We start from the raw sequence: 60948 nt of genomic DNA, 5'->3' as shown, positions 1-60948 counted from the left end.
GTCGCGATGCAGGAATCTCCCAGCTATGGATGCATGATGATGTAGACCTACCATGTCGACAGGACTCCATGGCGACCTACCATGTCGCCGGGACTCCTCGAGACCTACCATGTCGTCGGGACTCCATGGCGACCTACCATGTCGCCGGCCATGGAAACCTACGATAGAACCGATCCTTGGTCGCCCTGAGTGCCCCATGCATGAATCGATCCTTGGTCATCCTTGGTGTATGGCCCATGCAGAGGTTTGCCGAGATCAGACCACGTGAACAAAGCGCAGCGCGACCTATCCCATGCCTCGTGCATGGCCCATGCATAGCACCAAAGAAGCATCAGCGAGCAACAGCGGGCAAAGAACCAAAGCAGAGGGCAAAGAATGATGGACGTCGGGCGTGCAAAGAACCAAAGCAGAGGGCAAAGAATGATGGACGCCGGGCGTGCTTATAGGACGATGGGCGTGCATGGCGACCTTATAGGACGTCGGGCGTGCATGGCGACCTATAAGGACGCCGGGCGTGCATGGCGACCTATAAGGACGCCGGGAATGCATGGCGACCTATGCTGTCACTATAGAATTTACCCCATTCGAGCAATTAATCTAGCCAGTGCATCATCTCGTAAAATATTTTTTTTGAATGCATTATGGTCAAAATTGGAGGTATAATAAAGAGAATATTGACTTTGACTTGGACATGTTGCAAAACCGACATCGTATTCTTAATATATTTTACTAGTTCCGTGATAACCCAAAGGGATGTTCCTTCTACAGAAATAACATCTTTATTTTAATTGATTTTCTTGATATCAAGTAAGTTAAAACTTAAAACTAATACCCAATATATATTTCACCAAATTAAAAATTAAAATAAACAAAAGAGAGACTTTGGACTCATTAAATTGTTTCTCCCAAATAAATATGTTACGCTCATATTCTTTCGTATTAGAAGGTTAATATTTTAGCCCTCTTCCTTATATTGTACGATCTTAGGTGACTAATCCTAATCATATGTTTTGTTTATCTTATAATCATGAACTTTCATTATAATTTTAAACTTTTTTTAATAAAATTAGCGGGCTCTATTTGCATAAAAATGATAATACGTTTGGTTTTCATCTTTCTATTATATTAAAATTTTAATTTGATATAATTTTATTTTAATTTTTATAATATTATTAATTAATCCAATTAAATAGTTAAAATATTAAGTTGATATAATTTTATTTTAATTTTTATAATATTATTAATCAATCCAATTAATTAGTTAGTTAAAATATTAAGTTGCGTTATTATAGAGAAAAAAAACATCATTTTCACCCTATTCTGCTTTGTCGGATTTTATTGTATGGAAGGACCAAAATAAAAAATTAACGTAATCAAAATTTGAAATAATATTTGTTGAAAAAAACACAAAACAAGAAGAGAATAACAAGTGGAAACAAACACAAGTCTTGTATATGTTGCTAAAAAAAACTTCTCCAACAACCCACGCTTCTGTTTGGCAACATATACAAGACTTGTGTTTGCTTCCACTTGTTATTCTCTTCTTGTTTTGTGTTTTTTTTTCAAACAAATATTATTTCAAATATGAGAGAAATTGCCCACTATTTATAGACTAAATAGTGAAGGTAAAATCGTCATTTCCAAAACATATTTTAATTCTATTAAACATAGTGGGATAACCAACATCTAATACTATTGGGATATTGAGTCATTACCAACATTCAATAGGAATATTGAGTCATTACCAACATTCAATACTAGTGGAATAATGAGCATTATCAACACCAACAATGACAAGCTGATCAGGCTGGACACGACATCAAATCAAACGGATAAAGAGAAAACAAAAGAGGGAAAAAAGACAACCACGATTGGTTCTAACAACAATGGCAAATAAGGTTTTCTTACGACGAAAAAATGGTATTTATATGTAGGGTTTTATTTCATAGCAAAAAAGACTCGAGGGTCACATGAGGGATGTTTCATCACAAGGCAGCCACCAAGGTAAGGGCAAAGAAGATGCTTAACAAGTCAAAGGGTACGAGTCTGAGACTAACGAGGGCTAGATATCTATGTTTCATCACAAGATGGTGAGCGCTTATGTTCTGTAACTCTAAGAACTAGTGATCTGCAATTCCAAATTAAGAATTTTGTAAGTTGAAAAGTGAAATTCAATATTCGGTTGAAGAAATATATAGGATGCACCTTGGTTCCTTTTACAAAACAAATGAGTTAATTTTTTTTCCATGAAAAAAAGGCAACTCATGGAATTTCTTGTTACTTATGATAGCAGCAGGAATTTCTTGAAGAGATTGTTGGTTCTAACACTAGAAAAGCAATTTTGTATCACGTAAGCAATATTGAGGGTATGAGGCTGAGAGTTGTTAGTGACTATCGTTTTGATTTATATTAGATATTAAGCTAGTCAACATCCAATATAAATAAATAAATCTCATAGTAAAATCTCATCACACCAGAAAAATAAAAAACACATCTCATTGTAATAACTCTAGACAAAGAATACATTCTGTATTGATTTCTGAAAATCATGCATTAAGCTTCTCAACCATCTTCCTATACTCTGCAAAGTCCTGAAACAATAAAATAATCACATTCAGATTCAATGGAACATCTACTGCTGATAAAACATTAAAATGCCAAGCTCTTTGTATTCAATCTATATTACCTTCTTGATTGCTCCAAAGCTGAGCTGCTTGGGTGTTCAATGGTGAGCTAATGTTTGGTTCAGCATTTTAAAGAAATCTTCTAAATTTCATTGTAATACACTAACAATAGAAGAGAAGAAGAAACCACAATAAATACCTCCAAGCAGACTCTGGATAGACAGCAGTATGGTTCTTACATCATAAGCAGATGACCATTTATCCTACAAACACAAACAATAATTCTTCTTTTGTTCTACAAAATTTGGCCCTGTAAAAAAAAGAGAAATCTTATTTTACCTGAAGGATGTCCAAGCAAATGTTACCGTAGACATCAACATTGGGATGGAAACAGGCAGTCTCAAACTTGACCTTTGGGGGTTTAAAAGGGTAATCATTGGGGAATGAAAGAGATAGCTTGTATTCTTTTCCTTCAAATACTGTGTCTTTGCTTCCTTTAATAGTCCCTTTCCAGCAAAATATGTTGTCCTCTTCTGGGAATGCTGAGATTCCAGGATCCCCACCCATCATACAATATATAAATTTAGAAAACTTTCTTTGACATTAATCAAACAGATTCAAGGCATTATAGTTCAATTCTTACCATCAAAGCCTTCAATTCAGTTTGCAACCTGTTGACACCGTAAACCAAGAGAAGATACAAATAAAAAAACATTGTAAAAAAAATCAATCACTTTCACCTAGTTAAGAAACAAAATCCAATGCAAACTAATAAAAAGAAGAGGGGGGGCCTCTTGAGAACAGATTGAGAATCAAGGGTGTTAGCAGTGGGGGTAATCTGTCTTGATGCAGTGGTAGTGGCCACTGGTGTGTTTCCTTGATAGCCATTCACGGTTGCCATTCCCTTGTTCTGCTAAAGAGGAAAATCCAAAAAGGGGGTTTGAGAAGAAAGGGAAGAACAGATCCACACAGGGTTTTCTGAAAGGATCCAAATGAAGAGAAATAGGCAGATAGAGAGAGAGACATATGGTGGGCCGTGAGGGGGAGTACTGCTTTGGTTTTTAAAAGGTTGGGAAGAAACAGGAAACAACGTTCCTTTAAGAAGGTTGGGTTGGTATTTCTAACGGCTAGCCCCCCCCCCCCCTATTTTTTGCCCCCTTTTATGTTAAAGACTATATTTGCCTTTTTTTATTCTTCTTAATATTAGATTTTTACTCTTCAAAAGAAATAACATTAGATTTTTAAAAGTATTAATACCCAAATAAGTGTCTACACTATACCATTTCCTCCGAATAAGTGAGTATAATAATTTTTTGCCCATCTAGGTGTCTAACGTTATAAACGTTATCACTTTAAGTGCCCAGACCATCAACAACGTTAATTTCCTCCGTTAAGTGACATGTGTCACAATCTGATAATTTTAAAAAGAAAACACAAAAATTTTGAGATAACCTCAAAACTTTAAAAACCTTCATTTCAACCTTTAAACTCACGTTGACCGTCGTCCTATACCGTCGATGAAGTTCTACCCGACCTCATCTCTTTCGACAACCAAAACCCCTATAAAATTATGATCGATAGATGGCGAATTGACGTTTTATACAAGGAATTAGCATTTTATACACGCGAATCCTAAGATGAAAATTGCTATTATGACGATCAATCAACGACAACTACGACGGCGTATAACTCGGATAATGGCAAGGATTACGTCGACGGCGGGTTAGTGTTAGGATTTTGAGATTTTAGGAATTTTGAGGTTTTATTGTAATTTAAAAGAAATTAAAGTTTTTTTTAAAATAAATATAATAATATTTTTAATATTTTAAAAAATAATTTTCAAAATTATTAGATTATGATGTGACACGTATTACTTAACGAAAAAAAACTAATGACTATTACATTCCGGACACTTAAAATAGTTACATTTGTAGCGTTAAACACTTAAACACCAATGGCACCAACACATTCTCAAAAGAGAAAATAACCTCAGTGACCAAAAATGCCTTATAATATACAATTTTAACCAACTTTTTTTGGATTTGCCAAAATGACCAACTAAATCGCAATGCGATCGATAATTCGCAATGCGATCTCCGGTATCGCAAATCAGTTTCCAGATTCGCAACGCGATTTAGTAAATCGCAACGAGATTCTGACTATCGCAATACTGAATTTCAAATTCGCAACTCGATTTCTGAATTCGCAACAGGTTTTAATTTCGCAACACAAATGTTTTGGGTATATAACTACGCAGCAGCAGCAACTCATAACCTAAATCCCTAAATCGCAACTCATTCATCTCCATCTATCACTCTCTCCGGCGACATCCGTTCCTATATCCAACGACATCCTTCCCCATCCAGCAACATGTTTTAGTTTCGCAGCTCGTTTGTTTAGTAAATTAATTTACAATAATGAAATCATCTAATGTTGATCATGTTTGGATAGATTTGTGTTTTGGAGGGTCATGGGAGAATGTTCATGGTGTTTTACAATATATGCCTTTACCCATGAATCTTCAACTAAAACTATCATTAAAAAAGTTAACTTATGAAACTCTAATGTTACGTGTTGCAAATAAATTGAATTTAGAGCCCCTAAGTGGATTTAGGCTATCTTATCAGAGAAATGGTAAAGTTTATTTGTTAACCGACAATGAAGATGTTGAACGATTCATTTCTTACATTAGTGTTTCAAGTGATGATGTTACATTGTATGTTGTTGAACCTAGAAGTAGTGAAGTTGGGTCTGTAGCGGGTAGTAATCAACTAAGTTTTTCAACCACAGTTTATGGTGCTCAAAATTTAATGGTTCCACCACAATTTCATCACCAAGCAAATATTGTTTCACCACATTTCCAATACCAAACACAATCTCAAAACCCACAACCTTTCCCTAATCCAAATCCCAATCAACTTTCAACACCAAATTCCGGTTTTCGTATTGACCAGTTAGACGATGATGAGCCAACAGAAAAAATTGTGAGTACTAGTCAGTATTCGAAATTTGATCTTGGTCAATACCCGGACTTTGATCTTGGTCAATACTCGGATTTTGATGATTTTTCAGAAGAAGAAACAGACCCTGCGTGTAATGATTTTGATATTGGTCAATACCCGAATTTTGATGATGAAACAGTCGTTGCCGAGGAAGATGTTGTTGATGATAATGAGGAGGAAGTTACGACTGTAAATGAACATGTTGAACATCCATTCTGTAATTCATATAACACTGAAGAAGAAAAAGAAGAAGAAGAAATCCCCAAAGAAAAGTCCTCGAAGAAAATACCACGGGAGTATAACTGAAATATGCCAGAATTACTTCAGATACCGGAAGAAGAGTTGGTAAATATAGAAGTTGATTGTTACACAAAATTTATTCGTATCAAGAAAGATGATTGTTTTGATACAAAGGAAGACTTGAAGATAGCTTTGTATACGAAATGTGTGGAAGATGGCTATAACCTAAAAGTTAACAAATCAAGCAAAGATCGTTTCGAAACAAGGTGTATGATTGACAAAAACTGTATGTGGCGTATGATTGCAAAGAGGATAAAAGATTGCGAAATGTTTCAAGTTAGGACTTTTATTGATAAACATACATGTTCAAGAACCCAAGTTTTTCCTCACCATAGAGAGGCAAACAAAAAGGTGTTGGGTGGTTTTCTGGCTGAGTTAATGTTTTTGAATGGTAGGGTATATCGGGGACATGAAATTATGACTGACATGAATGCTCGGTTCAAGATTAGTATCTCATATTCTCAAGCTTGGAGAGCCAAATGTTATGCCTTGGAATTGTTGAGGGGGTCGCCAGAAGCATCGTTTGCCCAACTGTCGGCTTATTGTCACAATTTAAAGCTGAAAAATCCTGGGTCGGTAACTCATATCAAAACAGATAGAGATAGACGCTTTGAGTTGTTGTTTATCGCCATTGGTGCTGCGGTTAGTAAATCAATATAATTTTGTTGACTCATTTTTGTTAGTTACATGCATTTCACATTTAAATGATTATATTTCTTGTGTATATGATTTTGTAGATTCGTTCATTTATTAATTGTATGCGCCCAGTTATTATAGTTGACGGAGCACATTTAAAAGGTCGATACCTTGGAGTAAACTTATTATCAGTAGCCATGGATGCTAACAATGGGATACTGCCAATAGCTTACGGGGTTGGAAAATCTGAAACCTCTTATTCATGGACATGGTTTATGGGGCATCTTAGGGATTGCATAGGTCCTATTAGCAATCTGGCAATCATATCCGATAGGGCAAACTCAATTGACAACGCTGTTAGAAGGTGTTTCCCATATGCTTTTCATGGACTTTGTGGTGTTCATTTGTATAGAAATCTAAAATCAAGGTTTGCTGGTATAAAAAATCACAAATGGACATACTGGAAGGCTGTAAAAGCTTATCGGGAAGTGGATTTTAATAAGCATATAAACTGTTTAAGACGTGTTTTGCCTCAGTGTGCTCAAACATTAGAAGATGTCGGGTTTGAAAGATGGTCAAGTGTACATCAACTTGGAGCAAGTTATGGTTTCATGACGTCTAATAGTGCAAAATCAATCAACGCTCTAAGTTGTCATTCCCAGAAATTACCCATTACTATGTTAATGGAGTTTTTTCGAGCCTCTATTCAACAGTGTTACTACAAGAAAAGAAACCATGCAGGTATTATTTCTTTAAACTCGTAACTTATCATATATTTTACTAAGTATTATTTATTTAAATTTACAGGAACATTGGAACATCGTGTTACACCATGGACAGAAAAAAAGATAACGAAACGTGTTGTAAAGTCAACGTCATGGAGAGTTGAACCATGTTCAAACACTTTGTTTGAAGTACTGGATAATAACTTAAATGGGCTTGTCGATCTAAATGCAAAGACGTGTAGTTGTATGAAATAGCAAACATCTGGTTATCTGTGTGGCCATGTTATAAAAGTTTCTCTTCATCTAAACCAAGATGATTCAAGCGCATACGCTATGGATTGCTACACTATAGAAGTATATCGATTGACTTATGGCGAGATTGTCTACCCTATTCCACATCCTTCTGAGTGGGACATACCAGATGACTTACAAACAGTTTTGCCACCAGCCATGGACAGAAGGCTACCTGGCCGACCAAAAAGTCACGATCGCATACCGTCTAAGGGTGAAGAGAAGAAGAGATCGACATGTAGTCGGTGCAAGGAAAGTGGTCATACAAGGTTGACATGTGGATCACCAGTGCCATCACAATCATCTTTTCCTCTACCAAAATATGGATCCTCATCAAAATCCAAAGCTCATATGGTGTCAAGCAAAAGGGATGGGAGCTGAAGCTCGACGAGAAGCCAATGTTTACGTTCCAAAACAGGGATAAACACCTGCAATCATAAGTAATAATTCATTCATTTGCGCACTTATTTATGAATACCTTTAAACTCAATCTAAAATAAATACTAACCTTATCGACCTCCCACCATGTAGGATAAAGTTTAGCTTGTCCATTGCCCAACGCAAATGATTCATCTCGTTGATTCTTCAAGTGAACGGTGTTAAAAGACGTCGGCATAATTGTATATCGTGTATTTCTTTTATTTTCCTTAAGTTTCCTAATTATTAGAAGACGTGACACCCACGCATCGATATGCTGTTTTACAAAAAAAGACATATATTAGTAACTTACATAAATTTAAAAAAAATCAAATTGAAATATAAGAAAAATATAAGACTTACCCCTCAATCAAAATAGCCATTGTCTTCGACCCCTAATAATACGCCCCACCAAGACCGATCAAGCAACAAATAGATATCATCGTTGAGCTTGCATATGTCAGTGAAACACCCCTGGCTCCGCTCATGTAGATAAAAATCAACTGCGGTCTTAGCCCAAAGGGTGTTATCCAGAATTGTGTCCGGTAGTTGTCTCCTCTCCACTTCAGATACCGGAATGGTACTGGCCAATAACTCATACGAGAGCCAACTCTCATCCATCATGTCCGGCACGTCAGAGGGTTTCTCAAGAATATTACATATGACGCCATGTGAATCGGGCTCTTGAATGGTGGGAGGGACCTCTTCAACGATGACAGTGGCCTCTTGAACGGTGGGAGGGGACTCTCGAGGAATGATAGGGGCCTCTTCAATGATAGGAGTGGACTCTTGAGGGATGACAGGCGAGTCGGGCTTCTTCTTGCGGTGTCTTCGCACTATTGGGGTGTACAGAGACTTAATAGCACGTGCACGACGTCTGATGCGTGAACTCTGTCGTGCAAGAAAAACCCGACGTAAAGCATCCACCTTATCGGGCTGCTAAATAATTAAATACAAAAATCAGTAAATAAACAGACATGATATTTAAACATTGAAAACAAAGACAAATATGTTTCAAACTTGCATTGAATTCACCCAAGTCATTATTCTATCATAGTTCACAAAATGCATCAGATAACAAAGACAAATATGTTTCAAACTTGCAACACTGTCAACTTAGTATTTGTCTTTGTCTATTGGTTGAAGTAATGCAATTCATTCAAGTTTCAATTTGCAGAAGAAGAATAGTTTCTGGAACTTAAAATCGCAGCGTGAAAAATGACTATCGCAACGCGAAATGAAAATCGCAACGAGAGAATGAAAATCGCAACGCGAAACGAAAATCGCAACGAGAGAATCGCAATGCGAAATGAAAATCGCAACGCGATTATAGTTTCGCGTTGCGATTTTTGGTTTCGCGTTGTGATTTTCATTCTCTCGTTGCGATTTTCATTTCAACCAAAAGACAAAACAGTGTTGCTAAAATATAGTTTCAAGAATAAACTATTTCTTCTTCTTCTGCAAATTGAAACTTGAATGGATTGTATTACTTCAACCAAAAGACAAAACAAAGACAAATACTAACTTCAGAGTATTAAAGAATACACAGTTTAGCAGAATTGGCAGCAAACGAACAAATTTACTTTCAACCAAAAGACAAAACAAAGACAAATACTAACTTCACAGTGTTAAAGAATACACAGTTTAGCAGAATTGGCAGCAACCGAACAAATTTACTTTCAACCAAAAGACAAAACAAAGACAAATACTAATTTCACAGTGTTAAAGAATACACAGTTTAGCAGAATTGGCAGCAATCGAATAAATTTACTTCAACCAAAAGACAACAAAAGACAAATACTAACTTCACATTGTTAATAAGCAGTTTAACAGTATTGGCAGCAACCGAATAAATTTACTAAGCAATCTAAGTGAAATGGTTAATCTAAGTGAAATTACGAGTAAATTTATCATCAAGTTAAATATGGAAAATCTTAAACTTACCTCGTTGCGTAGAGTATGAACCTCATTCTGAAACGATATTACCATATCACGTAGAGCGGCAACCTCACCACGTAAAGTAGACACCTCCACACGCCATGCACCATCATTATCGCGTAGAGTATTGATCTCCTCACGCAAGGCATTGACATCATCACGTAACTCCCTTGACTCATCCTGTGGAGGTGGAGGTGGAGAACAGGGAGATAGAAGTCGTGGCATCTTTGCCGGTCGCCTATCATGAGGTGATGGTGGAAAAGAGGCTCGATGATGTGACGGGATAGGTGATGGCTCTCATTGTAGAGGTGTATAGTCGGGTCGATCAGGTGATGGCTCTGGGTGAGGTGATGGCTCTCGAAGTGGAGGAAGTAGAGGCTGCTCATCATTCGTGCCATCAAGAAAACGCTGACTAGTTTGCCACCAATCAGTGGCAAGCTCAGCCTCCGTGGGTGTCAGTCTCATTAATGGAGTGTTGGCCTCATAAAAATATAAAAACTCAAACAAAGTTAAACGTCTACTATTAATAACTTGTTTATATATGATAGTATTTGTGTTAACTTACATTATTTATTGTCGCATATGGTATTAAGTTTCCCAATCCAACAGACGTTTCCTCTTCCAGGAAATAGCCCTAGGAATATCATTTGAAGTTTTTAATACACATGTCCGCATGCTGGGGAAAGCCTCGAATATCCAAATCTACAAACAATATAATAACAAACATTAGTAATTGTTAAATAATTAATTATAATTTTGAAAACATTATATAGAAATTCTTACCTTAAAGGCCCAAACAAAGCCTGACAAAGTGTATTTCGACCCATCGCGACGCAAACTTTTGCGGTCATCAAAGGCAGACGACAACTTAGTCCAGGTAGCTTTCCATATATACGAACCCCACGGAAACAGATTCCATGCATTTAGGTCCTCTATCAATAATATTAGCTCCTAAGGAATAGGTTGTCTGGCCTCTCTGCCTAAAAACCCGGCATACAAAAGTACTAGAAGGCATACTCGGACAACATCGACGTCATTCATCCGAGTAAAACCATCTTTCTTATTAAACAATTTCTTCAGGTCATCGACGTGTAAGTTCGGCTTCTCTATTGACTCATCAGGAAAAACTCTGGATAACCATGATGGGCGGGTGATATGACGAGTGTACCGGCCTACATCATCGTGTCTGAATTGTAGACCAGTGATTAAGTAGAACTCCTTCCGCCCAAAACAAGTATACGCCGGTGGAAAATGAAACCATATCTCTTCCTCACCACGTTGTATACTGTCGGGTAGATTGCTAGTCATGGTCTGAAGCCACAAATGGGTCAAATTAGCATCTCCACCGGATGCTGTACTCTCAGCCATGGCCCGAAGCAGGTTTCCTCAAACAATTTTCTTTGTGCAGGTGAAAGCTTCGAAGCAATTGTAGTGGTTAGGCTAACTTTATTCCTTAATGTCAATGAAGCCGAAAAAAATTTCTACAAAAATAATAAACATACCAAGTTAGATATACCAAAAACTACACTGTGAAGATATACCAAAAACAATAAACATAAATAGTAGTTTATTCTTGAAACTAAAATTTGCAACACCGTTTTGTCTTTTGGTTGAAATGAAAATCGCAACGAGAGAATGAAAATCGCAACGCGGAAATGACTATCGCAACGCGAAATTAAAATCACAACGAGAGAATCGCAACGCAAAATGAAAATCGCAATGCGATTTTGGTTTCGATTTTGGTTTTGCGTTGCGATTTTCATTTTCATGTTGCGATTTTAAGTTTAGAAACTATTATTCTTCTGCATTATTTCAACCAAAAGACAAAACAAAGACAAATACTAACTTCACAGGGTTAAAGACTAAACAATTTAACAGTATTGGCAGCAATCAATGAATTTAATAAGAAATCTAAGTGAAATGGTTAATCTATTATTGAAATTACCAGTAAACTTATCATCAATTTTAATATGAAAAACCTAAAATAATACAAAATTTTCAAAATAAAAATAATTAAAAAAACTAATACTCGGAGGTTGATTTTCCATTTCTGAATTATTGTGAGGGATTTCTGACCGTGAATGGTTGTGAGGGATTTTGCCGGCGATGGGGACGGAAATCTTCGGAGATGGGGATGGATTTCGCCGTAGAGAGTGAGAGATGGAGATGAGACTGAGTTGTGATTTTAGGTTTTAGGTTATAAGTTGCGATTACGGGATATACTGTGGACGGTTCAGTTTTCGAATGACGCGTTAATACGAATGACGCTATGAAAATCGCAACGCGAATTTGGAAAATCGTAATGCGAATTTGGGAAATCGTTGCAAATTATCGATCGCATTGCGATTTAGTTGGTCATTTTGGTAAATCCAAAAAAAAATTGGTTAAAATCATATATTATAAGACATTTTTGGTCCTGAGATTATTTTCACTTTTCAAAATTCGTTAAACCAAAAACAACAAAGAGACCAAACACTTCTCTTTTAACAGTATACCAATGGCACCATCACTGTCTTTTAGCCCTGAATCAGGAGTTATCTTTCCCAGGTTCCTGTTCTTTTTACCCCTTTTGATGATCCATTTCAAAATCATCTGTCAAAATTTCTCACACAACAATGCCACCACTGCTTCATATTATATTGTTTCCCATTGACGGCGACCAAAAATCGGCACCGTTGCTATTCGCCACATGCAAAGTGCAGGCAACAGGGACCAGACATAGCCCTCTGCTCTTCAGCTCCTTCCCTGCTTCTTCGCCACCGTTCTAACAACACAATGAAAATAACAGACCATTTCAAGTCCTTTCTTTCCACCATTTATTAATCAAAAAAATCTTTTTAAAAAAGAAGAAAGGGTTTTTATTTTTGGTTACTTACAGGTGGGTGTTGCAGGTAAGGAGAACAAAGGACTTGAACCTGGTCATGCACGAACCTGATATAACCCATCGCTTCATGGAGTACTGATGCCGTATCTGTCTGCAACATTTCAAATACCCAGAGTTGTCTCATAGGATTCCTATTCAGTGAATAATGAATTTGTTAAGTTGAACCATGAATAAAATTTCGAACCTTGCCAAAAGGTGAAACCAGCTGCTGCAATGCTGTGATTCTATCCCCTATCTTCTCTTTCCTCACCTGTAATTATTAGTAAAGGAGATCATCTGTTAGAATTGATCATCTATAAAGTGGAAGTTTAAAAAATAGATCAACATGTATAAAGCAACCTTTGCATGGCCGGTGGCGGGGTTCTCAACCTTTGACTTTTTACTGGTTATTCGGCTTGCCGGTTGAGCGTCAACAATGGCGTCATCATTCCTCTTTGGGTCTTTAAAAAGTAAGCCTTCTTTCCATAAATTCAAATGAAAAAGGCAAAAATTAACACCTAACACACTCACATTAGATTTCGAGGGAGCCTTGAAGGATTTGGTGTTGTTACCAGAAGAAGCGGACGAAGAATCACTGCATGCGACCCCAGCAGCAGGTTTTTTAGTAGCAATAATAGCAGATTCTTGACCAAATACTATCTCACATCATTTTGATGGCCCCCAAAGCAAAGCATTTTGAGGGTCTTGTCATGATCACCAACATCAAAAGGACTGTTGTTAAAACCCTGGCCAAGATCATCATCACCACCACCACCAAACAATAACTGAGAAAAACGAGTACTTGTAGTTGCAGTCGCAGTCGCCTGGTCCCCCTCAAAACTCTGAACACTCTCAGCCATCATTAAAAGAAAAGAAACTCCAACCCCACAAGCTTGAATAAACTTTGAACTTTGTGTTATGTAGTTGGAAAGCAGCCAGGCGTTACAATTGTGAGAGAATTACAGTGTGAAATTGGAAAAGGGTAAATTACGCGTTCAATACCTAAAATATCAATTTGAATACCTAAACTTTTAATTTTTTAAAAATCATACCTAAAAACTTAACAGACGGCTGACTAGGCATAACTTTGGTGGATGGAAGACCAATTCAAACGGTAGATCATAAGAGAATGACGAGTTGACCAACATAGTACCGTTTAAGGCTCATCGGACGGTTGGCGACAGAGACCAGAGGATGAAGAAATCGAAAAATCCATCGTCGATTTGAGAAGATTGAGGCATTTTTCGATAAAAAGGAAGCCGAAATCACGTTCAAGAGATTGAAAATGTGCTGACTGAAAAGTTTGGCCTTCACCAATCGATGGATGTGACTGTCGACGACTGTAAATGCAACAGTCGTTGAGTCCTAATTATGTGTTTAGCTTTTACTTATCATTGCAAGTCTTTATTGTAATTTTAAATATTATCTTTTTTTTAATAAACCAACTGCTTCTATTTATGTCAATAAATAAATAAATACATCATAGTCGATGATCGACCGGTGGTTAATTGATTATGTAAAATTGTAAAGGTTATAAGTTATATATAGTTATGAAGGCAAAGTACTAAATTGAGAGCTCTAGGATGGAAGGAGAAAATAGTCGAAGTTCATTCTGGTGTATTGGGATTTATATAATGACTTTATAATAACTCTCTTTGCATGCTTACGTTAAATTTAGATTATGATAGTTGTGTATAACCTAACAAAATGTATAAATGTAACCTTTAACAGAATTAATCAAAATAAATCTTTCGGGTTTATTGAGGAATTCGTCGAATACTCTTGCCCTTCGATGAATCTCTTTGAAGATAATTTTAACAGAACAGGTTGATGGGAAATTATATTGGCAAAGTATAACAAAGTACTATCACATCTAAATCTATCGTTGAAAGCATGGTGAGGAAACAGTGCCAAGGAATCAAACATAAATCCATCCGCTTCTTTCATAATAACTGATCCCCTCCCATACAAACCCATTTTACTACAACAATAACCCTATCCGGAATCTATAAGCCAAAATAAATACATATAAATTACTGCGATGACAACAGTAACAATGGGTGTACGTTTTGAGCCTATTTGATTGTAGGTCACCAAAAAGTAAGTTCCTAATTGTCAGCAGCAACTGGTTATTTCACCAGTCAGTTTCCCGTATCTTAATGGCCATTTTCTTCTTATGCCACACTTCTGGCAGCACTTGATTTGGGATCTTTGCCGGAGTTCCAGGTCTATCATGTTCCAAGATGAGTTTGCTGAAGTTTACATGGACAGATTAAACGTTTGCTAGTAGTTTAATATATATATCAATGAACTGTCTCTTAATGTATCATAGGCGATAGTCATCCAACATTCTTATGCATCGAGAGGAGGATGGATTTGTCTTAAAGATACTGTTTATACAAACCTCAATAAAATGATTATTTTATCCCTCAGGAGTCACCACCTCATTGTCATATCCTTCGCACAAGTGATCCAACCTCTGTTCCCAAAGATTCTCACTCAAAGTGAACATCTGCTGGTGTGAACCTTGAAGCTCAGGAACTTGTATCTTATTGATTTCTCTTAAAGTCTTCGAGAAACTTCACATCTTTCAAACGACTTTCAGTATGAAATTAATATTTTTATACAATAATATTGTTATTATCCGATTAAAATTTTCCAAACAACTCGAAAAAATAATATATTAAATTTTATATTTTTAATTAAATCATTAATATTATTAAATTTTTATGTTATTTTTTAATATAATATAAGTTTTTTGTACTTTCAAGTTCAAGTTCGAGTTCGGACTTCAATTAAACTAAGGCTGAAAATGTTTAGAGTTAAAAAAATTCTAACTCGAGTCTAGATTCAATTTTTTATTTCAAGTTGAACTTGAAAATTTAATCTTTTGATTCGAGTCAAACTTTAACTTTTTATTTAAGTTTGATTCGAAGTTGATAATTTCTGACTCGTGATATTTTAGTCGAATCGAACTCAATTTTAAATTTTAACACTACTTAAATAGACTTTACAGCCTATGATCATTTGACGGCTCTTGAAATTGATTCAACGCTAACAAAAAGTCTTATTTGTGTTGAAGGACATTGACAAGAGAAAGATGTATTGAAGACAGATTCATTACATTCTATTACATTATGAACATTCATCAGTCTTTCCTGGGATGATAATGTTGTGGTTTTAAGATTAGAAAAAAAATGTTGGAAGAAAATGACAAAGTGGGGCTGTAAAATCCTCTTTCCAAAACTGCAGAGCTTTGCAATCATCTCCCGTTTCTTGTTGTTCACCGGTCTCCATTCAATCCACTCTCCCCATTTTCCCTTTCATTTCATTCTCAGTTTTTCCTCGAATGTTATCTCCAAACCCTAGCCTTTTCCACGCCAAGCCATCCCCACTACTTCCCATCCTTCCACGAACCTCAATCCGCTGCTTCGCCTCCGCCGGCGATATTCCCGCCGGTCCCACCTCCCGTAAGTGGTTCCATTTCCCGACAGCCTCCGATATTTACGGAGGTGGTGTGAGAATCGGACAAGATAACTACGAAGCCCCACCTGGGAGTAGCATCAAGGTCAAAAAATGGTCGAGGAATCGGGAGAGCTATTTGACTGATGACGATGAACCTCTTCCTCTTCCTATGACCTACCCTGATTCTTCCCCTGTTACCCCTGAAGAAATCGATAAGCGACTCCAATGTGACCCCGAAATCGAGGTTTGTTTCTTTGTTTATAGTTCGATTCAAGAGTAACGTGATAGTTTTTGGAGATTAGAATTTCTTGATCTTAGATGGGTTTTGTTTGTAGGATTGTAAGGAAGTGGTTTACGAATGGACTGGAAAGTGCAGGAGTTGCCAGGGCACTGGACTTGTTAGCTACTATAATAAAAGAGGAAAAGAGATTATTTGCAAATGTATACCTTGCCTTGGAATTGGTATTCCCCTCTTCTTATTTGTCATCATGTTGATATCAAATTTCAATTTGGAAGACTATCTGGCTATCTCCCTCTTCTTATGACTGCAATGCTTGTTGCTGGGACTCTAGTCGAGTATTGGAAATGGATGTGTGCAGCATGTGTATATTCAATTCTTTCCCCAAAACTTTTCATGTGTTCGGAGGTTCTTTTAGGATCATATTCCATTACCCCTATCTAATATGGATGCTTCAAGAAAAATGTAGAGTCAAACAACATATATTGCAATTATATTGTAACTCGATTAACTTTACTTGGAAGCATAGCTCAACATGTAAAGAGTATCGGAAACTATTCGAAGTCTATATTGGTGAGAAGAATATATGTAGATTCCCTCAAGTAAACCTATCGCTCATCATGATTTAGACTTCAACAGTGAGTTGCCACTTGCCACTTAAGCCTAGTCACTTATTTAGTAGAAATCTGAATGCTACTAGGAACCCTTTTATGTTAATTTAGTACATTTAATATGTATTGATATATCAACTTAGTCTTAGTTTGGTTGACACGTTACTGTTGCAAGTTGCAACTACCAAGAGGAAGTGGCTTTGAGCTAGCTTAAGCGTGCAATTTTTTCCAATTAGGCGTTTAAGAGGATTATGAGTAGTTTAGACATTGTATAAAGAAAATGTATTGAGATGCTTTTTGAGAAGTTTAATCTTATGCTTCTGTTATCAGAGATTTTGCTGCTGTTTTGATAATGTCTTTAATAATCGAGTAAAGCTAACCTCTTTTACATATGTTTTTTCTATGAGAGATTAGAATACTTGATAATATAGCAGCCATTGAGAATTTACTTTAGCTTATCAAGATGCTTTATCTGTAGGGTGCTTTGAGGGCTTTTGATTGAATCAATTATCAGATTAATTTTCAGATTCCAGAATTATGTTCTCGGCTCTTATTTAAGACAGATTTTTATAGGCCTTAGCTTCCCAAATTTCCAACTGTTTATTGCTTTTAGAAAAATCGTGACTAACTCCTCCTGTTAAAGGTTATTTGTTTCTTGAACTTTGGTTTTCAATGCAGACACTGAACAAAGATGATGAATAGGTCAATATGATGAGTGATGAGTCACTCTTTGATTATTTGATGACTAAAGGAACTACTTTTTGGTGTTTGTTCCATATAGCGACCGCAATGTAACATTCATCATTCGTTGCAGGTTACGTGCAGAATATAACAGCTAGGAAGGATATTGAAGTGATGAAGGATGTGGATAACGGAAAGCCACCTTGAACTTTTTCCAACTTGTGTTTGGAATGATTTGTTAACAACTTTCCGGATTCGTATTTTTCTAACACCTTTTGTCGAACATTTTACGTAGACTATTCCTTACATGTGTAGAGGGTGAAAGAGAGCCAAAAAGAAAAAAGAAGAATTAAGAGATTTTTCTGATTGAGATTTGAAAGAGGGAAAAGGAATCGCATGTAAGTTTATTAAATAATGTATTCTTATGATTATCGTCCTCGCACACAGTCACATCTCTCTTCTAATCCTACTTTGGAACTTTGGGACATTTTTCTTCATTGCTGGCTTGCAGGCTGATAAAGCATGAAACAGTAGCCTTAAATGCAACTTATCTCTTGCTTTAGAATTAGAACAACACTTTCTCATCTGCCATGAACGACATATAAATTTGTAAGGCACCCAAGCTGCGAAAATCGAACATGGAGTCTTGAAACCTGCATATACTTGAACAGATTTTGTTTCTTGCTATCGTCGGATAAACAATATCAGCAGATATGTTGAATGTTAGTTTTCTCAAATTCCAATAAAAGCTTTTCAAGAACAAGTTCTTGTGCAAACCATTGCGCCTGTTTTCCAGAATGGGCAAAACTATGGGTTGTTGACTTCTTTCCAACCTGATTTAAAGAACTGAGAAGTTTTTGTTAAGTATGATTCCGACAGAAATGGGAAGATTTCTCAGATGGAGTACAAGGCCATGTTGAGGACTCAAGGGCAAGGAAACATGGCTCAAACTGTACCCAAGATCACTCAAGTGGCTGGTTTTAATGGAGATGAGTTTATCAGTTTCAAGGACTTCGTGGGAGTGCACAAAAAGAGTGATGAGGATGGACATTTAGAACAGTTTAAGCACATTCGACCTCAACTGTGATGGAAAATAAGTGCAGAAGTGATGGAGATTTGGGGAGAATTGCAGCTTGGAGTGCAAGAAAATGGAAGGAGAAGTGAACACCGACAATATGGTTGACATGGATGAATTCATGAACATGATGAACTATTAAGCTTGATTAGAAGGGCATTTTATTTTATTTGTTTGGATCTGGGAGCTTCTTCCCTTAATGCATGTCAATGTAACTTTGATTTCTCTGGTTAAAAGAAGCGGTTTGTATGCCTCAAAGAATAAAACAGTTTGTGCTACTGTCAAATTAGTAGTTATCACTGCTTTTGTATCCAAAACATGGGCATCTTTTGTAACTTTAACATCATTTTCATGAATCTTCCAAGTCATTAAACCATCTAATGAACACAGTAGTCATTTGGTCATTTTCATTAATAGCTGCCATGCAACAAATTTTGTATGTTACATTTCTTTCCCCCCTTTTTTTGTTGGATTTGAGATACTAAAAAAATCACTTGCTTGAAAATATAAAGGACGTGCATGTCGACTGTGATAATAGCGTTTGAATTCCAACATTCAGTTCATTGAAACGGTCCACATGAAAACAGATCAAGATCCCAAGCTGACCAACAGATTGCCATCAAATTTATGTAAAACTTGAATACTATTGGGATCAATATATTCACTTTAGCAACATATTTTCATGGTGGGTTTTGTACTTCTGAATCCTGGAAATGTACTATGGAGCCGAAGTAAAATGACATATCTCTAATGAACTAATCACCATTTCTTCAAAGTTTCCACACTTAGCTCCTAAATCTATTGGAAAACAAGAAAATGGATCAGGCGGGTTTATTTCAGGGAAAAAAAGGCTATGTAGAAGAGCAGACACTAAAAACTTAGTAAAATACTACTAATTAAGCATCAGAACAAGCAGAAACGTATACATATTGCCCAATAATGAGCCATTCACTTGAAAACACATGCAGCGAGTCAACAACAGTCCCATTCACAGCAATGCATATTCCCTAAAACTCTAAAACATTATATATCAAAATCTAAATAGAAAGAATTCACAAAACTGATGTGAGGCCTTTTACTGGTAATCACTGCAAGAATATAAGCCATCCTTGAAATGATGGAAGAGCATGTGATCTCTCTAATAAGCCATCCTTGCAATGATGTGAGGTCTTTCACCAGTAATCACCACAAGAACATAAGCCATCTTTGAAATGATGGAAACGCTTGTTGTCTCTAATAATCAATTCCCTCCCAACAATCCTTGATATGATCTTGATGGCATTGTGACAATCACCACATACACGGAGGTTCTTGATGATCCTAAGAGTTTGCCTAGCTGGGGTACTGATTAGACCAAACGCAATTGCCAATCGCTCACTATGGTACAGAAGTGCTTGCTCTTTTGCCTCTTGGTCAATGTCATGAAGAACATATCTTGTGTCAGGCACATAACTTCCTTCTTTCATCGCTTTCAAGGCTTTCAGTTTCTCATCATCCTTGTAAAGGGTCGGATTACGAAATTCACCAATTCTGTTCTTTCCATCAAGCATGCTGATTGCAGTACGTTTCTTTGGTGGTGGCGTGGGGATTTTATTAGCATCAACCTTTGATGGGTCAAGATCAACAATCAACTCCTCAACATAATCTTCAAGATCAACATCTCCATGAATTCGAGCATAATTCCTCAATGCCTCCCAAACTTCAACAGTTGGCTCGAAAGGCAGCTTTTTCTCAATATAATCTTTAGCTTCATAAAGATGACCAGATTTTCCAAGAACACCCATAAGGCCCATATAATGCTCGACCCCCGGAGAAATCCCATACTCACTCTCCATTGATTGAAAATGTAAAAACCCTTCTTCTATAGCTTCTGCAGTACCACAAGCTGAAAGAACTGCAAGGAAAGTCTGTTCAGTCGGTTTCAATCCAAAATTTCTCATCTGCTCAAACAACTGCAACCCATCATCTCCCAAGCCATTGTCTGCATACCCATTAATCATCAAATGCCAAGTATCCATATTCCTATCAGGCATGTGATCAAAAACTCTTCGTGCATCAGTCATGCTAGCACATTTTGCATACATTTCAATCACTTTATTGTTCAATCTAGGGTCACCTCGACAGGTCGATTGCAAGAAGTAATCATGAACTTTCTTTGCATCCTCAAGTGATTTGGGATTTCCAATTAACTCAAACAAAGACGAAAAACAATTAGCATCAGCTTTAACTCCTTTACCCATCAATTCAATAGCTTCTTTAACTTTCCCCTCATGACACAACCGCGTTAAATCTATCAATGAAGGAGCTGGCTCAGTCTGTACATGCTCCATCATTTGGCCTTGATTCCCTCTGACACTGCCCGACTGATTAGGGTTTTGACTTTGTGGAGCTCTTTCATTATAATTTCTACCTTGAGGGTACCCTTGGCTTTGATCCTGATTATTCCACTGATTTGGACTTCTGGGCATTTGTGTATTCATCGGATTAGCATTTGGGTACTGAGGATAGCTTCGATTATGCTGGGGGTTCCACTGATTAGGCCTTTCTCGTTGAGAATAACCCTGATTCTGATTCTGCTGGTGATTCCACTGATTAGGAATTTCTCGTTGAGAATAACCGTGGCCCTGATTCAGCCGGGGATTCCATTGATTGTTACCAGGAACTCCGCCCTGTTGTTGCGGATGATGGTAACCCTGGTTTTGAGGGGACCCTTGGTTATTGAAATTAGGGTTTGGTCGGCCATGAAAATCCCTGGGATCAGATGACAGTGGCGGTTGCTGGTGTTGGTTGTGAGGAGGAGGCGGGGATCTCTGGTAGTTGTTTGGGATGGTGGAAGTGCTAAGAGACTTTGCGCCCAGGGATAAAAAATGGGTTCTATCAAAGTGGCGATCGAAAGTGAAGGGAGAGGAGTTAAGGCGTACCTTGGAGAAGAGATAAGTGAGAGTTGGTGTTGGGCTCCGTCCACGACGTACAGCCATTATAGACCCCATTTGCTTTGCTTTCGCTGCTTTTCGAATAAGAACCTCTGATAAACCCTGTAAGAAAGGATGGCGATAAATTATAAAAGGCTGGGGTGAGATATGAAGCAAGTAGAGCAATTGGGTATCATTTTGAGTTTACAATTGGGCACCAGCTCTATTTTATTTTTGTGTTTTAGGGCTCCATTTTTTTAAGGTTAAATTACAGTAATAATACGCTCTTGTAAAAAATACAAAAATAATAATAATAATAGTAAGTTTGACCATTAATAGTAATACTATCGTCTCCTCTTGACGATTTTGTATTATATTTTTAATTTTAAAGGAAAGTCGTCTACAATGGATAACAAATTACTCTCATTTTTATTAATCAAGGGACAAAATGGGAGGAAGAGAAAAATGATTTGAAATAGAAGAAAAGAAAAAGAAGGGAGCAAAACAAATGAACTGTTTACAAATTTTATTTAAAAAAAGAAAAAAAACAATATTTTTTAGGATACATATTTACATGAGTATAAACACGAGCCAAACAAAAACAGCGGATTATGTCTAAAATTTTTGTCTTTTCAATAAATTCATGTTTAAAAAGTTATATTTAAACACTTGAAAAATCAACATCTAAATAAAGTTTGTATCTTGAAACTGATTAAGAAGATACTTGAAGGTGAAGGTTCCATTAGAGTTTCTTAGCTGCATATATATATACACTACGGAAGTTGATTTTTGGCATGCAAGTCTTGGGTCTAATGCTAGCTAGTGCCGGCGGAAATGTTAAATTGAGAAAGAAAAATACTTAACAGTGATCTATCTTGAATCAATATTCTTTTATTACACAAATCTAGCCATTTAATTGGTAAAAAAATCAAGGGTAAACTACGCAAGTGGTCACTAATGTTTGAGTAAGTTTTCGTTTTCACCACAGATGTTTAAAAGTCACAAATCGATTACTAACGTTATCGTTTATTACAAATTGGTCACTCGATATTAACAGACATTAACAGGTGTAACGGAAAACACAACTGACACATTAACTGTTACACGGAGTGGATTTAGTGGGTTAACCGCCACGTTTTTGAAACTTCAGTGGGAAAACGAAAACTCACTCAAACATTAGTGATCAACTGTGTAGTTTATCCTAATTAATAAAGGGATGAGGAATCAAGGGTTTCATTTACCATTCTTCTTCTTCCATAAACTCTTTGTTTCTTCTTCTATAAACTCATTTCTTTTTCTTCCATAAACCCCTTTCTTCTTCTTTTTCTTCTTCTTCCATAAACCCATTTATCATTCTTCAATTCGTCTAAGAGAAAAAATAGTGAGAAAAATAATTTCTTCTTCTTCCATTCGTCTGAGAGAAAAAGTAGTAAGAAAACGAGCAAAGAAAAATCATCATACTTACATGGAGGTTACGAAAAAGGAGGGACAACACTATGTTTTATGGTAAGCATCTTTTGGATTTGATAGAAAACAAAATTAAAACCTTAGTTGGACATCCACAGTTGCAAAGCAGAAGATCAATGGAGTCTTCCATTTTCACAAGATTTCTCTTCTCTTACAATTTTTAGATTTTTTTAATAATAGATATAGGAAGGAAACCCCTAAATTAAGTTTTGGGATTGGGTTTTTTTAAAGGAGAAGAGGTGACCGTTGAAGGCTTTTGGGTCTCCAACATGGCGGTAAACCCAGTCCATGTAAGCATTTAACACACCAGTTGTGTTTTCCATCACGCCTGTTAAAGTCGAGTGATCAATTTGTAACAAACAATGACGTTAGTGACCGATTTGTGACTTTTGAAATATCAGTGGTGAAAACAAAAACTTACTCAAACATTAGTGACCATTTGCATAATTTACCCAAAAATCAATGACATAAAATGATATGCGTCGGAGTTTCATTAGAATTTCATGACATGAATTTCTTTTAGATTTGAATATGATTATGTTTCTATTATTAGATGTTGATGGAAAATTGGAATTTAGTTCAAGTAGATCTCTTTTATGTAAGTTTTCTTTGTAATCAATTATTTATCCTTATAAATAGATATTAGAGGGTCATTTTGTCTTTTTTTTTACATTAGTAAAATCTCTTTTTATTTGCTTGTGTTTTTCCTGTTTGATTTTTTACGAAAATTTTGATGTTTCTTTATCATGTTTTGTTCGTTGTCTCCTTATTTGACCTTTAGAGATAAAATTTTGTATAATCGTAAATATCTCACAATTGATGAAGTTTATGATTCCTTAGCCTCACATTATAAGATGAAGTATCTCATGATTAGATCTAACTCTCAATGAGATAGTATCGTTGTTTTATGGTACAACTGAATAAAATATATTGACAATAACACAAGAGTAGGTCGAAGTCTAGGAACATAAGAGAAACCTACTATTATTCCAAGAAAAATGGACATATTAAAGTCAAATACCATATATTACAAAATAAAAACTAGGAGGATGTTACAAGTCACAAAGAAAAATAATATGAGAAATCTAGAGAACCTAACGTAGTTGAAGATGGTAATGATGAACTTTTAGTTGCTTTCGATAAAGACTATATAACAAGAGAGGTGTAGATTTTTACTCTAGTTCTAATTTTTATACGATTCTCAATCGAGACTAGTTTATGACGTATAAAACTATATTTACAAGTGCTATTTTTTAAATAATGTATATTGTAAGCAGGGGTGGATATATGTGGTATCATAGGGAGCAACTGCACACCTATTATTTTGAGAAAAATGTTAAATTTAATTTAATTTGTTAATGAAAATAGGAAAAAGTAAAAAAAAACTGCTTACCCAAATTTTTTAGAATATGAACATTAGAATTTTGGATTCCCATTTTTTAATTTCTATATTCGCCACTGATTGTAAGGTTATAGATATTAACACAATCACTTTTAAATTATTCTATGAATTGTTTGAACACTTGGTAATGTTAAACATTTTTCAAATTTGAGAAGAAATATGATTTCGCTAAATCTATAGATTTAAAAGAGTATATATACTCTAGTGAAAGTAGAGTTATGAAAATTTGTAAAGTCTCTCGTTGCGATGAAAAGTCAAAAGATATTTCATATTTTATATTATGCAAGGTTCAACAGTTTTTTACATTGCAACTGTTAATTTTTTTTATGTCAGATAATAATGTTATTGGTGATTTTTTTTATTAAATCATGCAAAAAAATATGTTGAAAATGATAACCATGAGCAAAACAATTTTGAGAAACAAAAAGAGTTTAAATTTGAGGGCATAATGAAAAGAATTTTTTTTATTGGAGATTAAAATTGTGTAGTGCATGAAATTTCTCGTGGTTTTAATTAGACGTGGATTTTATGGCATGTGTTAAAGGGAAATATCTTTCTCAATATCATAATGAAGATTGCGTGTGGTATGCAAATATACTTATTTGATTTAGAAAGAAATAAATTCTAGATTATTTCAAAAGCTAAAAAGAGTAAAAAAGATATTAGGAATATTGTACAAGATACAATCATTTTTTAGTAGTAACTCAACTTTGTATTGATTAGGGATAATTAGATAATTGTATATAATAATTAATCTCACAATTAAGTGTCTGGATAAACTATTCTATTGGTGGTCAAATTAGTATCATTTTTATATTTCAGTCATTAAAACTTTTTCCGTTTGGTATAATAATAGTTTTAATCCAAAAAAATTATGTATTCTATCAATGTGTTTATAATTCCAAATAATTTAATAAATCTTCAATATTTAAGAATCCTATCAGTTTGATCCTCATTACAAAATGAATTTAGAAGGAATCGATCCGGAGACTTAAAACATCAATTAACACTTAACCACTACAACAAAATAGATAATTACAATATAATTTGACAAAAAATAATTGTCAATCATATAAAATAATTGAGGTTGACCCCTTTTAATTCCATTTTATATTTTTTTAAAAAATTCACCAATAAGACGATGATACGTGTCGTATCTGTTGGGATTTTTGGAAGCTCGAAATGACAACCAGAACGATTTGCAAATAGGGGTCGGAACGGTTTTGTGTTTAGGGAGTAAGGAGATTGAAAGATAGAGAATTGCACAGCGATTTATAGTGGTTCGACTTTATCAACCAAAGTCTACGTCCACTACCTTAGCTCCTCACCAAGGATTTTCCAACAAATTCACTAATTTGTTCTTTCTTTTGAGGATAAAGAGTAACCTTACAAATCCCTAGTTTTTCCGGGCTAAACTAGAACATTTCCCTAACTTTTACACGGGCTAAGCTTGAACCTTTCCCCTTTACAAAAGGATAAAAGATGTAAACAATAAAACCTCTCTAAGGTAGGTGTTTACAAGAATTAAGCTCACAAGAACAAAATATTTACAAGAGAAAGATGAAATAAGAATGAAAAACTCTTCTCTTGTGTTTGATTGCTTGGATAGTTGTTCTATTACTTCTTCAAGTGTCCTTAGCTTGTATTTATAGCTTGGAATGTATTTGAAGTCATATCTAGCCGTTGGGGATGTTTTGGAGCCGCTTGGGAATAATTTTTCTACAAAAATAGGCTGTCCAGAATGGGGGGAATCGGTACCCCTTCATAATATTCAAATATTATGACCGTTGGGCTGATGAACAGTGAGAGAATCGTACCCCCTTGGGGGGAATCGGTTCCCCTTTTACATACGGGAAATTTTTAGTCGGGATACTGTTTAAACAGTGATTTACTGTTCAAATAGTAATTTATTGTTCAAATAGTAAAATACTATTCATAAAAACATTTTTGTGCTCAATTTTAATTTAAAAGAACTTTGAATTATTTTTGTAAATTTTGAATAAATTCAATTAAGTCCAAATACATTTTGTAAATTCAATTCAAGTCCAAAAACCATTTTGCCTTAAATTGTTATATCGAAACATAGTTCAATAGTATCTTATTGGAAGTTTTGAATATTTCAAATTTAAATAGGATCGATTGATAAATTTTTAAATATTGAGAATTTATTAAATTATTTCAAATTAAAATTAAATTGATAAAATATATAAATTTTAAAGATAAAAATTACTATTATATCAGACTACCTCACCACATTCGTGAAGTCTTAACTCTTAAAAGAATCTTAATGGCCATGATCAAAATAAAACACATCATTAGATGGTTTTGCCAAAAAAATTTGATGGACAAATAAGAAAAAGGTTAATAGTTTGATGACTCAATAAGTTAGTTTACCACAATATTTCATAAATCACATTGTAATGGATGATGTGTAAAGTCAAAATACGGGGCACAGTCGAATGATTTCAACAAAGGGGGCTGAAGATTAAAAAAGGGTGGGCACTGAATTCGATGTCTAATTTTTTGTTGAAAATAAAATAGAGATAATTGTAATTTAGTCCCTGTACACTTTAGGATATTTATAAGATTAGTCCTTAGGCTTTAAGTATAAATATCCTAACCCATTTAGCTTCAAAATCATCTAAAATCATTTCTTTCTCCCAATACTAGAGAGTTTTCTTGTGAGTTGTGAGTGTTTTGTAAACACCTGTAAATTTTCTCTCTTTAGTGAAAGATCTGCAGTAGTCCAGAGACGTAGGCATAATTGGCTGAACTCCGTTATCAATTTCAGGTATTATTTTTCCACTTTTATTTCGCATTCTCACTAATCTGGTTATAGGAAAATTACTCGTTTATTTCCCAACAACTGGTATCAGAACTTTTGGTGGTGAATTTTGTCAGTTTTTCTACAAGGTTATTATTCACGTGAATAGTTAATTTCATGAATAGTAAAATTTTGCCGGCGATACGAATTTTTTCGACGGAGGTGTTTAAATATAAGGTGGTTCGCAGAAATTATCAGAAACGATCCAAAGGAAGCCATATTGGAGTGGGAGCGATAACTTTGAGAAACAAAGTTGATGAGCTCAAGAGGGAGATGCTCATATGCAAGGGAGCAATGAGTGAATGAGATGCGCTCAAGACCTTATTAGAAGGATTTAGGCCAGGGGCGATGCTTGGGGGAGAGCAAAGTGATGCCTAGAGACTTTCGTAGGCCATAGCTGTAGCCGGAAAGCTGACTAAGCTTGCAGGTGACAAGCCAAGTTGCGATATGTGGTCCAGTCCCATGTCCAGAGATAGTGGCAACAATGGTGGAGACCGGGAAAAGGTGCAGCAGGGAAATAGTAGAGAAAGCTCTTCGAATGGTCAAGGTGAGCCATCAATTGTTCGTAGCCAAGGAAAGTCATCGGGAAAAATAGTAAGGCAAAGTCCGGTGTAAAGAAGGAGGGGAGCAAGCAAAAATTGAAGTGTTACTTCTGCGATGGTCCTCATTTGATTAGAGGATGTCCCGAGAAGCGTCGCCTTACAGCCATCATGAATAGGATGGAAGAAGGAGAAGTAGCGGGAATTGGCGCGGTCGCAAGTGTTAAAGCTACCAAGCCAGGGAAAAGACTTGGTCCGATTGAGGGAATCAATGCGGCCAAGCAAGGATTGAGATGTGACTGCATGTGTCAAAGCAGTCGAACATAGGAAAGAACTCAGTGCGATAGCAAGAGATAAATCTGTCAAGCCGAGGGTAAAAAGTGAACAAGTCCGCTCACAATATGCCATGATGGAGGCGTGGTCCAAATTGAGGCGTCTCAGGCATAAAGAGACACTTAAGGAGTATGTGAGCCGATTCAGAAGACTCGTGCTCAAAGTCCCGAGTTTGACTGAAGAAGATGGATTCTTCACCTTCATGTTCAGATTAAAGCCGTGGGCAAAGAAAGTGTTGGAGCGAAGAGAAGTCAAGGGGTTGTCTAAAGCCTTGATAATCGCCGAGTCCATCAAAGAATTTAGAGTCAAGAAGAACAGGACTTCCAAAGCAAAGCCGAAAGTCAGGGTAGCAGCAAGAGATTTCGTGATGAAGGCAAGTCAGAGGATGAAGAGTGTTGTTCCTCGAGTGGCAGAGAAAGTCCACTCAATGATGAACCAGATGACGATTCTAGGGAAGATGTGTACAGTCAGTCTTGGCACAAGTTTGAGTGTCAAAGATGCTAAGCCGAGGGTGAGAGTCGAGCAAACGAGGGGGCGCAGATTTAAGATGCCAGAAGTGTTGCAAAATTACTCGAGGGGAGCCGAGTCATTTGTCCAAAGAAGAGGACGAACCCATGATCGAAGAGGCGTTGAGAGTTAGCTCAATAAGGTTCATTTCTACCAAGGCGAGTAGAAGCCAAGTGCAAGAAGAGTTGTCCGTGTCTAAGGAGTTTGTCGAGCATGTTCGTATATAGAATATGGCTTCAGAGACCATCTTAAGATAAGGGTCGAAACAGGGGCTTGTTGAGGATGTTCAAGTGAGGAACAATCCTTCAAAGACTAGTGAACAAGAGTCGAATGGAGTCAAGACGTTGAGGGACAAGGCAACCACGGAGAAACTACCCAATAACAAGTGGGTTTACATGGCGGTGACTACAGACAAACTACAGTTGTGTTCAGCTTCAGTTGGCATGCTATAGTAACAATACCAGAAATGTTGTTGCATTGATCAAAATGTGAAGATAGATTAAAATTAGTCTTCAAGTGGGAGATTGTAAAGTCAAAATAGGGGCAAATGTGAGATACCGTCGAATGATTTCAACAAAGGGGGCTAAAGATTAAAAAAGGGTGGGCACCAAATTCGGTGCCTAATTTTTGTTGAAAATAAAATAGGGATAATTGTAATTTAGTCCCTGCACACTTTAGGATATTTACAAGATTAGTCTTTAAGCTTCAAGTATAAATACTATACCCATTTAGCTTCAAAATCATCTCAAATCATTTTTTTCTCCCAATACTGTAGAGCTTTCTTGTGAATTGTGAGTGTTTTGTAAACACCTGCAATTTTTCTATTTTTAGTGAAAGATCTGCAGCAATTCGAAGACGTAGGCATAATTGGCTGAACTCCGTTATCAATTTTGATTATTATTTTTCCGCTTTTATTTCGCACTATCACTAATCTGATTATAAGAAAATTACTCGTTTATTTACCAAGATGATGATCAATCATGATTAGATGATCAGGTTCGCACAATTACGACGCGCGACGAAAGGCGGTTTCGTATGATTAATCGGCTAATCGGTTTCACATAGACGATAGCGATGTGATGACTCCGTCATTAAACGAAGATATATAGTTTACATGGCCGGTGTTGGGTCGTCTTTTGGATTTGAATGAAACCTCACTTTCAATTTTCATTACCGACGACACCTCGAGCAGTGAAAAAAAGTTGACATTTATTTATACTACCAGAGTCCCACCTAATAACCAAATATCCTAATAATTGGGAATCGGTATTCTCTCAATTTCATCCCACAATCACATCAGAAGAAAGAAAGAATAAAAGACAAATGGAGCTTAAACCTGGCTTATCAGCTCTGGTCACTGGCGGTGCTTCTGGGATAGGTAAAACTTTCATATTCTTTTCTTTCATTAGGTATCATATTTTGGGTCAAGGATTGCTCATTTCAATTTATCAGGTTTGCTTTGATTTATTTGAATCTCATAAACTTAACAGATTGTGTAATTGATTCGGGCTGTTATTTGAATTATGTGCAGGTAAAGCTTTGTGCTTAGCTCTGGCAGGGAAAGGGATATTTGTGACAATTGTAGATTTCTCGGAAGAGAAAGGGAAGGAGGTTGCATCTTTAGTTGAGAAAGAGAATTCCAAATTCCACCAATATCTAGGGTTTCCTTCCGCTATTTTTGTTAAATGCGACGTTACTAGCCTAAGTAAGCTCCATTGATTTTCTTTTATGTGGTTGTATCATATAATTGCATTATATTAAAAATTTGCTTCTTATTTTGAGTAGGGGATCTAAATTTAGCGTTTGAGAAGCATGTCTCAACATATGGAGGATTGGATATATGTATTAACAATGCTGGCATCAGTAATCCAGCATCTTTCTGGAAGGATCAAACTGATGGCACAAAGACGTGGAGACATACTGTTAATGTCAACCTCGTTGCAGTTATTGATTGTACTCGCCTCGCGGTAATGCCTCAACTTCTAGTAATTGATGCAGTTTTGGTTTATGACAGTCCGTAGGCACAGCAATGAAAGATTTGTCGAGTCTTTGAACAGATTGAAAGTATGCAAGCTCTGCAAAAGCCAGGGGTGATAATCAATATGGGTTCCTCTGCAGGTCTTTACCCAATGTATGGAGACCCCATTTACTCTGCCTCAAAAGGTTTGTGGGTTTATTTCGCTTCGTTGATGCGACTCCAGTGGGAAATGGTTTTGACTGTAAAAAGATATATGAGAAAAGTGATCTATATATTTATTTATTGCTTATAAGACATTTATGTAATTGATCACTTGCTTAAAATATTTGTTTTCCAGGCGGTGTTGTCATGTTTACTAGATCATTGGCTCCCTACAAACGCCAAAGAATTCGTGTGAACGTTCTTTGCCCTGAGGTAAATCTCTGGCTTGAAGATTTTTGGATGCTATCAATCACCACCACCTCCTTAAAAAGTCGTAACATTTTTCAGTAATATTTACTTTTTTTTTGGTCGGGAGGCTGCTGTTTTGTCTACAAACTGTTTATCTTTATAACTTGCCTTTGAATTTGGATTTAGTTTGTTCAAACCGAATTGGGAGAAAAAGCAGGCCTCAAATATCTTACTCTACTCGGTGGCTATGTGCAGATGGAAAAAGTGGTGGAAGGTATATTATCTTTTATACAATTGTCCGTGTTCATTAAGTCTTCATTTATGGACATTTCCCGAATTTGGACCTGTGTTTGATATTTGATAATTTTAAAGTTTTTCATGTATATAAGGATCATGCTTCATACTTATATCTAAATTCATGTTGGATACAAGTAGCTGAACACAAAGTTAAGGGAGGATTTGATCCCCCCAAAAAGAAACAGAATTAAAGGAGGATGAGGAGTCGGTAAACATAGGTTGTGCTAAAAGCAAGATGCTTTAATTAATTGAACAAGAGAGTAAACAGCGTGCTCCATTTCCCACTTGAACATTGTTTTCTCACTTGCTTGTTTGTCATTTTCTTTTCAGAGGTCTGTCATTGTCAAACTTTCTGTTAGATAAACGCTGAAATTAAAAATTAGTTTTTGCTTCTCAGATCACTTCTTGTTCAGCCTCAAAGGTCCTCTTTTTCTGCTGCTTTGAATTTTTTTAATCGATTACTTTCTATGAACTTGTTCATTTCTAGGTGCTTTTGAGCTTATTATGGATGAGAGCAGAGCTGGTTCTTGCCTATGGATTACAAACCGGAGAGGTATGGAGTATTGGCCCGGTCCAACAGAAGAAGCAAAATACTTGGTGCGTTCTTCCTCAAATTCCGGGAAAAAAATTTCACTGCGAGCTCCTTTAAGCACCGAACTTCCTCGGAGTTTTGAGAAAGTGTAAGTAAAATGTCAAAGTACTGCTTCAGTTTTGAGAAGTTTAAGTAGAATTATATGATGGGAGTAACGGGTACAATTCTTGGGTTGGCCAGCATAAACTCTAGCTTGAGTTCTTGCAGTTTCGTAAAAGTACAATTTTGGGACAACATGTATGAATCTAAAAGTTTTTATTCAGCAGAGATTTTTGAACTTGATTACCTTTTCTGGTGTTAAGATCTGCTTCAGTACTTGAACAATAAAAAAAAACGATTTGCTTCAATAGATATAGCTACCAAAACCTTTAACTTTATATAATCCAGTTTTTTTTTTTTGAAACCATTGAACTCAAATCACTTGATGGGATGTTCATTCTGAAACGGTCTTCTAATAAAAGAAGAAACTTATAGAAAATTTTCTGTAGTCTTCAAATGGCAATTGCAGGAAATTCTAACTATTGCCTCCAGTTCATTCTGAAATCTTTTATCTTCTCATTTTGGAACTCTACCCTAATCTAGTAGCAAGGCAGAAAAGAAAGATAAAACAATAATGTGATAGAAAATAGATAAGAAAGAAAAAGATAGTTGAATAGGTGAAGTAAAATAAATATTGGGGCAGAACCAATACAGTGGGCAAGTGAAATATAATAAATAGGTCCTGCATACTTCACCAAATGATAAGGTGAACTGCTTTTATAGCATTTATGACCTTGGCTTTTGTCAATTAACTGATATAAATCATTTTTAACAACAATTTTCTTTTTTGTTTTCTACTTTGTGTTCCATATCTGCTCACTAATATCAAACTTTAAACTCATAGAAGCAAGCATTCATGAATATTTCCAGTGAACTTTCTTTTTGTATTAGTTGCTGCTAATAACCGTCATAGAAAGTTGGATGTTTATTGGTTTCTTATAGCTGCTGACTACTTCCTTTTTTAATCTTCCTCTTCAGATTTGTGCATAAATTGAGTCACAATTTTCGTGACGCTACTCGCATAGTACGTGCGCCATTGAAACTACCAATTGAATCAGGCCATGTTCTTTTGAAAATCATTTATGCTGGTGTAAACGCAAGTGATGTAAGTTTTCTACTATCCTTTAATGATTAATTTGGTTTTGAGTAATTTTAATTAATTATTTTTTGCATCCAACCTTTTCACTTCTACGTGAAGATGTGTAAGATTTGCTTAGATGGCTAGGACATGCACAAGAAAGGATGGGAAATTGCTAAGTGAGTTAATTAAGAGAGGTGCAAATGATTGCAGAGGCTTGGATGATAACCAAAAATCATATGGACTGAAGTTACAACTTATAAGGAGAGATTTTGGCATCTTAACATGTTCTTGAGAGTAGGGTTGCGTGGAACAAAGAGAAGGGTTAATTGAGTTTAAGAATGTAGGATATGTACTGAAAGGAAGAAAGCTGTAGATATTTTGAAAGAACATGAAATATAAGAGATGGATCGAAGAAAGGATTTCCTTCTTTGTGTTTTAATTTCAGGACACCTTCAAGCCAAGGGAAGTGCCTTTTTATCATTGTTTTACTATTAAAAATGTAATTGGGTTTATTTTTCTTTTCCTTACAAAGATAGTAAGGGTGTGGAGGAGGTAAGAAAGAGAACAAGTATCATGATTTACTCTTTATTGTTTTGTTGATCTTACTCTCCATTCGGTAATAATTTTTCCTAGGCTGTTTTCTGCCTTTCCTCAATACATTTACATTTCAGTAAATTCTTTCAATGTGTAATTACAAACGTATATACTTATGTCTATGTTATTGAATAACATGTTGCACACAGGTGAACTTTAGCTCTGGTCGTTATTTCCTAGGAAACAAGAAAGACATCAGTTCCCTTCTCCCATTTGATGCTGGATTTGAGGTGCGGGAAAATAGTAACTAAATGCAGCATGTGGTAATATAGTTCAGTTATGCTGATATCTTATGGTTTTAGTCGTAAAATTATCACTGCATCTGATATTAGGCTCCCCACACCCCCCCCCCCAAAAAAAGAAAAAAAAAATTGATATCTAGTTAATTTCATGTTATTTGCTGTTACAGGCAGTGGGAATAATTGCTGCCGTTGGAGATTCTGTAATTAATTTGGAAGTTGGAACTCCTGCTGCAATCATGGTTTATGGAGGTTATGCTGAATTCATGACGGTATGATATCCATTTTTATTATTTATTATGTTTATAAGCATCTTGTTTCATCTTCTATTTCAATTTTTTTAAGGCCTTCTCTACTAAATCATATTTAAATTGAAGTGAAGAAATATTGAATGTTGAACAAAACTAGGTCCCTTCAAAGCATATACTTCCCATTGGAAGACCTGATCCAGAAGTTGTTGCTATGCTTACTTCAGGATTTACAGCATCAATCGCTTTGGAAAAGGTTTGTTATTCCATTTTTTGTTATTTAGATAACTTTACCATTCTCCCCAATCCCTTGTCACTCTCGAACTTTTCACCCATCACCCTATGTATTTGCCTGAATTCTCCCTGTAACTTTGTGTCCGTATCTCTTCTTTTGTCACGCTTTATTGGTGTATATTGTAGTCCTCCATTCAGACTGCTCTGCTTTCTCTGAAATTTTTTCTATCTCCCCCCTTTTTGACCTTATAGGTTGGTCTGATGGAATCTGGGAAAGTCGTCCTTGTAACTGCTGCTGCTGGAGGGACTGGACAATTTGCGGTCCAGGTTCGTCCTAAAGTTAAATTACATTTATTTATTACTTGAATTTGTCTAAGTTCTATATGATAGTGGTCAACTTTAATATGATGGATACATGTTTTCCCTATTGTTTGTTGAACTAAGTCAAGCTGGGTGAGTTCTATCATTGCCCTATTGTACTTTTGTTTCATTCCTGTCTTAGTTTTATACATAATGACTTTTGATATTTATTTAACCAAATAGCTTCAAAGATATACTTTTATATTTATATAATCATCATTATTTCTTCCTCTAGTGATAGTAGTTCTATTTTATAGTTGTACTCATTTTATTGCTTCAATATTACATATATTATTTTTATGTACTCCTATGTCCTATCCTGCCTTTTCCGGGAAGTAAACAAAAATATTGATCAGAACTATATGTGCAGCTTGCAAAACTAGCAGGAAATAAAGTTGTTGCCACTTGCGGAGGAAAAGAAAAGGCGAGGCTTTTGAAACAGTTGGGGGTTGATCGAGTCATAGACTATAAAACTGAAGATATCAAAAGTGTATGTCTGAAATTCTTGTCAACTTTCTCCTTTTTCTTGGTTTGGGGGGGGATTCTAAACTTCATTGGTTCAATACAAATTATTTTTTACTGCATAAAATTTGATCAGATTGCTGATGTTTTACTCAATACTTTGAAGTATAAGATTCTTTTAACAATTAGCTAAAGTGTATTATCCTTTAATCATTTGAACTCTACTCAAGAGGGATTGTAATCTACACTACTGCTTTAATCATTTGAACTGAGATAATCCCGACACATCTTCCATGAATATAGATATTAGTTGCCATCCTTTAATCATCATCTATGCCACAACGTCAGAGATTGATCTAAACACTGTTTGCCTGGCTAAGATTTTGATTGACATGCATAGCGGCCTGGTCATGCTACCGTGCAATGAGTTATTTGGTTGGTTTTACAGATGGAATATAAGACTTTTTGGTTTGCCAGGTTCTCAAAGAGGAGTTTCCAAAAGGAGTTGACATTGTCTACGAATCTGTTGGTGGTGACATGTTTGATTTGTGCTTGAATGCTTTGGCTATCCATGGCCGACTCATTGTTATAGGAATGATCTCTCAGGTTGTTTCTTTCAGAATGCGCAAACTAAAGTTTCCCATATAGCCAATCTTAGTATTTGCAATTTATAGCTTCTAATGACTCATTGTCATTCGTATTTGATTAAACTATTTGCTTTATATATAGTATCAAGGGGAGCATGGGTGGAAACCGAAAAATTATCCTGGTCTTGTCGAGAAGCTTTTAGCCAAAAGCCAAACCGTGGTATGTTGTTGTTAATCATTAACTTTAAGCTTTTTCTGATTTATGTTGCGTATATAACCTTCTATCATCTTGTATTCTTGGCTGAGGATTTCTTGTGGTTTCATTGTTTTGCTTTCAGGCTGGCTTTTTCCTGCCACAATATAGCTATTTATGGAAAGAACACCTGGATAGACTATTTGATCTTTACTCTTCAGGAAAGCTTAAGGTACTGCTACATATACCCTTCGATCTTAATGATACAGATATCAACACTTTTGAACATTGATGTTGTTACTTGAGTTCCTAACATGCTGAAGTTCAATTGTGTAATAGGTTGAAATAGATCCAAAAAGATTTTTAGGTTTGCATTCTGTTGCAGATGCTGTTGAGCATCTCCATTCGGGTAAAAGTAGTGGCAAGGTGAGCTAAAAATTCTCATCAACTATTTGCTGCTAATCCCCCACAATTAGGTCTTAATTCCATTTACATTGCAGGTGACGGTTTGCGTCGATCCAAGCTTCGAACAGCAGATGGCTAAGCTATGATGTGAAGATGGAATTCCAAACTCAAACAACTAAGTAATCAACCACTTCCGTAGTATTCAATTAATCAAAAAAAATTCCATTTAATATGAAAGTTTTGTGGAAAGTAATTACTTGCACGAATTCGTTTAAATCCTCTGTTTTGGACGTCTGGCTCAACATCTGCCTCCTCCTTATCTTCATCTACTTGTTGTACTTCATTATCTTCTCCACTTCTATCGTCCTCTGACCCATATGCCCTGATAATAAACACCTATGGAACAAAACCAAAAAAAGTGAGTATAATTAACAACTTTTACCTTATAATCGTTACCTGAAAGTCAAATTAAAGAATAGATGGGAGTCGCTGATTGAAATGGAAGTTTGGAGGGGAGGATAATAGGTGACCTTAAATTAAGTTGGGGCTACCAGCTGGAATACTAAAGCATCCCCATCAACTAGATTATGGTCAATTGCAAAGCCTCTCCAACCAGCGCTAAGACCATTTTTGCCGCCAAGGTATTTGGTTTCAAACTCCTCTCCTTCCTCATCCACCAAAGTCATTATCACGTCATGATGAGTCAGGCTTTTCTTGCAAAATTGGATTGGGAAACCCTATGTCACAATCCAAAAATGTTATTTCATTTCCTTATTTAACAAATGCCAAAGGATTACGAAAAATGAAAAACAATCTTACTAGCCAAAACCCTCCAGTTACATGTGATTGGAGCACGGGTTTCACAAAACTCGGATACTCGGATACTCGGATTCTAAAGTGGATTCAAGTTGTTCTGCTCTTTCTTCAGCCGAAGCTTAAACTCGATTAAACAAATCTCTCCGGCTGTGGCTCCTGCAAACAATGTCAGGCTGAAATAATCAAAGAACGTAAGAATCTTCACACACAAAATAATATATGAATATCCACTTAGAGTCTAACCTTCGGAGCCTCTCCAAAGGTTCAATAGGGACCTGCCATGGCAACCATCAAGAAATTGTGTCATCACTCCACTTATGCCACTTTCTCATTGAAACATCAACAATTTTGTAACTTCCCACCTCTAAATTTCTAACATAATTTCCTAAATTTACACTCCAACATAAAATTAAAATCTTGCGTCCGTCCATGTGAACTTACTCTATCACGCGCCATGTATGTTACAGTTTTTATGTATGATCTAACTTGCTATCGTTATATTCCTTCCACTGATAAACGCATTTTGGAAAGGCATAATAGTATCATTCAGCACTAGTTTACGACAATTGACAAAAACCTTGGAAGTGTTTTGTAAATCAGCTTACGTCTTTGTAGCTTGGTTTGGGCTTGTCTGCAACGCGACTAGAGCTTCTCACTGCTGTTATCTCCATCCATTTCCGATGAGTCCGGGGCTTCCCCTGCATCATTATGTAAGTTTAAATGATACACAGATAGATGCATATATATAGTCATCCCATACAGTCACCGGAGATGACTTGGGGCTCTTGCTCTTCAAAGCGTGAGAGTTCTTGAGATTGAGTTCTCCATAACCATGACCGGGTATCTTGATTCCCCCACTTCCAGGAATATCAGATCATCCACTCTCTTTGATTGGGAAATAGTGATCAGTAAGTTTGCTCTGTCATAACTTTGAATGTTTGTAGTGTTTTCACACAAAGCTAAAAGTTCTCCCCAGATTTCGGCAATTTTCTTAAAGTTTGCTTGATTCCAACAGTGTATAGGAATGCCTCCAACCTCAATCCATGACACCCTTTCGGTCAAAATTAGTTCCTCTTATCATTGAGTAATTTCAACAAAAATTTCTCTAAGGCAAGACCAGTTCTGTTGTTACAAAGTGTCGAAGACTCTTCATCCTTTATTTCAATAAGGTATTGCCTGCCATTTATCTTTTTAATCTCGAGTCCCCCTAGACCCCAAGTAATCAATGTAACTCTAATAGCTCCCACTAAACATCTTTGGAGAGTCCATAAGGATTCATCTATACCATCTCCTACACCTTTTCTAGCATTGGATATTCCTCGATTGTTTCTTTTTGGCTCACCTTGCACCTTCTTCCAAAACTGATTCCAACTTTTAAACCAATAATCGGTTCCCATGAAGCATGCTACCATTCAGTTTGTTTAGCGCATCCCCTCTATTCCAGAACCTCATAGAACCAAATTTGTAACCACTTCTGCCCCGCTTCGACGGGATAAAAGTATCAACAACCTCTCCGTGCTTTTCGAACAGTGTCCACAATCCATTCCAATGGAATGTTGTGAACGAAAATGGTTGAAGCCCGAGTCCTCTCCATTTCTTCCTATTAACCCTCGAAACTATTGTTAGACAAAGCTAATCTCTTCAAAGATGACAAGTTCCCTATCCATCCTGGGCACGCTTATGATTAATGTTATATATATATATATATATATATATATATTATGCTTTCAACGACAATGGAAGGCAAAGATTTCATGTGGTCATTCATACACGGGAGTAAATATACTACTCAGTAGGTTACACCCAAATTATCATAAGCTCATCACGTTTTTTGATCCAATACATGGGTTCACTGGGTTATCCAAACTGTTAGTTATTAGAATGTGGAAAAGTGATTCAACATGTATCTCAAATTGTAATGTTGAAACTGTTTATTGTTAGATGATCAAAGAGGAAACTCATTAAATGAATTTAATGGTGAAATAGAATATTATTTTCCTCAAAACTTTTAAGTTTGAATAATTTTATTTGTAAAATTACACCTTAAAATTAAATTCATATATTAAAATATTTATTTATTTATTAAAAAGAGATAGTATCTAATTTACAAAATGTAATTTTTTTAATTTTACATAAATTTAAGACCGTTAGATGAGTAAAACTTGACGGTTGAAATTAATATAAAATAAGAAATTATTTATTAAAAAACAAAAAGTTAATTTTTTTACTTTTATTCATCCAACCATCATAAACTATGTGTAATACTAAAAAGGTAATAAATAAATAAAAAGTGTATAAAAGGGATTCGATTAACAAGCGCCTGCTGACTGCTGCATTAGTTTGGAAAGTTATGGATAAGAAATTTGTGGAGAAAGTGGACATAAAAGAACAATGAAAATAAGTACAAAATTCATATTTTGTATGAAACAATGGAGACAGAATTTGACAGCACACTTTGTTTGTTTCATATTATTAATGTAAAATACTATTCTAACTTTTTCAGTTGCCGGATGAATTTTTTTTTGGATAATTTGATTTTATTACCTAAAGAGCAGTGAACTGCTACAAAATACAATCAATGTTCAGAAATACAAGGATCACCCTTAAAAAATAAAATGCTAATCAAAACAAACTTAGACTATACCCCATTGGTTACAAAAAATAGTGTTAACAATGTCTAATCTATGTGTAAACCTTCTCCTAAGTTGGAACCCAACAATTTACTTGATCTCACCGAACATAGCCTCGACAGTAGATGCATGAGATTGGAAAAGCCTCCTATTTCTTTCTTTCCAGATAATGTAGATCAAAGCATTAGAAGAGATTTTCATAATTGAAGTAAGAAGGGATTTACCCTTCCAAGTAGCCACTGCCCATTCAAAGAGAGCAGTCCACGTGAAGTGTCTAAACCGAAGACCATTAAGGGTGAAGATTTCAGTCCATAATGCAGTGGCAACCAGGCACTCCAAAAATAAATGGTTTCTGGTTTCCATACCAGCACCACAAAGAGTGCATTGGCATTCTTTAACGATACTCATTCTGTGCAGTCTCTCTTTTGTAGGAAGTTTGTCGAGGAAGGTCATCCACACAATGAGACTGTGCTTGGGAATTAGAAGAGGAAACCAAAGCAGAGAATGCCAATGAACTTTAGGATTTTTCACTCGAATGTCATTCCATATGTCATTAATTTTCTTGGAAACCGAAGGCAGAAAAGATGAAGCTTCAGCCCTTAGCATCAGAATTTGCTTTAAACACCAGCTCATATTGGATTTAACAGGGGCATACCAGAAATCGGTGGTACTAAACATATAACTCTTTAACCAAGCCACCCAAAGGGATCATTCACCAGTAAGGATATTTTTAATTAGGCTCATCATTCAAGCTTTGTTCCAGGTTTTTAAGTCCTTGAGTCCGAGACCACCCTCAGTTTTAGGTCGGCAGATTAGCTTCCAACTCACTCTTGCACCAGCAGCCAGTTTATCTGCACCTTTCCAAAAGAATCTAGAACATAACTGGTCAATCTTTTTAATGACAGAAAAATGGAGGAAAAGCTGCCTGCACCAATAGTTAGTTATGCTAAATAAAACAACTCTAACAAGCTCCAATCGTCCAACATAACTCAAAACCTTACCAGACCAATTATGCAAACGAGATTTGATAGCGTCAATAAGGGCAGAACAATCTTTGTCAGTAATTTTTCTAGTGACTAGAGGAATGCCTAGATACCTGATTGGCAGTCTTCCTATTTTGAATCCTGTAATCAATCTCATGTCCTCAAGAGTTGAATTAGAAATACCCGCAGAAAAAAGTTCACATTTTGAAGCATTTAATTTCAGACCAGAAATTTCATAGAAATAATCAAGAATAGAATTAACACCAATAATAGAATCTATAGTACCTTTGCAGAAGATTAATAGATCATCAGCAAATGAGAGATGGGTGAGTCCAATGTGCTTGCATTTAGGGTGATAATTAAACAAACCTTTAGTTGTAGCCAAGTTTAGGAGATTAGAAAGAACATTCATAGAGATTGCAAATAAGAAAGAGGATAGAGGATCCTCTTGCCTAACACCCTTTGATCCTCTAAAATACCCAATAAGACTTCCATTTAAAGAAATATAAAAGCTTGTAGTCCTGTAGCATGCTTCAATCCAGGAAATAAGAATAGGAGGAAGACCCATGGCCTTTAAAACAACAGTGATGAATTCCCAATTAAGAGAATCAAAGGCTTTGTGAAGGTCATTTTCATATCACAACGAGAAGATAAACGCTTTCTGTTATAACCTCTTACTAGTTCCTAGGCCAGTAGGGTGTTATCAACAATGGATCTACCCTTAATAAAAGTCGTTTGATTGAGGGTGATGAGATTAGGGATCAATTTAGAGAGTCTATCAACCAAAATTTTGGAAATAGCTTTGTAAACCACAATACAACAAGAGATTGGTCTAAAGTCTGTGACCCTTCTAGGATTAGGAATCTTGGAATCAAAGCTATAGTAGTAGCATTGAAAGCTGGAAGGATAAAGGAATTTTCAAAAAATTGTTTTATGGCAGTAGTGGTGTCTTCACCAATAATAGCCCAAGAGAGTTTAAAGAAGAGAGGGGAATATCCATCAGGGCCAGAGAATTTATCATTAACTTGAGAAAAGAAACCATCTTTAATTTCATTAATGATAATATCTTTGGTAAGGTCAGCAGCAAGATCAGCTGGGATACAAGAATGAAGCAAATGTCTGAGCAAATTAGGATCAATATTCTTAACAATTGGATCATAAGAGCCAAACAAGTTAGAGAAGAACTTAATAATTTCAGTAGACATGGCATCAAAAGTTTCCAGTCTATTCCCTTGGTCATCAATCAACAGTCTAATGGTGTCTCTTTTATTTTTTAGGGCAACTGCAGAATGAAAAAATTTAGAACCTTTATCCCCTTCTTTGAGCCATTGAACCTTGGCTTTTTTCTTTAAGAACATAGCTTCAGTATCCTCAAGAAACTTAAGTTCCTTTTGCAAAGGAATTTCTAAATCAAAACAAGCATCTCCTTTAAGAGTTTTAAGTTGTTTCTGTTCAAGCTCAACTTTTTTAGAGATAACCCGAGAAGAGAGCTCACTAAAGAAAGAATTGTTGAGAGTTTTAAGATAATTTTTAAGACGCTTAAGCTTAGAGAAAAGAATCTGCATAGGGTTCCCCTTGACAGGGGAAAGCCAAGATTTTTCAACCAATGTCAGAAAGTATGGGTGAAGAGTCCATAAATTAAAAAAACTTAAAGGGCTTCGGTCTATTGGCTTTCATCTTTTTTTTGAATCCATAGAAGGGCCATGCAATGATCAGAAATGCCTGGAGCAAGAAACTCAACATGGGATGATTGAAAAGAATTGATCCAGATTTGATTAGTAAGCACCCTGTCAAGTTTTCTTACAAGGAAACCATTATATTGTTTATTACTCCATGTAAAAGTAGGGCCAAAAAAGGGATGGTCAAAAAGATCAAGGTCAGTAAGAATTTCCTGAAAATCTCTCATATCGGAGGAAGAAGAATGACCCAGCAGATCAAAATCATAAGATTCATTAGAGTTCAGGATGATGTTAAAGTCACCACCTATGATCCAAGGGAAATGGCCTAAGTTTCTATCTAAGTCCCTAAATTGCTGCCAAAGAAGTCTTCTTTCTCTACTATCATTACTACCATACACAGGAGTAATTAGAAATGTCAAACCAGAATGATAACCTTTGATAGATAAGCACTGATTAGAAGCATGACAAAAAGTAAAATCATTTCCTTTTCTACATAAGATCCATATACGACCATTATGAGCATAATCATAATTGGTAAAAGCATTCCAATTAGAAAATTTGCTTTTGAGAATAGTCAAAGATTTGACAGATTTCACTATTGTTTCAAGCAAATAGAGAACATCAACTTTGTTTAAATTAGCTCTTCTAATGACAAAAGATTGTTTTTGAGGACAATTCAGTCCTCTGATATTCCAGAAGGCACAAACCATTGAGAGGAAGAAACTAGGGAACCTCCACTACCATCTACCTCAGCATTTTTAGCTTTGACTAGATTATCTTTCTTTTTCATCTTTAATTCATTAACAATTCTGGCCACTCCTAAGGAAGCTGGCCTAGTTTTCCTTTGTTGACACTCAGGAACAATTGAGGATTCATCCTCAACACTTAATACCTTAAATCGATTGTTAGAAGAAGATATACATGATTTGGGTTTGTTTTTAACTGGTCTACCCCTTCCTTGTTTAGGCTGAGACGAAGTTAGGATCTCGGAAGAATCAACAATAGATATAACTTTTCCGTCCTTAGGAACTTGACTAACAACATCAGAATTAATAATATTGTCAACCAGTGCTTCAGAATTCAACACAACTGGGTTGACACAGAGGCATCAGGTGCTTTTATTAAGGTAGAGATAGAAGGATCAGACTCTTGTAAGAGTTCGATTCCTCCTACGACTGGTTTTGATATTTTAGAAGGAATATGAACTTCTTTCTTTTTCTAGATTTGTTGTTTAATAGGAGCTTGGGTTTTTGGAAGCTGCAGTTCTTATCGTTATGTCCAAAGACATTACATTTTTTACAGCTTGAGGGCAGCCAAGGTACCTCTACAACTACATAGATGGATTTTCCATCCTTAAGAACCACATCCACAAATTTAGGAATAACATCATTAACCCCAATCTCTATACAGACTTTAGCGAATTCTAGATGGGATTTAGCAGTAGTAACAGAGTCCATAGTGAGGGGGGAGCCTATGGCACTAGCAATATAGCTCAGTCCAGTTCTAGAGAAAAGTTCAAGGGGAACGTTGAATAGGTGAACCCAAACTGGAATACGGGATAAATCAAACTGCAATCTATTAAAGTTAGGTTCTCATTTCCTAAGAATTAGGGGTTTATTGAGAATATGCCAGGGTCAATTCTCAAGAATCCAATCCCTAATAGATTCAGATTTAAAGAAAAATACGTAGAGATTATTACCGGCGAAACTTACCTGAACTTTATTGCCCCCGAGAGCTTTCTTCCAGAGATTATCAGTGATTCGTTGCATGGCAGCAAAGTTTGGGGCAACACCGAGGAATTGCCCAACGAGTGAAAGCTTCCACTCATCAATCCCGGCTTCAAGGACTTCAGGAGGTGGGTGAACGGAGATAATCCCTTCGCTAACCCTAGGCGGATGAAATTCCAAGTCAAGACCCGCAGAGCAGCCAAAAAGCTTTCTCCAATCCATCGAAGGACACCGAAGGAAGGAAATAACCAGGAAATCAGACAGAACATAGGGGAAATCTGAAAGAGAAACACCGAGAATGGTAGAAGGGCGCCAGAGACGCGATCGAATTTTCAAGATACAATAGCCTTGCTAACGTGCACCCAGAGAAAAACCTTATCGTGCGCCATAACCGTTGTTTTTAAAGCAGTGTCGGATGACGTTTGTAAACAGGACGTAAAATTTTATGTTTGTGAGGGCTTTTTTTTTTACAATTTTAGGAAGATATTTTAAAAGATAAAAATATATTTTTAATAAAAAATAAATATAAAATATTTAAAATATATAGTAATTTTGAATTTTCAGATAGACGACTATCTTCACTCACTTTCTTAGTCTATTTTTCCTTAAATAACAAATTTAAGATAATTTGAAATATTTAAAATAATTTTAAAAATAAAACTTAAATGGATTCAACTCACCTTAATCAAACTTGTTCAATTGACAGTGCCGTGATATGAGTTGCTTAGCATTTGTTGAGTTTTGGAACCCCTTAAAAAATGAAATAGTACTCCAATGTAAAATGATAAAATTCAGTCTATCAAAAAGAAAATATTATAAGAATATATTTCATTCACGTAATGTAAAATTATTTCTAAAAATAAGATTTTTGAAATATAATATTACGTGACATATTATTTGAAATGTTATATTATTTAATTTAATTTATATATATTATAATTTGTCGTATTTATATATTAATCTAATATTTTCGTTTACTTCATTCTGCAGGAAAAAGATAAATGGTAATAGGGACCATCTCCATTTTCAAAGCTGATCAATTAAACAATAAATTAATCCAAAACTCAACTTTTTTTTTTGTAAAATTTCACTCCTAAGCATTCAATTCTAAACCAAAGAGATTATGAAACAATTAGTGTTTAACATTCGGATTTTATGGGAAAAAAAGTAATGAAATATAATTTACGGATTAAAATTATTTTATTTTAAAAAATATTTTATATTTTTAAGGAAAATAATAAAAATTTTTATATTTATATTTTCACGTGTTCTCATTTTCGTTTTCTAAAATTGTTTTTAAAAGTTCTTATCAGACATATTTTCTTAAGAAAATAAAAATCATAATCTCTATTATAATTTGATCAATATTAATCTCTAAAAATACCTAACTATATATTATATTGTCGTATATTTTAAAAGATAGATTAATATTATTGTACCTCCTTCGGATCTTCTTTGCATGTTGTACTTTCATTGTCATTCTTTTGACTATCAGAATTTCCGGAGGAATTCTTTTATTAATCGAAGTCTCTAAAGTTCTATATTCATCGACCTGTCACAATCTTTTGATGTAATCTCTGACAAGTTCACGTAAGTTAAGAGAACCAAGTCTGCTACTTGACAGTCATATATATTTACCTGGCAGCTTACATATTGTCATTATAATCCTAGGTCTGACGGTAATATTATGAGTCAATATATAATTCATCATGTATCACTGGAGAAAAAATCTTGAATTCTCTCTCTCTTGACCTCTCTTCTTATATATTAGACATCATTTTCTTCTGCTCATCAGAACCATCCATCACGATTCTTCATTAAAATCATGAAAAGCCATTAATAGTCACCACCACAACATTTTTAGCAACAAATATCAAAATGTTAGATCGAAGTAATAAAAAAATAGATAAATCATTGAAAAGGGGAAAACACACATGGAAATGGAAGAAATTCCCTTTGTCATTAATAAGCAACATTCTTTGTATCCCCATACCACTACCATAATCACTCTTCACAGTGTCACTGCCACAAAAATTAAGGTGCATCAGATCCAAAGCAAACCACCACCATTACTCCTCCATCGCACGTGCAACCCCCTTTTACCATCTCTTTATAAATAATAAACTATTGCATCTTCTACTACTATTTTATTCGCTAATATTACTTCAAAGTTCAACCTTCCAGTGCTCAAAGGGTAGGCTATTATTTTGACACGACTGTACCTTCAAAAAGAAAACCTCATTAGAGAGAGTAGCTCCAAATGTGTGTACATTGTATCTGTTTGCTTTGCTTCCGATAGTACCTTTCTCCCCCACTGCCGATGACTGGTAGAATCATATAGCAATATTCAAAAATATTAAAAAAATATGTGTTCCTTAGATTGATATGTTTCAAAATATGTTAGAAAACAAACTGGCATACAACCATATTGCACGAAGACATGTCGACCTAAAAATACACGGATCTCACTCGAAAATTTATCGCAATCGGTTGATGTTTCAACCTTTAAAAACATATTCAATATCTTGTCTAAATAATTACTTGACCTCTGATATGCATGTATCATTAATGCTCGTTTATCTAGTTTTCCAATTCATAATTGATTTGCATCTTGAACCTTGTTCTGATGCCATGTTGGTTAATATTTGTTATGATATGGAACTAAGATATGATGTGTTTGTTATATGACTTTGGGTATGTTAGTTAAAATACTATGATAGTTATGTTAAAGTCATTGCAAGTGTATTTTGTTATCGATGAAATGGTTTGCAAGCTTTATGAAATTAGCTTAGATTGTTATGGTGCCTTGAATATTTGTGCATTTTAAAAGAACATTGAGCATGTTCATAAGAGATAAAGTTGGTTGAAAAGTACTGGCTATACTAATTTGAGTGTGATGGGTGAAACACCATGAGACACTATATGCATATGGTATTTGATGCTTGGAACTTGTTGTTAGGTATGGCTCATAAATATACCAGTAAAGAGGACAGGAGATGGAGCGGAGTGAGCGAAGCGAACATCAACTGTCCTTACAAAGAAAGTCTCGTTGTGGGGTTACGAATTATGTGGGTTGGGGGTGCGGGGGCATAGCCCCCGCGGTACGGTACAGGGTTGATTTTGTAATTATGTACCAGGGTTTTCTATTATAAATAGAGATGTAACCTAGACCTAAAAGATTATTGAATAAAAAAAAACTTCTAGCGCCGCCTAGGCACCGAGGACGTAAGCACATTACCGAACCTCGTAAAATTCTCGTGTTCTTTTGTTTTCTTTACCCGTTTTCGTCAACAATTGGTATCAGATGTCAGGAGCAAAATTCGAAGTCGCGAAATTCGATGGTCAGGGTAACTTCGGATTATGGCAAACGAGGGTGAAGGATCTATTGGCGCAGCAAGGGATCTTGAAGGCTTTGCGACCTACAAAGCCGGCGTCGATGGATGAGGAAGATTGGGAAGAATTGCAGCAGCGAGCGGCAGGAACCATACGATTATGCTTGGCGGACGAGGTCATGTATCACGTCATGCATCTATCGTCTCCAGACGAAATTTGGAGGAAGTTGGAAAGTCAGTTTATGTCCAAATCCTTAACGACAAAACTGTATCTGAAGCAGCGGCTGTATGGGCTGAAGATGCAGGACGATCACGATTTGGCGCAACACGTGAATGTCTTCAATCAAATCGTTTCTGATCTGGCTCGGCTTGATGTGAAAATTGAGGATGAAGACAGAGCGATGATTCTGTTGTGTTCGTTGCCTCCCTCTTACGAACACATGGTGACTACTCTTACATATGGGAAAGAGACTATCAATGTTGAGGAGATTACTGCAGCCTTGTTGGCTCACAACCAGCGGAAGCAGAATACAGGGGAAAGCTCTCAAGCCGATAGTTTATATGTCAAGGGTAATCGAGATCGTGGACGGAAGCCAGAGAAGGCAGGGTCCGGGAAGCGGAATTCCAGATCCAAATCCAGGGATAAGAAGACGATTCACTGTTACAAGTGCAAAGAGGCGGGACATATGAAGCGAGACTGTCCGAAGTTGAAAAAGCAGACTGATGAGAAGCGTGATGGCTCATCCAAGTCTGTGAACGTGGTCGAGGATGATAATTCTGATTGCAGTGAGGGTGATATGCTTTCTATTTCAACGACACAATTGACGGATGCTTGGATTCTTGATTCTGGATGTTCTTATCACATCACGCCAAATAGGGAATGGTTTTCGACATACAGGCCGGTTAATTCTGGTTCGGTTTATTTGGGTGATGATCGATGTTGCAATATTGTTGGTATTGGTGATGTCAGAATTAAGATGCACGATGGCTTCGTTCGGACGTTGAGTGGTGTTCGACATATCCCAGACTTGAAGAAGAATTTGATTTCCTTGGGCACTTTGCACAAGAATGGTTTTATCCCTAAGGCTGACGAGGATAGGGAAACCATTCGGATTGTTAAAGGAGCATTGACTGTGATGAAAGGCAAGATGACTGTAGGGAATATCTACAGATTGTTAGGGAGTACCGTTGCAGGTGGAGTTCACTCTGTTGAGTCCTGTGATGATACGACAAAATTGTGGCATATGCGCCTTGCTCATCTTAGTGAACGTGGTATGGCAGAATTACACAAGAGAAACTTGTTGCATGGTGTCAAAAGCTGTAAGCTCGACTTTTGCAAGTATTGTGTTCTTGGTAAACAAACTAAAGTCCGTTTCAAGACTGCGAAGCACACAACTCAAGGGATTCTTGATTATGTGCATTCTGATGTATGGGGGCCTTCCACGACATCGTCTTTGGGTGGATCTAGGTACTATGTTACTTTTATTGATGATTTTTCACGGAAAGTTTGGGTGTATTTTTTGAAACAGAAATCTGAAGTTTTTGAGAAGTTCAAGCTGTGGAAAGCTGAGGTAGAAAACCAAACAGGACGAAAAATCAAGTGTTTGCGGTCTGACAATGGTACGGAGTACACAGATTCACAGTTCCTACAATTCTGTAAGGAGCATGGGATTCAGAGGCATTTTACAGTGCGCAAGACACCACAACAGAATGGTGTTGCGGAACGAATGAACAGGTCGTTGAATGAAAGAGCCAGATGTTTGCGGTTGAATGCGGGGCTTCCCAAACACTTCTGGGCTGAGGCTGTTAACATGGCGTGTTACCTTATCAACAGATCGCCAAGGGCATCGCTGGCTGGGAAAGTTGCAGAAGAGGTATGGACTGGTCATGATGTTAGTTTGATAACTTACGGATTTTTGGTTGTCCTGCTTATGTGCATGTACCTGCTGATGAGAGATCCAAACTTGATGCAAAATCGAAGGAGTGCATTTTTCTGGGTTACAAGAAAGGTGTCAAAGGATTCAAGTTCTGGGATCCAGTTGCGAAGAAAGTTGTGATTAGTAGAGATGTCGTTTTTGATGAACAATCCATGTTGCAGCAGAAGCAAGACACGACAGTGGTGGATCTCGAGCAGTTTCCAGTTGAGAAACCAGAAACTTCTCAACCGACTTCTGGTGGTTCCACTACGGATGATTTGCAGGATTATAGTCTCGCCAGAGACAGGGTGAGACGGACGAATATAAAGCCTCCGAACAGATTGGGTTTTGAAGACTTGGTATCTTTTGCACTTATTGTTAGCAGTGATGATCCGATTACTTTTCATGATGCTGTTACTAGTCAGGAAAACGACAAGTGGATGGCAGCCATGATTGAGGAGATGGAGTCTTTGAATCACAATTGCACATGGGAGTTAGTTCCCCTTCCTGAGGGTAAGAAGCCGATTGGTTGCAAATGGGTGTATAAGAAGAAACCAGTAGTAACAGAAAAAGAGGGGGAGAAGTTCAAGGCTCGTTTGGTAGCGAAGGGTTTTTCACAGCAGAAAGGAGTTGATTATGATGAAATCTTTTCTCCTGTGGTCAGGCACACTTCAATCCGAGCAGTACTTGCATTGGTGGCTAGTTGGGATTTGCATTTAGAGCAGATGGATGTTAAAACTGCTTTTTTGCATGGTGATTTAGAGGAGCAGATCTACATGCGGCAACCTGAAGGTTTCACTCAACCTGGAAACGAGCATTTAGTTTGCAGATTGAAGAAATCTTTGTACGGGTTGAAACAGTCTCTGAGACAGTGGTATAAACGGTTTGACTCCTATATGATCAAGATTGGCTATAACCGATGTGAGTATGATTGTTGTGTCTATGTTAAGAGCCTTGATGATGGTTCTTTTATTTTTCTATTACTGTATGTTGATGATATGTTGATTGCTGCGAAGAACATGGATGATGTTATCGGTTTGAAAACTTTATTGAGTCAGGAATTTGATATGAAAGATTTAGGTGCTGCAAAGAAAATTCTTGGAATGGAAATTTGCAGGGACAGAGACTCAAGGAAACTGCGGCTATCTCAACGGGGTTATGTTGAGAAAATGCTAGAAAGGTTTGCGATGAGCAGCGCGAAACCAGTTAGCACTCCATTGGCGAATCACTTTAAGCTCTCATCAGAACAGTGCCCCAAGACAGATAAGGAAGCTGAAGATATGGCAAAGGTTCCGTATTCTAATGCTGTTGGCTGCTTGATGTATGCGATGGTATGTACTCGTCCTGATTTAGCTCATGCTGTTAGTCAAGTTTGTAAGTACATGTCTAAACCTGGTAAGCAACATTGGGAAGCAGTCAAGTGGATCTTTCGGTACTTAAAGGGTACTGTGGAACATGGAATTGTTTTTGGGAGTCAGCGGGATAATCCTTTGGTTGTAGGATATGTGGATTCAGACTATGCAGGTGACTTGGATAATAGAAGATCTACGACATGGTATGTCTTTACTCTTGGTGGAGGGCCTATTTGTTGGAAGTCTACTGTTCAATCTATTGTGGCTCTATCTACAACTGAAGCTGAGTACATGGCAGCGGCTGAAGCTGCAAAAGAAGCTTTATGGCTTACTGGTTTAGTGAAGGAGTTGGGTGTTCAACAAGGTGGAGTTCAGTTGCTTTGTGATAATCAAAGTGCTATTCACTTGGCTAAGAATCAGGTGTATCGTGCTAGAACTAAACATATTGATGTAAGGTTCCACAAGATCAGAGAGTTGGTTGCATCTGGAGAGGTTTTGTTTCAGAAGGTACATACTGATGAGAATGCCGCTGATATGTTCACTAAGCCAGTTACGACAGACAAGTTCAAGCATTGCTTGAACTTGTTGAATGTTTCGAGTTGTTAAAGGATCAAGGTAACCCAACCCACATTGAAGTTTCCAAGAGGCAGGATATTCGCCAAGGTGGAGATTTGTTAGGTATGGCTCATAAATATACCAGTAAAGAGGACAGGAGATGGAGCGGAGTGAGCGAAGCGAACATCAACTGTCCTTACAAAGAAAGTCTCGTTGTGGGGTTACGAATTATGTGGGTTGGGGGTGCGGGGGCGTAGCCCCGCGGTACGTTACAGGGTTGATTTTGTAATTATGTACCAGGGTTTTCTATTATAAATAGAGATGTAACCTAGACCTAAAAGATTATTGAATAAAAAAACTTCTAGCGCCGCCTAGGCACCGAGGACGTAAGCACATTGCCGAACCTCGTAAAATTCTCGTGTTCTTTTGTTTTCTTTACCCGTTTTCGTCAACAATTGTCTAAAATTATTAGAATTGATATTTTTTTGGATAAATTAAAATTTTATTATCCAAAGGACCAAAGTTATGCTACAACAAACATCCCAAAAGGGAGTATAAACAGCTATTACAACAAAAAATGTTTAGTCTATACCCTAATAGTTACATATATTAGAATTAACATCATCGAGTCTATTAATGTTCCTACCAATTAGTTGAATTCGACAAGCTCCTTGATGTTCTTCAAAAGTTGATCCACGTTTCGATTCATTCCTTGAAAGATTCTCCTATTTCTTTCCTCCCAAATCAAATAGATGTATGCAATCCATGCTATCTTCAAAATGGTAGAGATAAGAGATTTACCCTTCCAGTCTTTACAAGACCAATCTAATCTTGCTTCCCAAGACATGTGGGTTTTGCACAAGTGAGTGAGTTGCAATATTGAATTCCACAGGGATATAGCAAAGTTGCAATCATTAAACAAGTGATTCCTAGTTTCAATATCCTCTTTGCATAAGACACATAGACCATCAGTTTGAATTCCCATCCGAGAAAGTCTCTCCCGAGTTGGGAGCCTATCAAGAATAGTCATCCAAGTAATTACACTTAACCTCAGAATATGGAGAGGAAACCAAACCACTTTATGCCAGGGTACCTTATTTCTTTTATCTCTAATTTCTTCCCATATATCTTTAGTCTTAAAAGCACCTGCATTAAGAATGGGAAGAGCCTCTGTCCTTATCTTTAAAAGTTTATTTATGCCCCAACTATAAGTAGGACTTTCACTCAAGTCTCTGAAATCTTTGTTCTTAATCACATAATTGTTTATCCAAGCAACCCAAAGTGAACCTTCTCCAGCAAGAATGTTTCGAATAAGCTGAATCATGCAAGCCTTGCTCCATGATTTAATGTTCTTTAATCCAAGGCCTCCTTCTGATTTGGGGCATCAAATATTTTTCCAACTGATTCTGGCTTCGGATGCTGCTTGATCTGATCCCTTCCAAAGAAATTGAGAACAGAGTTGGTCGATTTTGTTGATAATAGATTGAGGAAGAATGAATTGCCTGCACCAATAGTTGGCAACACTAAAGAGAACAGTTTTGACCAGTTCAAATCTTCCAACATAACTTAACAGTTTACCAGACCAATGGTGCAGTTTTGATTTGATTCTGTCAATAAGAGGCTGGCAGTCCTGAGTATTAAGTTTTCGAGTGACTAAATGTACCCCTAAATACCTTACAGGTAAGAAACCTTGTTTGAAACCAGAAGTACATTTAATAATATCAAGGTTTCTCGGTGAAATACCAGCAACAAACAATTTAGTCTTGCTAACATTTAGCTTTAGACCAGACAAGCTATAGAAATGATTAAGAACAGTAATAATTCCAGCAATAGAATCAAGGTTTCCTTTGCAAAAAATTAAAAGGTCATCTGCAAAAGATAAATGAGTGAGGTCATTTTTTTTGCATTTTGGATGATACCCAAAGATTCCTCTGGCAACAGCTATGTTGAGGATGTTTGAAAGAATATTCATGGCAAGCACAAATAAAATTGGGGATAAAGCATATCCTTGCCTTATACCCCTCTGACCTTTGAAGTATCCTATCAAGCTACCATTTAAGGAGATGGAATATCTACCTTAGAAATGATATTGCTATGTTTTAGCAGTTAAAAAAACATGCTTAATTTAAGCTTGATGCATAAACTTTGCTTTCTTTGCACTAAAGTGTTAATAATATGTCTGAAAGTACTAATTCTCTTATAAGAGTTTTGATACTCTTGTTAAAAAGTATTGATAATTTTATTTCAATAGGTCGAAATTATCAAGTATCAAACACTATTTGTAAAAATATCGATACTTCTTACGAATGTTTCAATACTTTCGTTCTAATGAGTGTCAAGCATCCATACCACTGAAAAATTTAAAAGTCCGATAAAAAATCATAAAAAGTGTTACGACATGTTTCAAATTATTGTTGAAGTATATGACATTTTAGTTCCTATAAGTTATAATCTCCATATTTCAAAATGTGTATGCTTGTTAGATGAATTATATATTATAAATGAATCCAAACGAAATAGTTTTTGTTCTGTTACTTGAATATATTCTGATATGAGAATTGAAGAGTTTATAAAATTTTAGGAAATTAAAATAAATTATCAATAAAAATATAGAAAAAAATATTTGAATTGTATTAAATTATAAAATTCTATAAAGATAAATTATCTAGGTTAACCCTCTTGGGAAAAAAAACCGCTATGTGCAGTCCTAGTCGCTTTTTTTTTCTGCTCAGTCATCTATTTTTTCATCCCAATGTGGAATATTTTGTGTGCAGGGGCTTCTTCACTTTTAACGGTTTTCAGTGGCAGTACGTTGAGATATACATGTTTATAATATTCGGTTGCCATACGCCAAAAGCGAATATTTATAGACGGAATATGCAATCGTGAAACCCCCTTGGTTTATCCCCTCAACAAAAGAATCAATTCCCCCCCCCCTTTTCCTCGTTTTTTCTAATGTATTATTTTGCACCCATTTCATGTAATCAATAACACCAATGATAACCATCGTTAGTTCAATTGAATAATAAAAAAGTTAAGTTATATAAATAAAATATTAAATTTAAATATTAGATGACTCTATTCCCATATGTAATTGGGTAAGAGAAGTAGGATAGTAAGCTGCCCCCAACGTCAGGTTGAGAGCAGTTTCCGTGGAAGACCTCCGGCAGTCAGAATTATAAATTGCCACCATTAAAAACTCGATCCTACGATCACAAAGTTAAGAACGCTCTAATATAAAAAAATTTAATATAAAATGAGAAGACAAAAGTATCACTTTCTTTTAAAAGGAAAGGTACAAGATTTTAGCTTATTAAAGTTGAAAGTTTTCGTGCTTTCTTTGTGATTTTCCGCATACAGAAACTTGCGCTGATTGACATGAAGCTTCAGTCATTTTGTGTATAACTGATATTTAGAAAAAGTTTTGGATCATTATAATATAGCATTAATTCAGAATTTTCTTTATTAATTGTTTAAATTCAAGAACTTTAAGAATAATATTATTTTATTTTATCATAAAAGTGGGTTATATTATCATAAAGTTCAAATCTAAAAAGCCTTTTTCTTTTCTTTTTTATTACATAGGTCCCGGCACGGTAATGTGAAGGAATCATGTCCTCCATTCTATTGGACAATTTCTTTTTTTCTTTATACCAAAATAACTTTTCCCTATTTATATAAAAATATAATTAAAAAAATGCCGAATGCAGATAAACAGGAAAAGTTAAGAATAATAATATACCAAAAAGAAGGTGCATAAAAGGAAAAAAACCAATGAAAGCTCAAACAAAAAACACCTTTCGATTATATATATAACCAAAATTCCTCATAAATACTCGTCAATTCCTAAACAAGGAAAATATTACTGACAGTTACAACGACAAAATAAAATAAAGATAAAAAGTAGTAAGTTCTTTATTTTTCCCAAAGGATTTTCAGAATAAGCTTCTTTCGAATATTCCTGAATTTAAACAGTGGCTGGAAAGGGAAAACTGTACAAAACTGGTGAATTTCAGCCAATTAGATGCCGCCACGTTATCGTCTTCCTCCCGTGTCTGTCTTCAGGGTTTTGGCTTTAGACGAAGCCACTGGTATCGACCGTCGAGAGGCACATCCTTGACGATATCGTAATTGTACCTTCGAAAATAACAGATATAATGTTTGTTAGTTTGAGATTGAGATTCTTGTTGATAATGTCCTTATCCTACGCACCTAAAGAGAATGAGACAACAAGCTTACTTCTCTGCAAACCGCTTTTGCTCGTACTTTTCGGCGACGGAGAAGTAATCGTCGATCTCGGCTTGCGACGGCATCTTCGGAGGCTTTTTCGCAGGCGATTCCATTTCGTTTGAGTCACCACAAAGCTCGCTTAAGGGAGTTGTTTCTCTACTGGAAAACAAAATAAGCAAAAGAGAGGAGATTATAAAAACGGAGAGTTAAGGGAAACGATTCGTTTCCTCCCTCTTAATGAATAAAAACGTAGTAGTAAATAATGAAAGAATTAGTGAAAATTAACCTGAATTTGTTGATGGTGGTGCACGTTGAGATTTCAGTTTCAAAACTCTTTGGCTGCAAAAAAAGAAAAAGAAAAAAGAAACACATTCATGAACTATGACCAGGTAATTAATTTGCATATATAACGAATATTTACAAGCGATCAATTGAAAGCTCATGCGAAACGGCAATCTTTTCCTTCATTTTTCTCTTCTCAGCAACCAAACGAGGAAACAAAAAGAAGAAAAAATAGAGGAGAAAATGAACGAAACATAAATTCGAAATTCACCTCTAGATCTACAATTCTCAAGCTATCCTTGAGAATATCACATGACTCATTGCTCGAACAACGAGAAGCCGATGAATCAACGGAGAAGAGACTGGAACACATATCTCCGGCTTGCACTCCACAAGAATCCGAGGAATTGGCGAAGTCAATAGGCTGGTTCTGCGAATTCGCAAGGAAGCGAGGGTTTTCGAGCTCAATGTCCGGTGATATTAACTCCAATTCTTGCAATTCACGAGGACCAACGGCTTTTCTTCTCTTTGATAATGATAAAATCGTGCTAGAAGCTTCCATTTCAGCTGTTTCTGCACTTCGTTTACAGTTCCTTACAGAATCACCCATTTTTTCCCTCAATAACCTGTGTTTGCTTTTTTGGTTTTACAATTTCTGGGGTTTAAACGAAGGAGAGAGTGTTAAAAAGGCAATCGAGGGAGAAGATGGAGGATTCTGAGCCCTTGATTTTTTCTTTTTTTGTTACTGTGTGTGATGTACGTCGTCCTTACTCCGTTATTTGTGTCACCGTAACCGTGGACCTCTTCGACGCCGTTCTTACCTTACGCTTTTACTTCCACGTGAAAATAAAATAAAAAGCAATTTTGCAAAGTCTTTGAAATTGACAGTATGTTATCACTTTTAAAATATTTTATTATTAATTCTTGTTGATGCACATGGGAGGATAAGGTTGTCCATGCACAGTTGATAGTGGGGAGTAGAAGTGTTAAAGTGTCTTGTTTAGTGGCTTATGAGGGAATTTAAGTATATTTTTATTATTACTTGGAAGTGTTACATATATCTTGGGAATTGATGGAAAACCCTTTGTAAATAGTTTGTTTTATAAATGACTCGTTTTTATAAGATATTTTAGGTTAATCTCATATGCAATTTTAATATATTTAATGATTTTAACATATTTAACGTGTGAATAATAAACGTTGATAATTTTACTTGGTAAAATATATAATCCAATAATATATTTAGATATGGTGAGGTATATACATGTATGAAGGTAGTGAATGATGCAAGTGTGGTTTAGAGTGGGCATTAAAATTTATTTATATTTATGTTAATTGTTCATTTTAATGATGATATTTACCCTTAAATTTTATTTATGTAAACCTCTTACGGTAAATTTTTGTTGTTAATATGTATATGTCCATCCTAAAAAATTCTATCATAAAAATAAAAGGTTCATGAAGAGTAAAGCTTTTGTTCTTAAAATTTTCGGTTTAATAACATTTTAAATCACTATCAATTTATACTTAAGCAAAATTAGACTTTTTACCTCCTTCACGTTTTAAATTAAATACTTAATATATCGCTATCATTTAAATTTAGATAATTTATCCTTTTCAATAGTTAATTTTAACTTCTTCCATAATTATTATTATTTTTTAATTATAAGTATCGATCCAACTAGAGATAAATATATAACAATTCTATTTATAATTTTTTTTAATAATTTCCTATTTAACTAACATTACATAGATCTTCAATCAATTAATGGAACTCAGTTTGCATGACATGATAAAGTAGTATATTTTATAAACTTTAAAAAATATCATTTAATTGTACTAGGGTAAATGTGCCATGAGTCATATAGTATGATATTTATTCTCAAACCAAAGTCACTGTAGAACGGCAGCATATAAGGTTTAAGAGATATTGATTATTCTAATAGCCCTTTTGTAATTAATAAATGTTATATTTGGTAGAATCATATATAAGATTGAAATTCACTTATATAGTGTAAAGTTTTTACATAGATTTAGAATCGTTTTATTTTCACTTATTCAATTGTTTTAAATTTATGTAAAATTAAAATAAATATTACATTGTATAATTGGATCATATATATATATATATATAGGGAGTAAAGTAGTTTGGTAAAATTACTAACAAACAAATTCCATTTGAATTTCGAAATGCTTTAAGAACAAAAGGGAGTAAAGTAGTTTGGTAAAATTTACTTTTGACTGTAATTATATATTCTGAAACATTTATTTATATCTTGGATGCTTACTATAAATAAAATACCTTCTAAAGATAGATCCATGTAGTAGGATAATTCCTATCAAAGTAATTTGGAGGATAAAAATTGCTAGTTGTGCTTTTGTTAGAAAAAGGTTTGGGAATATGTCCTACGATTATATATGTAATATTATGAGGAATATGTTATCATGGGAACTAGAGATGGATTGAGCAGCGATTGACATAGTCGTCATTTGGGAAATTTTAAATTATCACATATTTTATTTTTTATACTTTTTATTGATAATCTGTATTTGTTTCATAAAATTTTATAAGTTCATCAATTTTTAAAATTTTAAAAGTTCATTCTCTAATATAAAATTTTGCAGTCATCTTTGCTGATCATTTTTTTGTATACAGGGTGGGTAGAGAGAAATCTCTCATCACATTGATATTAAATCTCGTACAAAATACTTTTATTTATTTTATTTGGAATGAGAGTAATCGGAAAAAAAAAACTTGCAAAAGAGACGATTAATGAGACATAGGTATTAAGAAGCATAAGGAAAGTTGTATCAAATTTTCAAGTATAAATATTAATAGGAATGATAGTGTAAATACTCGACTTTGTTAAATTGATATATACTTGCTAGGTGATACAAATGTGTCGCAACCGTCTTTCGGTTGGGCCCCGGAATTGGGATTCGACTTGAAAAATGTGGATTGGGTTAGAGTCGCCACCGACCACTTTAAAACAAATTTAGGTGGGTCGGACACCATCTTACCTGATCTGCGTTGCACCAGAAACGTGTCGGGTTCGGTAGTTGATTACGGTTAAGGAAGGATTAACACCCTTAAACCGCCCTTTCGGTACCAATTAATTTGTCGGTTGTCTTTATTAGCGAAAATTAAAAATTTAAATTGAAATTTAAAAATTCGGTTCACATTACTTACATTTGATTAGTTGTAAAGTATCCCTAAAGTCAAAAATATTGTTAGATTGTAAAGTAAAAATAAATATGAAAAAAGAAAAAAAATATTAATATAAGAAAAATAAATATAATAAATAACAAAGAAAAACATAAGTTAGTAAAAAAAAATAAATAAAGTAATAAAATAAATAAATAAATAAAAAAGACCAAAACGAATGTTGTTCAAAGATGGGGACCAAAAGAAGGATTTAGCCACAAAATCTGAATAGCTATGGAGTAATTTACCCAAATAACTGAAGGACCATATCTAGAATTTACCCCAGTCCACTTCACGTGGGTTTATTCAAAATAGACAAATCATGCCAATGAAACATGGGTCCCAATTTACTTTTATATTTCTCCATTTCTTCTGTCTGGTAAAGTTATTAGCCCGAGAAAGCTCCAAAAAGAATCAGATGGCTTAAAAGCCTTGAGAGCAAGGACACCTTGATTAAACCTTGAAGGATTGTAGATAGTGCACACACCCCTCCTTATATTCTCCTGATAATTCATAAAGGTCTCGATGAGCTCGACTGTCTGATATGAACCCAAAATCGTTGATTGGTGCCATCCAACAATGTTGTTATCAACATTAACCTCCTTCAGGCATCGCATCATCTCGAGCTGATAATTAGCTCCATCAGCTTTAATCTCCTCGTCCTCCCTGCGGACAGAGCCAGTGAAAACTCCTTGCAGTGCTTGATTATTTTTAAGATAACCAGCCCTTCGATCTGCACAACTCGGAGAGGCGAAACGACCTCTTCCATGGCTGCAACTTGAAGGAAAGACCTCGCCGTCGAACCCGCTGCCATTGTCGAATGTTAGCAAAAATAAACTGAAGGAAAACGACGACCTCAGCAATATCAGAGAAGAGAAACCCTCCATTTGCTTTTGTTATCCGTTTGTGCAGGTCCCCCTGGCCACACGAGCAACCATGCATCAATAGCTTTGAACCCATGCTCCAGCAAACCCCCACGCTAGAAAGTGAAGGTGGTCCCGATTGTTTAACAACGGTGGGGTTTCTTCAATCTCTCTCCATGGCTGCTTGAAACCCACTCGTCGGAGGGATGAATGGAGCAATATTTAGAAGTCTCGATCGCGACATATTTAGAGATATGAAGAGACTGAGAGTCTTGGGGGTTGTTGGATTCGATTCAAGACTATCGGACCGCCATGGGGAGTGGTCGAACTGGAAGATGACCACCATGGCATGGTGGCCAACAAGCGGCCTCTTTGAGTTTGGTGAAGGTGATCGCGTGGGAGAGAGCCCCAATACGGGTTTTGTTTGGGAATAGAAATAGAGAGATTCTGAGCCCCCCCTTTTCCCCCTTTGAAGTGGAACTTCCTTCTCCTTTTTATTGGCACGGTCTGGAGCAAGTGTATTACCTAGTTAGTGGAGTTGTGGTTATGGACGTTGTGGGAGTAGTGGATGGAAGGGGAAAGCAATAGAGGTTCCCTCATTTTTGGGTAGTGGGTAGTTTGTTGGAAATGAGGGTTGAAAATGTGGCCTACAAAATTAAAAAATAAAAATATTATTAACAATAATAATAATAACAATAATAAATAAATATATGATAAAATGTTTTTGTAGACCCGGACAAAAACGGGTGTCTACAGCTGCCCCTCTTTGCACATTTTTGTGTTAACAAGAATTGGGCAAAGACGAAAAAAGACAATCAGTTTTTGTCTG

General features: G+C 35.9%; 8 protein-coding genes, 1 long non-coding RNA gene and 1 pseudogene across 11 annotated transcripts; 3 read left to right on the top strand and 7 right to left on the bottom strand.

The window, feature by feature from the left end:
- Positions 1 to 2478: 2478 nt before the first annotated feature.
- Positions 2479 to 3623, bottom strand: LOC120179273 (ubiquitin-conjugating enzyme E2 19-like). The gene is made up of 6 exons (XM_039184911.1): positions 3416 to 3623; positions 3268 to 3295; positions 2964 to 3191; positions 2824 to 2887; positions 2687 to 2746; positions 2479 to 2581 (listed from the first exon to the last, which is right to left on the bottom strand). The coding sequence occupies exons 1-6, from the start codon at positions 3523 to 3525 to the stop codon at positions 2547 to 2549; spliced, it is 525 nt and encodes a 174-aa protein (XP_039040842.1). The 5' UTR covers positions 3526 to 3623; the 3' UTR covers positions 2479 to 2546.
- Positions 3624 to 12493: 8870 nt separating this feature from the next.
- Positions 12494 to 13659, bottom strand: LOC120179348 (transcription factor bHLH113-like). Its single transcript, XM_039184973.1, is given in 6 exon segments — positions 12494 to 12697; positions 12810 to 12908; positions 13002 to 13067; positions 13157 to 13275; positions 13324 to 13461; positions 13464 to 13659. Coding segments are annotated over 6 exon segments (753 nt in total). The 3' UTR covers positions 12494 to 12562.
- A 2238-nt stretch (positions 13660 to 15897) lies between these two features.
- On the top strand, positions 15898 to 18198 carry LOC120179347 (protein disulfide-isomerase SCO2-like). Its single transcript, XM_039184972.1, has 3 exons — positions 15898 to 16505; positions 16597 to 16723; positions 17925 to 18198. The coding sequence occupies exons 1-3, from the start codon at positions 16146 to 16148 to the stop codon at positions 17996 to 17998; spliced, it is 561 nt and encodes a 186-aa protein (XP_039040903.1). The 5' UTR covers positions 15898 to 16145; the 3' UTR covers positions 17999 to 18198.
- Positions 18199 to 18689: 491 nt separating this feature from the next.
- Positions 18690 to 19008, top strand: LOC120179384 (calmodulin-like protein 30). The gene is made up of 2 exons (XM_039184992.1): positions 18690 to 18874; positions 18924 to 19008. Exons 1-2 carry the CDS (start codon positions 18690 to 18692, stop codon positions 19006 to 19008), a joined length of 270 nt encoding a protein of 89 aa, XP_039040923.1.
- Positions 19009 to 19701: 693 nt separating this feature from the next.
- LOC120179346 (pentatricopeptide repeat-containing protein At2g15690, mitochondrial-like) lies at positions 19702 to 21961 on the bottom strand. Its single transcript, XM_039184971.1, has one exon. The coding sequence runs from the start codon at positions 21854 to 21856 to the stop codon at positions 20039 to 20041; it is 1818 nt and encodes a 605-aa protein (XP_039040902.1). The 5' UTR covers positions 21857 to 21961; the 3' UTR covers positions 19702 to 20038.
- Positions 21962 to 30070: 8109 nt separating this feature from the next.
- Positions 30071 to 36781, top strand: LOC120179405 (probable quinone oxidoreductase). Of its 2 annotated transcripts, XM_039185007.1 has the most exons (18): positions 30071 to 30228; positions 30382 to 30555; positions 30636 to 30817; positions 30908 to 31013; positions 31166 to 31242; positions 31405 to 31492; positions 32003 to 32195; positions 33125 to 33251; positions 33971 to 34051; positions 34231 to 34332; positions 34469 to 34564; positions 34795 to 34869; positions 35273 to 35392; positions 35842 to 35970; positions 36094 to 36171; positions 36290 to 36376; positions 36484 to 36570; positions 36645 to 36781. In XM_039185007.1, the coding sequence occupies exons 1-18, from the start codon at positions 30174 to 30176 to the stop codon at positions 36693 to 36695; spliced, it is 1908 nt and encodes a 635-aa protein (XP_039040938.1). In that variant the 5' UTR covers positions 30071 to 30173; the 3' UTR covers positions 36696 to 36781. The 2 variants fall into 2 exon arrangements, 1 of the variants encoding a protein (XP_039040938.1); XR_005521610.1 differs by lacking the exon at positions 36645 to 36781 and having other exon boundaries at positions 36101 to 36171; positions 36484 to 36539.
- On the bottom strand, positions 36439 to 36703 carry LOC120179406. The gene is made up of 2 exons (XR_005521611.1): positions 36650 to 36703; positions 36439 to 36575 (listed from the first exon to the last, which is right to left on the bottom strand). It is a non-coding gene; the product is annotated as an uncharacterized LOC120179406 (long non-coding RNA).
- On the bottom strand, positions 36717 to 40628 carry LOC120179383 (annotated as a pseudogene).
- An 11560-nt stretch (positions 40629 to 52188) lies between these two features.
- Positions 52189 to 52863, bottom strand: LOC120179382. The gene has a single exon (XM_039184991.1). The coding sequence runs from the start codon at positions 52861 to 52863 to the stop codon at positions 52189 to 52191; it is 675 nt and encodes a 224-aa protein (XP_039040922.1).
- Positions 52864 to 55466: 2603 nt separating this feature from the next.
- On the bottom strand, positions 55467 to 56663 carry LOC120179293 (cyclin-dependent kinase inhibitor 7-like). Of its 2 annotated transcripts, none has more exons than XM_039184926.1 (4): positions 56323 to 56663; positions 56056 to 56108; positions 55779 to 55928; positions 55467 to 55676 (listed from the first exon to the last, which is right to left on the bottom strand). In XM_039184926.1, the coding sequence occupies exons 1-4, from the start codon at positions 56659 to 56661 to the stop codon at positions 55601 to 55603; spliced, it is 618 nt and encodes a 205-aa protein (XP_039040857.1). In that variant the 5' UTR covers positions 56662 to 56663; the 3' UTR covers positions 55467 to 55600. The 2 variants fall into 2 exon arrangements, with proteins under 2 accessions (XP_039040857.1, XP_039040858.1); XM_039184927.1 differs by having other exon boundaries at positions 55779 to 55925.
- Between the last annotated feature and the right edge of the window lie 4285 nt (positions 56664 to 60948).

Source organism: Hibiscus syriacus, unplaced genomic scaffold (assembly GCF_006381635.1).
Source record: "Hibiscus syriacus cultivar Baekdansim isolate YM2019G1 unplaced genomic scaffold, ASM638163v2 tig00112411_pilon, whole genome shotgun sequence".
Taxonomy (NCBI): Eukaryota; Viridiplantae; Streptophyta; class Magnoliopsida; order Malvales; family Malvaceae; genus Hibiscus; species Hibiscus syriacus.
The sequence above is the reverse complement of the archived record's forward strand: the minus strand, read 5'-3'. Positions and strand labels throughout refer to the sequence as shown.

Bases quoted from the DNA above. Each gene is read 5' to 3' on its own strand.
- LOC120179347 (XM_039184972.1), top strand. From the start codon at position 16,146: ATGTTATCTCCAAACCCTAGCCTTTTCCACGCCAAGCCATCCCCACTA. The intron at 16,506-16,596 runs GTTTGTTTCTTT...TTTTGTTTGTAG, and splicing joins AATGTGACCCCGAAATCGAG to GATTGTAAGGAAGTGGTTTA. The intron at 16,724-17,924 runs GTATTCCCCTCT...CATTCGTTGCAG, and splicing joins TATACCTTGCCTTGGAATTG to GTTACGTGCAGAATATAACA.
- LOC120179273 (XM_039184911.1), bottom strand. From the start codon at position 3,525: ATGGCAACCGTGAATGGCTATCAAGGAAACACACCAGTGGCCACTACC. The intron at 2,888-2,963 runs GTAAAATAAGAT...TTGTGTTTGTAG, and splicing joins TTTGCTTGGACATCCTTCAG to GATAAATGGTCATCTGCTTA. The intron at 2,747-2,823 runs GTATTTATTGTG...TTTAAAATGCTG, and splicing joins TATCCAGAGTCTGCTTGGAG to AACCAAACATTAGCTCACCA.
- LOC120179346 (XM_039184971.1), bottom strand. From the start codon at position 21,856: ATGGGGTCTATAATGGCTGTACGTCGTGGACGGAGCCCAACACCAACT.
- LOC120179293 (XM_039184926.1), bottom strand. From the start codon at position 56,661: ATGGGTGATTCTGTAAGGAACTGTAAACGAAGTGCAGAAACAGCTGAA. The intron at 56,109-56,322 runs GTGAATTTCGAA...CTTTTTTTGCAG, and splicing joins TGAGAATTGTAGATCTAGAG to CCAAAGAGTTTTGAAACTGA. The intron at 55,677-55,778 runs GTAAGCTTGTTG...TTATTTTCGAAG, and splicing joins CAAAAGCGGTTTGCAGAGAA to GTACAATTACGATATCGTCA.
- LOC120179405 (XM_039185007.1), top strand. From the start codon at position 30,174: ATGGAGCTTAAACCTGGCTTATCAGCTCTGGTCACTGGCGGTGCTTCT. The intron at 30,818-30,907 runs GTAATGCCTCAA...GTCTTTGAACAG, and splicing joins TTGATTGTACTCGCCTCGCG to ATTGAAAGTATGCAAGCTCT. The intron at 36,571-36,644 runs GTGAGCTAAAAA...TTTACATTGCAG, and splicing joins CGGGTAAAAGTAGTGGCAAG to GTGACGGTTTGCGTCGATCC.
- LOC120179384 (XM_039184992.1), top strand. From the start codon at position 18,690: ATGGAGTACAAGGCCATGTTGAGGACTCAAGGGCAAGGAAACATGGCT. The intron at 18,875-18,923 runs GTGATGGAAAAT...GGAGAATTGCAG, and splicing joins AAGCACATTCGACCTCAACT to CTTGGAGTGCAAGAAAATGG.
- LOC120179382 (XM_039184991.1), bottom strand. From the start codon at position 52,863: ATGATTCAGCTTATTCGAAACATTCTTGCTGGAGAAGGTTCACTTTGG.